At 35.8% G+C, this 60,948-nt stretch overlaps 2 protein-coding genes, 1 long non-coding RNA gene and 1 pseudogene across 5 annotated transcripts; all 4 read left to right on the top strand.

The window, feature by feature from the left end:
• The first annotated feature begins 1,704 nt into the window (after positions 1-1,704).
• LOC149405053 (uncharacterized) lies at positions 1,705-4,708 on the top strand. Of its 3 annotated transcripts, none has more exons than XM_089602139.1 (6): positions 1,705-1,913; positions 3,054-3,134; positions 3,668-3,834; positions 4,045-4,132; positions 4,276-4,342; positions 4,422-4,708. In XM_089602139.1, the coding sequence occupies exons 3-6, from the start codon at positions 3,711-3,713 to the stop codon at positions 4,479-4,481; spliced, it is 339 nt and encodes a 112-aa protein (XP_089458265.1). In that variant the 5' UTR covers positions 1,705-1,913; positions 3,054-3,134; positions 3,668-3,710; the 3' UTR covers positions 4,482-4,708. The 3 variants fall into 3 exon arrangements, with proteins under 3 accessions (XP_089458265.1, XP_089458256.1, XP_089458249.1); XM_089602130.1 differs by having other exon boundaries at positions 1,706-1,913; positions 3,060-3,134; positions 3,553-3,834; XM_089602123.1 differs by having other exon boundaries at positions 1,706-1,913; positions 3,553-3,834.
• Positions 4,709-17,491: 12,783 nt separating this feature from the next.
• LOC149405052 (uncharacterized) lies at positions 17,492-20,257 on the top strand. The gene is made up of 3 exons (XR_016295464.1): positions 17,492-17,548; positions 17,680-17,894; positions 20,162-20,257. It is a non-coding gene; the product is annotated as an uncharacterized LOC149405052 (long non-coding RNA).
• A 1,174-nt stretch (positions 20,258-21,431) lies between these two features.
• Positions 21,432-25,999, top strand: LOC149405051 (lupeol synthase-like). The gene is made up of 9 exons (XM_089607756.1): positions 21,432-21,930; positions 22,144-22,613; positions 22,941-23,180; positions 23,259-23,357; positions 23,710-23,766; positions 23,861-23,907; positions 24,009-24,411; positions 24,521-24,604; positions 25,874-25,999. Exons 1-9 carry the CDS (start codon positions 21,567-21,569, stop codon positions 25,997-25,999), a joined length of 1,890 nt encoding a protein of 629 aa, XP_089463882.1. The 5' UTR covers positions 21,432-21,566.
• A 3,805-nt stretch (positions 26,000-29,804) lies between these two features.
• Positions 29,805-31,312, top strand: LOC149405050 (lectin/endochitinase 1 pseudogene; annotated as a pseudogene).
• Positions 31,313-60,948: the final 29,636 nt, after the last annotated feature.

Here is a 60,948-nt window from a genome sequence, read left to right as displayed (position 1 = left end):
TGGCAAGTAAGTCAACTGAATGAGTATATAAGTCAATTACATAATCTATGTGACATGAAATGATTGATTTTGTGACACTACGGTTACGAACTCATTGATTTCGTGACCGATGTGTCACGAACCTGTTGATTCCGTGACATATTGGTCACAGAGTGGTTGAGTCCATGATCGGTGTGTCATAAAATCAACGAGTTTGTTACCGATGTGTCACAAAATTAATCACTTCGTGACCAAAATCCACTATTCGTCCATCTTAATCTTCACATCCACGAACAAAAATTTATTATTATATACCCAATTTGAAGCAAAGAAAATGCTAAAAAATACCCAATCAACTTATCATCCCCAAAAGTTTTGTTTTTCTTTATCAATATATTCATAGTCATGAGTTCGAGACATGTTCATCGTCAAATTCTTAAAGCTTGGAAGAATAATAACATGTTAAAAACACTAACAAACAGAGATACATACAGAATCACAATCTTCCATTAGTATTGATTGGTCAACGAAAATCCCATAGCTTTTATCAGCTTCAATGAGGAAAAAAAATGCCTAGTTATGTGGTAAAAATGAATTCTTTCTCTATATATACCAAAGAGGATATATTATTTGTTCTACGCTCATAGCAGCATAAATTAAAAAACAAAACAACTTAGAACAAGGAATCAAGGGATGAAACTCAGAATTCAAGTTTTCGGATTTAACTCAAACCATGAAATCAAACACAAAACAAACCAAGACAACTCAATCACCATCGGATTAAATAATCCAGCTTCGGTTTAGAAAAGCCAAGCCCTAATTTTCACGTTCCTAAGATCGAGCATAAGGAATATGAAGCAAGAAACAGAAATGTGATACTACCTTTTTGGCAATCGGGGTTGGCGTTGTCTCCTCAACCGACTTTCCTTTGTCTTTGTTTCTCTATTTGGGCGCGACCATGAACGTGTCGTCATCCGAGTCCGCCACTAGAGTATCGGGCTTCTTTCTTTGTCTCTACTCGAGAAGACAAATGGGCCCTGCTTCCTTTCTCTTGAGAGACGACTGGGCTTTTGGGTCATTTTTCAAAGCCGACCTAGGGCCTCATCAGACAACCTTTGGCGCAGAAGCTTCGGCGTTGCTCGATTTGGATTTCGACTCCCTCGTCATAGTAATGCTTTGTTTTAGGGTTTTTTTTTCTATTTTTTTTTCGAATAGACTCGGAATCGCAAAGTTGAGAGAAAGAGAGTGATGGATTTTAGCGACTGAGGGAGTGACAGAGGGATTTGGATTTCTGGTTTTTTTTGTTGCCGAGAGAGAGAGAGAGAAAGAGAGAGAGAGAGAGAGAGAGAAAAGACGGAGTGCGTGGAAAGTTTTGAAAAAGAATGTGGCGGAAAGAAAAATAGTGTTTTATTTTTTGTTTTTGTTCAAATTATATTTGGGAGTATAATTGTCTTTGCTCAATAGACTGAAAAACTAATCGTGTCAAATTTAAGATTTTGGATTATATCTGATAAGTGACATATGGTATTAGTGTCAATATTCCATCAAATTAATGTAAATAAGCAAAACTGAAGGAGATTCATTCACAGCCAAAATTAATTGCTGAAATGGCAAAGATGCCCTTTAAACCTATTGACTTTGGCTGTTTTCATTGAAGTTTGGTGGGAGGTATTGCTGTAATTTACTAATCAACGGAAAACCATATGGCCTATCCACTCCAAACAAAGTCCGCGTCAGCGAGAAAATGACAGATATAATACAAGCGAAACTGTGGGAAACAAAGCAGCCAACAAAGCAAAGAAAATCACGAATCACGCCACCCAAACAACGTTCTAATTCTAAATGCATTGTTTCCTCATATTTGTCCAAACCCACAGCTTCTTTGTTTATGCTTAATCTCATCACTACGATTCAAGTTCGGAGAAAGAAACAAGGTACGATTTTATTCTCTCTGTTTCTCAATCTTTTATTTCTCAGTTTGATTCATTTACTCAATAATGCCAAATGAGTCTGCTTTTTTTTTTTTTTTTTTTTTTTTTTTTTTTTTTTTTTAAATTATCTGTGGGCAGACATGGTAGAGTAATTTGCATTCCAAATCTTGAATGGGTTATAACAGAACAATATCAGAATAGTCAATTTCCACTTTTCATTCTTTTAATTTCCCTTTTTTTTTTCTTGCCTTTAGTGCTTTAAATCTCCCTGCAAGTAACGATGGCGTTTTATATAGATTAATGTTTACGGAGTTTTCTTCTTCCTTTTTCTTAATCTTATAAGCTGGTGCGACTTTAATGCATTCTTGAATTTGTTTAATGTTTATGAATTGTGAAATCCAGGGTTCAGTAATTAATTAAGGTACATTGGCTTTTAAAATCCCCAAATTAAACATATCTATGTTTTTTTTCTTCTGGTTAAACTTAAAGAATGGCGATTTGGGTCCCTAATATCAGTTTGGGTGCTCTGTTGAATCTAGAAGAGCTTGATGCCTAATACCATGGGTGTGTTTGGAAATCAATGAGTTCAAGATAATTGTGAAACTGTAATCAATTTTGTATTTGCTTTATCTCGTAATTTATTCTCTTTACTTAATCACGTGTTGTCCCCAACACTGTCGCTTTTGTCTTCTCTTTTTATGTATAAAAGCTTCTGAAGTGACGATAAATAATATGACAAGAACAAAGTCTTTTGGTGCTTTGGATTCCAGCTTTCACTTATTTGTTTTGAGAACAAATAAAGCTGATAGGAAATCTGAGAATACTTTTGAGTTGTCTCATATTGAATGAAAAATGCTTCGGAGCTCCTAATTAGTAGGATATGATAAGAATATTGGGTTCAAGAAATCAAAGATTTGACCTAACTATAAGCTTATTATGCTTAATTGTCTTCGTTAATTGTATTGGGGAAGAATTCTTTTTTCTGATAAAAAGGAAAGTAAAAGTAAGATTAGATATGAGTTGACATGCTTCTTTTGAGACCTTGAATTCTTTGACAACAAATCATGCTTAATCTCTTATGTTTTTTTTCGAATAAATTTGGATTTAACAAATTCGCCTAAAAACTCTTATGGTATAATGTAGGTTCAGTTCAATATCTTGCTACGTGGATGAGTTGAAGAATTCATCTGAATTATACTTGAAGACAAGGCCATAAAAAAGCAGGTACGTAATGGCTAACAATCCCAGAAACTTACCTTTCCAATTGAATCTTATTTCTAAAAAAAATTATGTGCTTTAGAAAAAGAAAAAAAAAAAAAAACCTTTGATGATGGAGATACCACTTTCATCTTTCTTTTCTCTTTACTGACGTGTTTATAAGTGGAGAGTCAACTTTATGTCATGAATTCTAAACCAAAGGTCTTTTAATGGTTTTTTGACCTTTGAGAAGCACTAGTAAAACCAGTATTGTGTGGGAGAGTATAGTTTGTGTTCTTCACTTTGTCTCATATTGTCTCGTAAATTTTATTTCATATTCTCTGACCCAGAGAAATTAATATTCTCCACAAATTATCCTCTGTCTTTAGATCTAACGCAATAAATTATCGCTGATCCTTTTGTCCTATGCTTATCTCAATCCCAGAGTTATCTATATAGTCAGACCGTATCTCGTGGATTTTATTATTGGATTCGCCGAATCGAGCAGAAAGATATCTCGGAAAGGTGATCTCAAAAGGAAGATAGTTTTCTTCTTACAGTGTCACTACAAACAACAGCGCAGAAGGGAATGAATTGGTGGCCATGGACCTAATGGTGACTAATTCCGAAAACACTCCCTCGAGCGGAAAGCAATCCTCAGACGGTACCAAATCAACCAAGAAACCGGTCAACAATGAGTCCAAACCGCCTGCTTTTGTGAATTACGGTCAGTTCATAGACACAACCATTATCTAGTCTCTTTCTTGAGCTGCGAAATCCTCCGAAAAGTCTTTAAGAAGTACTATTTCATGTTTTCTTTTGTTTTGTTTATGTATCCACAAAAACAACAAGGTCGTGCTCATCCACAAAGATCATGCAAAAAATTATGTATAAAAAATATGCCTGAAGTCATGACTCTAAATTATTTATCACGCAGCCGCGTTTTTATGGCACGAGAACAGAGAAAAATGGGTCGGCGAACGGTCTCAGAGAACCAAGAGAACAGAGAAGGATCAAATCATAAGGTATGCACGTCTTTGCCGAGTCATTTCTTACTCTTGATTATTGTCATTTATACATGCTAATGTTACTATGTTCAGTATCATCCTCATCATAAGAACATTATGCGAAAAAACTAAATAATTTTTTATTTTTTATTTTCTTGCAGCTGGTCAACTTCGTATGAAGATCTTCTGTCAACTAACGACCCCTTTTCGGAGCCAATCCCTTTGCCTGTAAGCTTCTCAAACACATTAGCGCTATCGCTTTCAGTGTAGCCATGAATTTTACTTGTTGTGTTTTACTTTTTTACAGGAAATGGTGGACTTCTTGGTTGATATTTGGCATGACGAAGGCCTTTTCGATTCATTTTAAAGTGACACAAACTGATTCGGAGCTTAAGAAAGAAATCATGAAAGCATTAGACTTATAATAATTTCCTAGCTTATCTGATTATTCTTTGGAAAAGAGCCGCCATTATCTGCTCCAAAACTTAATTGCTGACTCATCAAAATGTCAAAAAGTAGCTTTGGCTATTGTAAATTATTCAGAACATGACATTAAGCCTTTCAGTGTCAAATTTTACTCAAATGAGTTCTAGACATTTCATATATTTTTGTTTCTTCTTCTTTAAATTTGCTTCGTTATTAAATTGGTGGAATTGCCAAAAGTAGGACTAAATTAAGGCAAAATTCCATTTTCCTATTTTTTTCAAAAATTTACCAAACTAGGACCGGTCAAACAAAAGTCAAATGAGAGATACACAAAAATCTACCTATTATACCATCATACTAATTACCAACCTACAATCTTCCCCAATAAAATCTCTTATTTTTTCTCTTTCTTTCTATTTTCCCGCTCATCCCATCGAAAAAACGAATTTTTTTTTATTAGTCCTAGTTTGGTAAATTTTTGAAAAAAATAGGAAAATGGAATTTTGCCTTAATTTAGTCCTAGTTAAGGAAATGTCCCTCTTGAGGTAAATTTTTCCGTTAATATTGATTTTTAAACTGTTTATATTATTTTAAATATTTTATATTTTACTTTTTAATTTTATATTAACGCATAACTATTAAACTTATCAAAATTTGAAACAACTATAAACACGAAAAATACATTCAGAAATTATATGACCACTACTAAAATTTCATTATTTAATTTAATCAGATTTATAAAATTAAAAAAATATATATCAGTTTTTGAGATTTCTCGACATTTTTCGATGAATTTTGATAAATTTCAATAAAATTCCAATGAGTTGCAAGGACTTTCGATAGTGTAATTCAATAATTATTATCATGCGTTGAAAACATGCTAAAAATTATTATGAAGAAAAATATTGACTTTAAGTGTATTTAAAATGAGATTTCTAATGTACTAAGTCAGTTAAAACTTATCAATTTCAACTTGTCACACGTTTGAGATTTTTTTGAAAAATAATCATTACGCATACGTGTCATTAATTTTGGTAGATTGAAATCTCAATTTTATCATTATTTTTTTAACGATTTTAATTTGAAAATGCGTTTGAGATTTTTTTTTTTTTTTTCCTTCTTTCTGTTACGTGGATATTTTCCCTTTTTTAATTTTTTTCTCATTCAAATAATTTGTTACGTGATTGCTTTTCCTTTTTTATAGGTTTGAGTTTGTAATTTCGTTTTTTTTTCCTTCAAATAATTTGTTAGGCGACTTATTTTCCATTTTTATAGGTATTTAGTTACCCTTTTTTTATAAGTATTCAGTTACCATTTTAGTTAGCGTATTTAAATTGATTTTGAATGGCTGAGTCAATATGTTTTATATTTGTTTCCAAATATATAGCAATCTCTTAATGACACATTCATTTATCTTGATTTGATAATTTTTTCAATTTACATATGAGTGGTTGATAAATTTTCAGTTAATAATCGATAATAATTATCAATATTTTTTTTGGGTTTTTTCGTTTCTGATTTTTTATTCAAAATCTACAGTAAATAATCGGTAATAATCGTTTATGTTGTTTTTCTTTTAAGTAATATTCGGTAATAATCATTAATAATCGTTTATGGTGTTTTTCTTTTTAAGTAATAATCGTTAATAATTTTGTGTGTCCTCAGGTTTTTAATTTTGCAATTTTTATTTGCTTTAAATTTGCACTATGTAGTTTTTTTTTATTGTTTCTTTCCGAGAGTAGATTTAAAAAAATTTAATTAATAGTTGCTTAAATTAAGGAATTAGTTACAAGATTATTTCTTTCCTTTTTTATTCTTAATTATATCACTTATATATGGTGGAAGTTGTTTAGGGGTGAGGAAGTCTTTTATCTAGTGGTAATAAATTCGCCAGGCTAATAAACATAAATGACCTAAACGGTGGCTAAAATGCAATTTTAAGTTTAAAAATGACTAAAAATCTACTCTGCCCATTTAAAATTTGGTTTTTTATTAAAAGAAAATAGTTTGAAAGAGATTATTTGGAATTTAAAAGTGAATAAGAGACTATAGGGCATCTCCAATGCAACACCCTTATCCTTATTCTTATAATTTTTTAAATATTACATATTAGTCCTTAATATTTACTATTATTGTATTTTCATATATAATATTAAAACATACACTACATAGAATCATTATGTAATTAAACATAAATTAAACACACCTAATAATAATTAAATAAAAGTTACAATTTAATAAAAATAAATAAAAAAAGTACACAAAATAGGCATGCCATATTCATAGATCGTAATTAGCAACCGCTTCAAAATTAATGTGATGTGATTTTTTTTTAATTTGAGTGTACTCAAATTTAGTTGTACTCTTCAAGATAATTTATGTGTTTTCTTTATTCATACACTAGCAATAATATCAATTAAAATATTATACGGGATTTAATTAAAATATTTTATATTTTTATGTGACAAAATGTAAATATTTTGCTATTTTTTGTTAAATGTGGTAGTTTTTAACAAGTTTTATAAGTAATGGGTCTAATATATAATTTATCATAAATTTTTGAGGATCCAAATAGTGCACCCTCAAATATGAGGGTGCACTATTAGGATCCTCAAAAATTTAAGAATTTGAGGTTTGAGGGTTGGGTTGGAGCGGTATGAGAACACCTCAAATTTGATGATTTGATGATAATGGCTCATGGTTAGAGATGGCCTAAACAACGAGAGTGAAACGAAAGTTAGTGAGAGCAATATCGGAATTTCAGTGTACACTAGGATACGAAGAGATGGGGGTTATAAACTCCCATACTTCGCTCTATCTTTTAAACTTATTAGGGCCTCAGCCCGAGAAATTTCCCCATTTGAGCCTCGGCCCGGGAAACTTCTCCTTAATACCTCTCGAGGCGATACGACTTTCTTGCTTACCTTTACACACTGATATGACATGTACATAAAAACTTTCAAACATATACTCATACAATATATAACTAAAAAAAACATGTACTCAAATCTACTTTAACTTAACACTGCATAGTTGACCAAACATAAATCCAGCTACTATAATCAATCACACAATCAAATAAAGAAAACCTACTCAACATATAAAGCTTTAAACAAACTATAACATGAATTATAAATCAACATATTTAATTTTTGAACTAAACTGTGTTGTAATGAGATTATTCTCACCTGGATATCGGAGGTTACGATCGTAGATCGTCGAATGAATTGGACACTCAAAACGACTCGGAACCTAATTGGGATAAAATGCTACTGGGGATCAGCTAAAGAAAGGATTCAAGACATACTTTAGGTTTTGGAAATTTTCCGATCGAGATTCGACGTGAAATTACGAAAATACTCTTGGCTATAAGGGTTTCGGGGAAAAACTAAAACTTTGTAAAAACTTCTGTAAAATTCCAGTAACTATAAAAAGTGATTTTGAGAACTTTTATTGAAGGCATCACGGCCAAAAACATCTTTTAACTATTTCTTAAAAAAATAAAACAAGTAAAACATCTTACTTTAAAAACTTTTGAAAAACTAGTCTGCGGACCGATCGTAAAATAATCAGAAAATGTTAAGTATAGGATGAAAATATTTTTCGATTACTTTTTTAGAAAGAAGACATGTAAAACTAGCGTTTCAAAAAAGAATCAACGTAAAATAATAATTTTTGAATCCACAGTAAACGTTTTAAGTCTGAAAATCGGAAATATGTCAGACCAGCAAATCAGGTCTGCACACTGATTTGAAAATAATCGAAAAATATTATGTATTTCATAAAAATATTTTTCGAGATAGAAGACATTCAAATCCAACTTTTTCAAAAAGAATCAATTTAAAATAACGATTTTTGAAACCATAGTAAGCGTTTTAAGAAACGATTTTTATTGAATCCGAACCTGATAGAAGAAATACATATTTTTTTTAATGATTGAGTTGTCTATCTAGGGTTACGAATTTTCAGAGAAAAGAAGAACGAAAGAGAGGGGGCTGAGAGAAAGCATTAAAAAAAAAAGATTGGATGTTATATATATAGTTTGATTAAACACTAAAAGCTCAAACCCTAAAATCCCAAACATATTAATTATTACTTATATTTATATATAGACATAATATATGTACTACGTTATTTAGATTACTTATTATATTTATATAAGTAATATCACTACTAGAAAAATGCTATTTAGTGGTACTTGAAAGGTGGCGTTTTGCTGAAAGACTACCAGCTATTTTATATTTTCAGTGGCAATTATTTTCAAACTGCCACCAAAACATTAACCTACCAAAAAAAGGCATTCATAAATCAAGCGCTCCTAAATCATTGAAAAAGATGGCACTCATAACCGCCACCAAAATTATTTATATATATATTATTGATATTAGAATTAAATATTATGTTTTACTTTGTGTTTGTTATTTCCATATATACGTGGTAATGGTATATGTGATCGTATAATATATATGAATTTATCTTCATAAATAGCAGATTCAAGCAGTTATGTATTTTTCTCCTTCAAATAAGCTAGAGTTAGTTAATGACGTGAGTAGATATAGGGATGATTAAAAAGAAAAAAAAAAGTCCCACGTTTAAAAAATTCCACGCACTAAAATTTCCCCAATTGTCAAACCTCTCTCTAATCTTTCCCTCTTTATTTTCGTTTTCCCACCTTTTTCTCCTCAGATAATCACCCGAGGAAAAGTAAAATACTGGAATACAATAGTTTCTCGGAAGTTTATGAAGCTCATCTTTTTTCCTCTGCAACTCCAATCCCGCAGGTCTCTCTCTCTCCACTAAAGTTTTCACAATTCTCAAACTTCTCTGTTGAATTATTCCCTCTTTATTTTCGTTTTCCCACATTTTTCATCAGGTAGTTAGACAAGGAAAATTAATATATTGGAATAATAGTTACAGCAATCAGATTTCAACGCTAATTGTTTGTAAAGAATACACGATTGACATTTGTAATGTTTTAGAACTTGATAGAATGGTGATTCTAGATTATATCTAGGTGTGGGTAATAATATTCTATTATCATGGATTTACGATTCAATAACGCTGTCATCGGATACGCCGGAGGCGGAGAAGCCGGTCGATGACTTCTCCGCCTCGCCGGTCCTTGCGGTCGATGAGTTCGACAACTTCTCCGCCTCACCGGTCCTTGCGGTCGGCGGACTTCTCTGCCTCGCCGGTCCTTGCGGTCGATGAGTTCGACGACTTCTCCGCCTCGCCGGTCCTTGCGGTCGGCGAGTTCGACAACTTCTCCGCCTCGCCGGTCCTTGCGGTCGGCGAGTTCGACGACTTCTCTGCCTCGCCGGTCCTTGCGGTCGGCGAGTTCGACGACTTCTCCGCCTCGCCGGTCCTTGCGGTCGACGAGTTCGACGACTTCTCTGCCTCGCCGGTCCTTGCGGTCGATGAGTTCGACGACTGCTCCGCCTCGCCGGTCCTTGCGATCGACGAGTTCGACGACTTCTCTGCCTCGCCGGACCTTGCAGTCGACGACTTCTCCGCCGCCACAATTCATAGCTTGTAGATGGATTATTATTGTGATATGCAAAGTCTTGCTTTATTGTGATCATTTTATATATACTGTACATATATTATAACATTTTTGTCATTATGTTTGTAGATGGATTCTGATCAAGAAGAACCGCCAAATCCTAACCAAGATAATAGAAAGGACAAGTCTAATAGAAGAGTAAGTATCCGTGGATCCATATTAGACTATTTACTACTTGGATCCTATCCGTGGATGCGTTCCTACAGAGCTTGAAGATTTGCTTAACAAGTATATTTACTACTTGTTTGATCATTGATATGTGGCTAGGGTTAATTTTTAATAAATACTGGAATTGACATAAACCTAACCGTAGAAGTTATTAGGATTTTGTTTTATAGCGTGTACTGAGAGTTGAAGCTGTCATGCAGGTATCAATTGATACGGAGACAATATTGCAAATTAGTACACTATGTAGAAATTGATTGAAATGAATGAGTGAATTTACACAACCATGAAAAGATATCAATGCATAGATAGATATTTAGCAATATTTATTACAAGTTATTTAATATTAAATTATGATATAGGGCTTTTGGAATGTTCAACAATGTTCTTCAAAGAAAATCCAGCACCGAAAAGCTATCGTGGAAACGCGTTGTTGTAAGTTCTTTTAAGTATTTTTATTTAAAATTATTTAATTATTTATTAAATATGCTATGTTATATATTAATTAATAGGTAAAATTTTCTACTTTTCTTTATAGTGTCCCCGTCAACCTACGAATGTGGAATGCAGATATTATATTTTGTCTTACATGCGAGCACTTGTTTATTCTTCAACAAGAGCTATTGATTTGATGGAAAATGCGGTAAGAAACAATTATACTACATTGACAATGTGTTTCACGTTTAAAACACAAGTGTTAACGGATATTTTTCTCTTTTTGCAGTTCAATCAGAAAATCACTTACATGCAAAAAGAGATCGATGAACTCCGAAGTGAATGGGCGGATACTCTAACTCCGTTTCTCTAAGGACTTTGAAAATCATTTTTTCATTAGTGTGTTATTAGTATTTGAAAACTTGTTCATAACAAAAATTCTCTTTGTAATACATTTATTTTGTTGGTTGTAGTATAAATTATCTACTTGTTTTCTTTAATTTTAGTGCAAATAAAATATTTAAATATTAAATTCGAAATTTACGATTTTGTAATAAAAATGATATATTATTTTTTTAATAAAAAATATATATTTATAAATTTGTATATAAATAAATAATTACAAATACATGACGGTTAAAATAATAGTGCCACTAAAAAAAATTAGTAGACAACTATATATTTTTGGAAGCACTTCTTTTAGTGGCGGTTCTTTTTATTTAATGGCATTTAAATAATGACAGCCATCTAATTTTTGACCGCCACTAAAGAGTAAATAATTTTTAGTAGCACTCACATAGGTAGCACTTTTTAAATGCCATTTTTTGTGTTTAGTAGCATTAAAAAACTGCAACCAAAAGCTATTTGTCTAGTAGTGTATATTTATTACGTAACATAATATTATATTACATAATATGATATTATACTATATAACGTACTATGTATACATATATATATATATATATATATATATATATATATTACTTATATACGTACATACATTAACTTTACTTTATAATCATAATATATATATATATATATATATATTTATATGATAATATATGTTAAGTATTCATATTTATACATACATGATTTATTTATAATATATATAACTTATATATATTATATCCAAATTTTGTAATCTAAAGAGCATATTAAAATTCAAAAACACTCTAAACCACGCATAAAAAAAATTAAACTTCAAAAACTACCACCTAAATAAATCATTCACTACTACTTTATTAAAAAAAATAACTAACGTCTCTCGAACACCAAAATTTTAGCTTTTTAATTAAGCTTACAATTTGGGATTTCACAATCTCCCATACTTATTAGAATTTTCGTCCCGAAAATTAACAAGAAAGTTGAGAAGAACAGTAAAAACTCTTAATTGGAAATAAGAAGTCTCTTTAAAAAAAATCATCGAAATCTTTAATCTCCAAGATGATGAAATCGATCCTTAGCTCTGATCACTAATTATTATCGGTACTTTTTTAAGCAGTACTATGATAATAATAAAGCATTACCGAACGGTAAGGCCGTGCATAAAACTTTTCTAGATATTTCTAGACTATAGCTTAATTTTTTTTTTCCAACTTTAACAAAAAAATGAGTGAGTAGCACCAGAGTCAAACAATACACAGGCGTCATAATGGACTAAGTAATCTGACCTATTACTACATTCGAGGTGTTGGCTAGGGCATCGACATTAGTGTAGGCGTAGATGCGACCGTGAGGTGGCGGTCGTGTCTGAGTTGACGGTGGTGCTTCTAGTCGGCCTTGGAAAATCTGTGGCCCTTCAATTTCAGATTGAATGAAGTTAAGTCGCCCATTCTGATTGTTCTGCTCAAAGTTATTGTTCGGACAATCTTTAAGGAAGTGTCCTTGCTGACCGCACTTGTAACACATTGTACTGCTCATCTTACATTTCTCGTGGGTGCATCCTCCCTCATATGTAGCACTTCGGAAATGACTTATTTTCCATATTGACTTTGTAATTTGCATTACCACTATTTTTAGGATGGCTAATCTTTTTCCAGTTTTCATTCTCGAGATATTGTGCCTTGTCGACTTGGTTTTTTAAAGGAGGCTGGTCGGACTTCTTAATGTTACCTATGTCTCTACTTTGAGTCTTCTCTTCCTTACGTGCCTTGATGTTCTGGTCTCGCTCTTCCTTCACTTGAACCAAATGGTATTCACCACGCATTGCACGTTCGAGACAGTCTGTAACAGTGGATGGTGGGTGACTTTCGCTATCAATAGCTAGAGCCAGTTCCGGTGGGACATTCCCATCATCCTTCGAACTCTTTCTGACTCGATTGGAACCAGGTGAGGGCACAATCTTGCCAGCTGGTTGAACTTTCTCACAGCTTCAGTCACAGTCATCGTGCCTTGCTTTAACTCCGTAAACTCCTTGTGTTGAGTGTTCATCGCGCGCATGTTGAAATACTTACTGTTGAACTCCTCGTTGAAGTCCCAAGACATAGCGCGTATGTCTCTTCTAGTTGCTACTGTCTCCCACCAGTATCGTGCATCCTTCTTCAGAACAAATGACGCGCATATGACCTTCTCAATTTCCGAGATATTCTTGAAGTTGAAGATCTTCTTCATCTCTGAAATCCACTCATCAGCCACTAAAAGATCAGTCGATCCTTCAAAATCTGGAGCTCTCATCCTCCTGAACCTTTCGAAAATATCATCAGCCAAAACAACTTGACCCATCTGAGGTACGCCTTGAGGAGGTGCTGGTGGTGCTTGTTGATCATCTCCCACATTTCCATTCACTTGGGGGATGTGGTTCCTCAGCTCTTGTATCTCCGCTTCTTCAGCTTCGATATGTTGCAGCAATGCAGTAACGAGCACAACAAGATCTGGTTTGGCCGCTGGCTGAGGTCCGAGGGCTGGACCGTTGGGATTCTCTGTTGCTCCCTGTTGTGCTGGAAACGGAGTGGCATGATGAGCATATCTTGCACTAGAACATCAGCAGCAACTCTGCCTCTTCCTCTACCTCGGCCTCGTGGCCTACCTCTACCGCGTCCACGAGCAGCTGGAACGTTTTCCATCTAAATGGAAAAATTATGACTAAGATATGAAAAATAAAAAAAATTAAAATAATAACTTACTTAAGTAGGGGGAAGCCGTGCGATCGATAGTGAAGGAGGTCGTAGGTTCGTTGCTCTGATACCAACTGTGACGACCCGACCTTTCGGACCGTCTTATTTATCTTACTTTTTAAACTTTAGAAATTTCTTTAGAAAAATAGGAGGAATTTTTTTTAAACACATCGCATAAAGGCGAACCAAAATTTTAAAGATCTTAAAAAAGAAACAAAAGCATTTAAGAAAAATATGAAGATTGCATATCAAACATTTCATGAGAAGTATTTAACCAAAATTAAAAATACGAATTTGAAACAAAACATAACAGCAAACATACTAAAACATAATCCATAATCTAAATCTCAACAAAAATATAAAACACTTTGAAACTTCGAAGTAAATGAAAATAAAAACCTTTAAAAATTATTTCTTAAAAACTCGTAGCTGAAGACTTATTTCTTAATAACGAAAACAAAACTTTAAGCTTTATTTCTTAATAACTCATAGCGGAAGACTTAATTCGTGAATGAAAACCATGACCCAACCCTCTCGCTATCGACACCGCTAGTCCGTCCAGCTCAGTTCTTTGCAAGTTGTTTACCTACAACACAGACGCATATATTTTTTCGAAGAGATGAGCTTACGCTCAGCGAGAATAATATAAAGCTCACAAAAAGAATTCGAGTAATGCAATGCATGAACCGGTTATTAATATTTTAAAACTAATTGGTGTCATGATCTTTCCTTTCTTGATTCTATCAACTTTTAGTTCAGGGTGCCCCTAGGGTAGTCGTACCAATTTCAGTGTACACTTTAGATACGAAGAGATGAGGGTTATAAAATCCCACACTTCGCTCTATCTTTTAAACTTATTAGGGCCTCGGCCTGAGAAATTTCCCCATTTGAGCCTCGACCCGGGAAACTTCTCCTTAATACCTCTCGAGGCGATACGACTCCTTTGCTTACCTTTATCTTTTCACTTTAAAACTACGTTACATACTGATATGACATGTACACAAAAACTTTCAAACATATGCTCATACAATACATGACTAAAAAAACAAACATGTACATTCTCAAATCTACTTTAACTTAACACTACATAGTTGACCAAACATAAATCCAACTACTATAATCAATCACACAATCAAATAAAGAAAACCTACTCAACATATAAAGCTTTAAACAAACTATAACATGAATTATAAATCAACATATTTAATTTTTGAACTAATCTGTGTTGTAGTGAGATTATTCTCACCTGGATATCGGAGGTTACGATCGTAGATCGTCGAAGGAATTGGACACTCAAAACGACTCGGAACCTAATTGGGATAAAATACTACTGGGGATCAGCTAAAGAAAGGATTCAAGACATACTTTAGGTTCTGGAAATTTTCCGAACGAGATTCGACGTGAAATTACGAAAATACCCTTGGCTATTAGGTGTTCGAGGAAAAACTAAAACTCTGTAAAAACTTATGTAAAAATTCCAGTAACTATAAAACGTGATTTTGAGAATTTTTTGTGAAGGCATCACGGAAAAAAACATCCTTTAACTATTTCTTAAAAATAAAACAATTATAACATCTTACTTTAAAAACTTTTGAAAAACTGGTCTGCTGACCGATCGTAAAATAATAAAAAAATGTTAAGTATAGCATGAAAATATTTTTCGATTACTTTTTTAGAAAGAAGCCATGTAAAACTAGCGTTTCCAAAAAGAATCAACGTAAAATAATAATTTTTTTTCCACAGTAAACGTTTTAAGTCTGAAAATCGGAAATATGTCAGACCAGCAAATCAGGTCTGCACACTGATTTGAAAATAATTGGAAAATATTCTTTATTTCATAAAAATATTTTTCGAGATAGAAAATATTCAAATCTAACTTTTCCAAAAAGAATCGATGCAAAATAACTAATTTTGAAACAATAGTAAGCGTTATAAGAAACGATTTTTATTGAATCCGAACCAGATAGAAGAAATACATACCTTTTTTTTTTGTTTAATGATTGAGATGTCTATGTAGGGTTACGAATTTTCAGAGAAAAGAAGAACATAAGAGAGGGGGCTGAGAAAAAGCGTTAAAAACAAAGATTGGATGTTATATATATGATTTGATTAAACCCTAAAAGTCCAAAACCTAAAATCCCAAACATTAAACAATATGTGATACATGAACTAATGGCTTGTATTTTTAATTTATTATTATAAAATATTTAATGGAGGGTATCGTAGATATTTGATCATCATTTATTTTTTAATGATTATTTGAAAAATTAATAAAATGTTGACTATTCAGTAAAACTTAAATTTGCTATTGAATAATTAATTATAGAGCCCTAAAAAAATAATGTACACATTCAATCCACAATTTTTTTTTGAAGCTAAAAGAAAAGTAGAAAAAAAAATTAAAGAACTAATAATATGTGATACATGAACTAAGTTTCTTTTGCAAACCCTAGTGCAAAGTTTGTCGCCACCCCCTTGGGACCCGGCGTCGGCTTCATGACTCCGAGTGAAACCTTTCTCCGGCGACTTTATCTCCTGTCTAAGCACGACGAAAGAGAGGTATTCCCTCTCCTCCACAAAGTCTGGCGATTTTCCCTCCGGAGTCCTTGCATGCGTAGATCTAAGACATGTAAAAGCTCAGCGCCGGAGTTTCAAATCTGAGATATGAGAGCTCTTTATTCTCTAATCCAATTATGGCGAGAGATTCTCAGATCCAGTGGCTTCGAATCCGATGTGGTGTATCGTCTGGACGACGACTCTTCTCTTCTCGCGGTACTGCGGTTTGGCTCCTCGTGTTCCAGTGGCCTTGACCTCCGTTTGTTGAGGTGTGGTTCTTGCCGAAAGGAATTACCGAAGTGGCGGGCTCTGCTCTCCTCTCCGGCCGGGGAGTGTTCGGAGTAGATGCGATGAGGCTTCAAAGGGTTCGTGGATAGGCCTCAGGTCGACCGGGTCTTGGGGATGGGAAAGAAGAAGTGGTCGGATCCATGGTTTGCTCTACTTTTTGTTTTGTGTGTTATTTAGTTTTGCTTTCTGGTTTATGCTAGTTAGTCCTGTTTAGTTATCTTAGGTTTGTGTAGTTTGGTTTTGGTGTGGTAGTTCACCATTTTTATTTCAGGACATTACGTGTTTGAACGAGGGTCCGACTTCTGTTACGGTTATTCGTATGGCCGTAGCTAATCCGAAGTTCCGTTAAAAAAAAAAAAAAAAAATACTGTAATTGCTTCATCAATCACCACGTTGACAAAGTAACTTGTTCAAAGAAGGCAAAAAAAAAAAAAAAAAACAGAATAGTTTGGACCCACATTTAAAGCCTGACTGCACACTTTCCATCTTATTTTTAAATTAAACAATATAAAAATAAAGAAGTTAATCATTAAAAAAAATTACTAGCCTGACTTGCTTGGCAGCAGTGCCACAAACTCTGAAGACGAAATGCACAGTTGGCGCGTTTGAAAACTGCACAGCATGAACTGAGACAAAAACGTGTCTTGTTTTAGCTCAGTTCATAGGTAATTGATACAAGTAGAGTGATTGTCGGCAATGGCAAATTTACAAGCTTGACTTGGACTTGAGCTTATGATTTATTATATTGCATGTGATCAGTCCCATCAAGCTCTGTAAAATTAAAAATTAGATATGCTCTTTTTTTTTTTTTTTTTTTTTTTTTTCTATAAATGAGACCACATCGTGCACCTCTATTTTGCATTCATTTTTTTCAAGCAACAAAATCGGGTAAGATCTTTAATCCGATATACATTTTCAGTTTTAGAATATACTTCTTCTTTTCTTTGTCCACTAAACAAACGTCCGATTTTACTTCAAATTAATATTAATATTTTGAACCATTCTATTTATCATTTTAGTTTAAGGAGTACAAATGTGGAAGATCAAGTACGGAAAGGGTGAGGAAGATCCATATTTGTTCAGCACAAACAACTTTTTGGGAAGACAGACATTTGAGTTCGATCCGAATGCCGGAACTGCAGAAGAACGAGCCGAGGTTGAAGAGGCTCGACAAAACTTTTACAAGAACCGACACAAAGTCAAACCATGCAGCGACCTCATATGGCGGCTTCAGGTACATAAGAGCATCTCCAACTCAGTCAATTAAAATACAAAATATATTTAAACTAAAATGTAATAAATAAAAAGTTGTTCTAATTATTAATTATTAATATTATTTCAGGAATATGTTTTTTTTTATTATTATTAAAGATAGGTTTTTGTTTTAGAAACTTTGATTTTGATATAAACACATTTTAAAGTGAAAGACACTTTTTTTTTTGGAGTTTGTGGTTGAAGATACTCTAATAACTTTGGCAACAAGTTAAAAATCAGCTTATTAAAAAACGAATAAATTATTTGAATTAGCTACACTTAATATAAATTATAATCAAATTCAAGTATTAAGAATATAGCTCAATTCAATTTCTAACTTTCTCATATTATGATGCATGCGGTTGCCTTCAATTGAATTTTTTTTAATGCTAGAAATTAACATAAAAGATCGGGCCATATGTATAATTTTCCCGTCGTTGAAAAAGAAGCTTAAAAGACAAATAAAAAACTAATAAATTAATAAAAAATCATTGAAAACTTTGGCTGTATGGCTAAATATTTATAACCTTATCTATTTTTCTAATCTAATAATTTCAAACGAATAGTTTATATTTTTTTTTCTAAGATAATAATATATAATCTAAAATTACTTATAATATAAAAAAAATCATTCTTTTACCTTATAACAAAGTAGTAATTGATAAGCGAATGTTTTATCAAATTAGACAATTAGGCTAACAATCCAATAGCACACTCTCATTTTTAAAAAATTGTCAAAATTGTATTTTATTAAGAAAATAATCCATTAGGCCGAAATAAATTAAATTAGCTGTTTTAATTGATTTAATATACTTCGATTTGGTGAGTTATTTTCGTAATGAAATAAAACTTTGGCTAGAATCTATAAAAAAAACTAAGAAATCGACTATTGACAACAAATTTTTCTTTGAAAATATTGCAATTTTTTAGCTAATGATCGAACATATAGAGCTTCAAAGAACATCTCCATAATTGTGTTTATATAAAGTACGGTCGCTTCCAAAACAATTATATAGACTTTGATGTATTAAATTTATGGGTCCATGAAGAAAATAGCCAATTTAAACATTTGACGTTACTAAATAGACAACGTTTGATAAATCTTAAGTAAATAGCTACTTTCGGATGTAAATCTGAGATAAATAGCCACTTTCATATACGAAACGTTGGATATTTATTTAAGATTTACCAAACGTTGATTATTTAGCAATGAAAAACGTTTGAATTTGCTATTTTCCTAATTTTATGTAAATTTAATTACTTCATCTCGACATTGCTATGTGGATAAATTAAATTTTAGCTCTCATTAGAAAACTTTGAAGCAAATGATTAAACTAAATACTTCCTCGCGGATCGATTTCTGTTGTTGGGATATCAAATATCGGGATTATAGTAATCCTACTATCATTAGAGAAATAATTAAGTAGAAAAAGGGCTAACTCCATTAAAGTATAGGCTTTGAAATGTTCTTAAGATATAGTATTGTTAATTCATTAATGAAATTTTTTTTGCATGAAAGAAATAAGTCTTAATTCGTGTCAAAATAATCATCTCGTCGAGGAGAATTTCACGTTTCCAAATTTATTAACAAGACGATCATAAGTTTGTGTATTTTTTATATAGTGAAGAAATATACAACATATTTATATGAAAACCTGTGGACGTAGAGTATAATGTGATAATTTACTGAAAGTAAAAAAAGCTACGAAAAAGAATAATAATTCAAAAACTATCCTAGAGGTTATAATTAGAGGAGATATAGCCACATAATTAAGAAGTTTTTTGGACTCAAATTTATCTTTTCTTGCTTTTAACGGTTGAATGTTTTAGCATTAACTTTGTGATCAAATTCTTTCTACTGTAGGACTCGGTAACATGAACCTAATTATAAATTTTATCAGCAAAACATATTCTTTCTATATGGAAAATGTTCTAACACGAATGTTCTAACCCGTTAAAATAAAGACAAACATTCTATCAGCAAAACAAATACAACCATTCGTTCAATTAAATTCAAGCCGTGCATCATAAACTTTGAAGGTTTTATTTTCACGAAATGCACAAATTTATGGGCATTATATATGTTAGCTCTAATCCTTTTATAGGCTTATTTTATGGATTTTGAAAGATTGGCCAAATTATTTTTTTACCAACACCCTATAAAATCTAAAAAATTAGAACTCGTGGTCTTTTTTACCTAATATTTAAGGATGAATCATGAATCTTACACGTTTTCATAAACTGCAGATGCTAAGAGAGAAAAATTACAAACAAAAAATTCAAGTTGTAAAATTGGAAGAGGAAGAAAAGTGCACATACGAAAAAGCAGATATAGCAATGAGAAGATCAATAAGTTTTTGGTCGGCCTTGCAATCACCCCATGGCCATTGGTCTGCTCAAAGTTCTGGTCCTTTGTTCTACACTCCAATGATGGTACATAATTTGAACCCTACTATGAACTTAAGATCAAACAACTTAGTATTAAGTGTTGGAATATTAGAGAGGATTTGAATAATAAAGAGTATTTATTATCAAATGGGCTGGTGATTTTAGGCAAAGATTTGAGTGGAGTCCACTCAATGGAATTTGATCATTCTTCGTATTATTATTCCTTGCGGAATGAGGTATAATATCGATTATAAGTTTGCCAAAATCGGAGCTATAATGAATGAGAATTTGATGCTCAAAGTATGCATAAAAATCACACTTATTGTGTATAAATGAAGTGAAAATCTAGAGTCCCACATTGCTTGGGAATGAACATATTGGTATAGTTTATATACCTTAGAGTAGAAAAAGGTTTGGGTTCCCAAGGGTTACCCAATTTGATAGAGGGCTTGGGGCACAAGCAATCTTAAGACCACCACACACGCGCGCTGCGTCCGTCCGTCTAGTCGGTCATGCCAAGCCGGGCTTGGGCTTGTTTGTGGTGATCCTTATCTTTTTAGTGCAAATTTTACTTCTTGAAGTTTTTAATTCCTCAAATAGCTTTTGTGTTATTATGAGAATTAATTTCTTATTGTGCATTAGTTGTGGCATGTCAATGAAAACGTAATCAGACCTTAAATGGTTTACATTTAGATTTGCTGAACGGTTTGTAACAGCTCTACATTAGTGGGTTTGAAACAACTTTGCATTAGTGTGTGTTAATGCATTTAAAGGCCATAATACCTCGTCGGTTTTGAATGGTTCTTATGTGTAACCGCTCAGACCCTAAGGCTATAAAACAAGGGATTTGCTCTCATTCAAAACACATATTCTCTCTTCTTCTTCCTTTCTCTCCGAAATTGTTTGTCTTCTCTTGTAGTCCGGTGGTTGGTTCTGTTACAAGTTTAGTTCGTCGGATAAGTTATGTTGGTGCAAAGCTCTTCTCATTCCGCCGTTGTATATATCCAGAGAGATAAATTGCTGATCGATTCCGGCACCCGTGGGAGGGCAATATTACTTTAAGAAAACCGTCGAACGGTCCTCGGCTTTTGTTTTTTTGTCTTGTTTTCCCTTCATCTTTTCTGTTTATAATATTGTTGTTATTGTCTTTTATTTATTTTATTTTTTTTTACTATCAAGTTTGTCTTTTTATTCCTGAAAAATAAATATTATTTAAGTAATATTTCTAACATTAAGTCAACTTGTCACTCATCAGGTGTTTTGTATGTACATATGTGGTACATTAGATATGGTTTTCAACCGTCATCATAAGAAAGGAATGTTGTGGTACATGTATTGCCATCAAAATGATGATGGAGGATGGGGGTTACACATTGAGGGCCCGAGTATGATGATGTGCACAGTTCTCAACTACATTTCAATGCGCATTCTCGGGGAAGGCCCCGACGGAGGCCTTGATAATGCGTGCGCAAGAGCTCGCAAATGGATTCACCAAAACGGTGGCGCAACTTTCTCTGCTTCTTGGGGAAAGATTTTGATGGCAATACTCGGAGTGTATGAATGGGATGGATGCAATCCTATGCCACCTGAATTTTGGTTTTACCCTTCCATCGTTCCACTTCATCCATGTAAGGATATAGTCTTGCTATACTTGAAACAATTTTTCACGTTTGGGGTTTGGAACTTTTGTTCTTTTTTATAACAAAATTGCTTCTTAGATCCTCCTCTCCTGCATGTGCACTATGAAAATCACCTTATGGATCTAGTTTTTGAACTTTCCATCAGAATTATTCAAGAATGTTTGTTGAACTTAAAATGTAATCTGAGATTTCTTGATGCAGCAAAGATGTTTTGCTATTGCCGGTTGACATACATGCCAATGTCTTACCTTTATGGAAGAAAGTTTGTGGGACCAATCACACCTTTAGTTGAGCAGTTGAGAGAAGAAATACATGTTGAGCCTTATAAAGAGATCAAATGGAGCAAAGTGCGTCATTTATGTGCAAAAACTGACAACTATTATCCCCATGGTATATTGCAAAGGCTTCTTTGGGATTCTGTATATTATCTTGCAGAGCCTTTGGTCAACATGTGGCCATTTAGCAAGTTTAGAGAAATGGCTGTTGAGAGAGCGATAAACCACATTCATTACGAGGATGAACATAGTCGTTATATCACCATCGGTGTTGTCCCAAAACCGTTTATGATGCTCGCTTGTTGGGCTGACAATCCTAATGGAGAAGCTTTTAAGAAACATATTTCTAGAGTGAATGAGTACATATGGGTAGCAGAAGATGGAATCACCATGCATGTATGTAAATTTTTTTATTATTCTATTTTGTTACATATTTATTTAACAAAAACTTAGGTAATTAGCCAACTAAAATGTTTGAAATTGCTATATAGTCAACGTTCCATAAATCGTAGGTAAATAACCATGATGCCACATTTTTTGTTTGCCATCTCATTGAAATAAAATGGTGGGATATTAACGTGTATATACACGTGTAAAAACATGGACGTCTTTATATACCTAAAATTTACGAAATGTTGTCTATATAGCAACTTTAAATATGGCTATATACTTAATGAATCCTTTATTTAATCATCCACGTTAACGTTACTTCAATAATTGCAGTCTTTTGGAAGTCAATCATGGGATTGCAGTCTTTCAGCTCAAGCTCTACTTGCTGCAAATATTGATGAAGAAATTGCCCAAATTCTAAGAGAAGCACATAAATTTCTCAAAGGTTCTCAAGTAAGAGAGAATCCTAAAAATTACAAGGACCATTTTCGTCATATTAGCAAAGGAGCTTGGACATTTTCTGATCGAGACCATGGATGGCAACTATCTGATTGTACTGCCGAAGCTCTAAAGGTGACATTTGGAGTTATTATAAACACATCGTAATGCTAGTCATAATTACTAATAAAAACTACTGTACTTATTTTGCAGTGTTGTTTATTGTTACAAATGTTGCCATCTGAACTTGTTGGCGAAGCAATGGAAGTAGAACAAATGTACGATTCTGTTAATGTTTTGTTATCACTGCAGGCAGTGGCGGAGCCAGGATTTCAATTAAGGGGGGGCACATTTGAGAAATATTTTTGAGGAGGGGCATTATTGAAAAAAACCTTACAAATTTGGGTCAAAAACATAATTATTAGTAAAATTTAGGGGTAAAATTATAAAAAAATATAAAAATTTGGGTCTAAAAAATAATTTTCAAAAATTGAGGGGGGGCACTGGCCCACCCTGGCCCCCACCTGGCTCCGCCTTTGACTGCAGGTGAGAAAATAGGACCAATTTATACATATTTTGTACCACTGATTGTCTTCATGACTTTATATTAATAGTGTCTTACGATATAATGGTTACATAAAATAATAAATAAATAAAAAAACAGGCTCCAAATGGTGGTGTATCACCTTGGGAAGAAACTGGAGCTCCAAAATGGCTAGAGGTACGTAACCTCCTTCGAAAAAAAAAATGATTAGTATTCTTATAAAAAGATCACACATGTGGTGATATATGTACTTATTTTGGGCTTTCCTCAGTGGCTAAATCCCGTTGAGTTTCTAGAAGACCTCGTGATTGAACATGAGTAAGTAATTGAGGAACATTTTTCTATATATATGCAAGACAATATAATTATACTAACTAATTCATAGCTAGTACAACTAAAGAGTATGTATACACACTCAGGTACACGGAATGCACATCGTCATGCATCCAAGCTTTGAGTTTGTTTCGAAAGCTTTATCCAAACCATAGAAGAAATGATGTTGACGATTTCATAATAAAAGGTGCAAATTATATTGAAGACAATCAAATGTCCGATGGATCTTGGTATGGTCAGTGGGGGGTTTGCTTTTTTTATGGCACGTGGTTTGCAATTCTTGGCTTAGAGGCTGCCGGGAGGTCGTATTACGATTGCACGGCTATCCGTAAAGGGGTCGATTTTCTACTTGAGACTCAGAGAGACGATGGTGGTTGGGCTGAGAGTTACACCTCTTGTACCAATAAAATATATACTCCTTTTGAAGGCGACCATTCAAATTTGGTGCAAACTGCTCTAGCCTTAATGGCTTTGATTCATAGTAAACAGGTTAGTAATTTTTTACAATTGTTTGCAATATTTAAGGTTGAGTTAGCTTGTTATGAACTATTATTAATTGTTTTGTTTTCTTTAATTTGTGTCAACCTTTTGCTAAAAGTATGAGAGAGACCCTACTCCAATCCACCGGGGGGCTCGAGTGCTAATCAATTCTCAATTGGAAAATGGAGATTTTCCTCAGCAGGTAATTATTAGCTGTTGGAAACTATATGCGATATGATAAGCATTTTATTTATTATTACTCCAAACCCTATAGCCAAGGCCTAGTTTAATTATATGGTTTGAAATATAGTTACACTGAACGGCTTAAACTCGGTTTAAATAAATGATTGTGTGTGAGTGAACTTTAGTGTTTGGAATATTGTAATAATAACCACAATAATGTATGTTATATTTAAATACAATTTAAATATTTAATATTATTATTTTATAATATAAAACTAATTATTATTTTAGGTTTATAAGTATGTCAATTTTATTTTAGTGTTATTTATTCATTAGTGATACAAAGATATAATCATCCCCGCTAATAATATTACTTATTGTATTTTAGATTAAATTATTATATTCATGCATTTTAACATTAATTTTTAATTATAATACTTGATAGATAAAATATTCATTTTATATAATGATAAATATCATGATTATCGTTTTTTATATGTATTCATAGTCATAGAAATTAATTATATTCTAATTAATATAAATCATAATCCAACTTGTTCAAAATTATGTAAAATATACTATAATCCACCGTAAAATTTAAGTTTTGACATCATCATTTTATTTTTACAATTTATATATATATATATATATATATATATATATATATCCTTCCGCTCTTGTATATCTAAAAAAAATGTTTATTTTAATGTATACGAAGTATAGTATTCCTTTGTTTTTTTCTTACTTCTCCTTATGAGATTACAAGACGATTTTTGAGATGACTATAGCAAAAGAGCTTTGATTAATAAAAAAGAAAATTAGGAAAATAACCAATTTAAATGTTTGATATTGTTAAATAGTCAATGTTTTATAAATGTTAGGTAAATAATCACTTTCAGATGTAATTCTTAAATAAATAATCAACGTTTTGGTATATGAAAGTTGCTATTTACCTCATATTTACGTCTGAAAATGGTTATTTACCCGAGATTTATCAAATATTGGCTATTTAGGAATATCAAACGTTTAAATTGTTCAATTTTCCTAATGGACCCTTGATTAATAGCCAAGATATTGAGTTTACCCTAATAATAATAATAATTAAACTCAAACCTACATTCCTCAGCGTGATTCTACAAAGTGCGAGCCCAATGGGTGTTTACCCTATATTACCATCGTATATGGAGTTATTTTAAGAAAATTACGTTATATATGAAACTTTTGTTCGAATTATAGCACAGAGACATGTTAATGTTTACTCATTTTTTTCTCGCACATTTAAATGCAGGAAATTATGGGTGTATTCTTTAGAAACTGCATGTTGCACTATGCCGCTTATAGGAATATATTTCCCATTTGGGCACTTGCCGAGTATCGTAATATGGTTTTATTGCCTTCAACAAATACCTGGTAAGTGTAATCAATCATATAAAGATATTTCTGATTCATACGAGAGACATTATGATATGCAAAAGCTTCCTTGAAGAAGTGGTTTATGGACATAAATGTGGAGTTGGTTATTATATGCTTGTTAAATATTTATTATATTGACCATGCAATGCAAACGATGTTGAATATGTATAATGTATTGATTACTAAAAATTTCACACTTGCACATCGGTTAAAAATCGTTGTGTAATCCCACGGTACAACGTGGCTTGCACGGCGGTTAAAAGTTGGCGTGCTAGCTTTCCACGAAAGCCTTTTTTAAAATCTTGAAGCTCTGTCGCGATAAAGGAAATTGATTTTCGGCCCGATTCACGATTCCAAACGATCCACTCACGTGTTGACACGTGGCAACAAACTGCCACGTGTCAACACGTGAGTGGATCGTTTGGAATCGTGAATCGGGCCGTATAGCATTGCTCCGCGATAAATGATAATTGCGGCGAAGTTCGTGAATAAGTACGACAATCTTTGTTGGCCATCGTGCCAGAGATATAGAAAAAGTCGTTTTTTTTTTGAGTCACTAATGTCTTTACAAAATTATTGTTATTTGTTCATAATTAACCGTACCCCAAAACACAAACTTTTGTTATATGATATGTTGGTTATCTGTGGCATTGACAAAATAATATTGTTAAGTTGTTTGAGCGAGACTGCAAAAAAATATTCAAGATCCGGATTATTTGTGTTATTTGTCCTCTGGAAACTCCTTAGTTTTCAGAGGAGAATATATAGGAAATATACTATCGGATATTTCGTTTTCGATTTGGTGTGATTCGCGAGAGATTGTGGATCAACCTAATAAAACTATTTTGAGTCAAATTAGGTCATTCACTCTTGTTAAGTAAATTCACATCGCCTTAAACTTTTAGCTAGTCCCTAGGTCTTAGAGATCTTCATCAACAACTAGCTATTGGTGCTTAAAATTCTTTGATCACTACCTTGATCTGAATTTGTAAGTGCATTTGCTTGCATTGCCATGCTTGATATTTTTAGTAAGGTGAGACCTCAAATTGAGGTTATAATGATATTTTTTATTATATTGAAATATTTTTTAAATTTATTTTGTTTATTAAATGAAGTAATATGTGAATAAATATTAATTAATATTTGAATAAATATTATTTCATTTTGTAATACATATACGACCTCCAAAATTGTCGACACCAAAAATAGTAGATCTTGAATATCTGAGCTCAGCGGCTTCTCCAAATCGGCAGATTTTGCCGCCAAATCTGCTCTTTGTCTTCGGCGACGAGGGTTAGGTTGATCGAGCCTTGAATAAAAGGGGGTGGCTGATGCATGTCGTTCCGTGATCAAAAATAAATTCCTTAATTGAATACCAAGTATAGCAACAAATAAGGGTCGAACCCACAATGACCTAGATTAATTAAATGACTAACTAATTTCAAGAAAAATAACTATAATACAAAAAATCGGGGGGTTTTTGGAAATTATAAATTTAACAAAGAAAACCAAATGACAAAAAGACACGGTTAAGGTTTCATTCGCTCACTACAACAAATACGACAATTACCGACGATTTTTTTCGTCGCTAATAACCCCATAATCGTCGCTAACGATGAGAAGGATGGCACCGCATGACTGTAGCGCCACGCTCAATCAACCTCCCAGCGTTGACTTTTTCAAAATATTTCAATTTTGCTTCGTTTTGACTCCCGTTTGTTTGTTTTATCGGAAAATGACTCTACATAGTTAAGACAAGCTCCTTTGCTCCTTTGTACTTGTAAACATAAAAAAACACACGTAAAGCTATCAAAAACACTTGAAGATTCGCTAGTTTTAAGTCAGAAAATAATTTTACGCATGATAAACACACCTATCATATACTCATTTAACAAATAATATATCAATGATAATGAGGTTAATTCATTCCATCCCTATATTTTCTTGTAATGTTAAAACTTTTGTATGTTAGGAAATTATTTCCTTCGATGAGCTGTTATATATTTCTATAATTATGATAGTGCAATTAATTTGTGGTTTTATTTAGAAATGAATATTGATAAATATTTGTAATTAGTATGGAATGAATGAGTAGATACTAAATATTATTAATTAACGGTGTTATGAGTTTTCTTAGTAAAATATATAAAGGCTTACACTGGTTATGGTTCCCAATAAAAATAAAAATAGTATGTTCTCTTCCCTTAAAGAGTTAGGCCTTCAGTTTTCTCATCGGAGGAATAAAGTGATTTTGCAAAGTTTACTCGTGTTTGTCCGACCATCGATCATCAAAGTTTTTCCGCATCAAGTGTTGATCGACTTAAGATGGATCCATGTATTCTTTTAATCCTTTATCTAATAACATGTTGATTTTGGGAAATACTATTAGTATACCCTAACAAATCCTCCAACCATCATCAATCCCGCCTACATTGCGATCCTATAAAAACCTAGCCTATAATCACGTTCATATTAACTAAAACAGATGTTCAACATTAATCTAAAGTGCCAGAAAATAAAGAGAAAGGAAGAAGAAGAGGAACAAGTATATTCGAGTTCGAAAGTCTCGTCAATTCCGGAAAAGAACATTTTTCTCTTCTCCAAAAGCTCTCCAAAGTAGCCTAACACAGTAACAAAAAAACTATATTAAAGGGAAATATGTGTTTTTGATATTACAATAGTGGATATATAGGTTGAGAGGTATTGTTTTGGAGCAATCTGGTCCTTTAAATGAGATCCAATGGCCCAGATCGGCTAAAAATAGAGAAAATCCACGTCAGAAAATATAAGGACCCGTCGCGGCGTGCTGAAGGTCCCCCCGCAGCAGTGCTGGTCGCTTATGAACGCGATGCTTCCCTGTCAATTCACCGCGGCACGCTGGATGTTGACCGCGCCGTGGTGAATGTTGACTTTTCATTATCTCCGCTGACTTCGTCCAAGCTCCAAAATAGTGTCAATGACGTCCCGACACTCGATTGCACACCTAAGACTTGAAATTCACAAGAAAATCTTGAAATAACCGTCAAAACACTTAAGAACAAATTAGATTCAAGCACGAAAAGGAGAGATTTATATATATATATATATATGTGTGTGTATGTAGAGAGAGAGAGAGAGAGAGAGAGAGAGAGAGAGAGAGCACTAATTTATACCTAGCTACTAGATAATTGAATATCACAAAACTATTATTAGTACAATATACCTGTAAACAATTATATGCGCTATGTATTAGTACTATATATACGTACTACATATATATCTAACTACCAAAATAATAAAACGATTTAGGATATAAAATATTAAGATTTTCTATTAAAATCTGGTATGAAATCAAGAATCGAAAATATAATTAGAGAATAAGTGTTTTGTTACAAATGATCTCCTGAGTTAAAATAATATATAAAAAAAAAATATGAAAAATTGTATCTACTATAGATTATTAATGGTAATTTTTTAAGTTAAAACAACAAGCATCAATTAAACTTGGTGCGGTGAAACTGAAATAGCGTTACTATATATTTTTACGAGACCGAGCCGGTAAAATGGGTGTCGTATAGCTAGAGACAGAAATATACTTGTAGTGTTTGTTTTCAGCAAACATACATCACATATATTAATCTGACGATCGGGAAAAAAATGAGCAAAAATACAAAAATAAAACAATATCGAAACCATTATGTGGCTCACAGAGTATGGACACTGGCTATAAATAAGCACGAAGTCTCTTGCATGGAATCCACAGCTCAAAACATAAACTACAAATACACCACTCAGAGAAAAAAAAAAAGAAAAAAAAAAAGAGAAAAATGAAAGTCACGGCTGCTTTTGTGATCCTGCTCTTGGCATGGGCGGCGGGCTTGGTGTCGGGCCAGCCGACGTGCGGAAGGCAAGCCGGGGGAGCCAGCTGCCCCAACGTCCGGTGCTACTGCGGCGACACCGCCGAGTACTGTGGCAACACTTGCCAGCTCAGCTGCTGGAGCGGCGAGCGGTCCGACCACCGGTGCGGACCCCCCTTCGGAAACCCTCCGTGCGGCCGGTCCCGCTGCTGCAGCCAGTTCAACTACTGCGGCTCCGGCCCCAGCTACTGCAGCGGGGGGAACTGCCAGTACCGATGCGCGAGCGGTTACTCCGCTCTTGCGCTGCCGAGTAATGCCACGGCTGCCTCCGTCAGCGACGTCATCGCCGAGTCCGTCTTCGACGAGATGTTCCCGTTCCATAAGGAATGCCCTAGCCGGGGGTTCTACAGCTACGACGCCTTCCTCGTCGCAGCCGAGTCTTTCCCCGGCTTTGGAACCACCGGAGATCTCGCGACACGTAAGAGGGAGATCGCTGCTTTCCTCGCCCACGTCTCAGTAGCCACCGCAGGTAGTATTCATCAACATATTAAGACAAAGCTAATATATCTCTGCTAAGAATAAATTGGCAATGAGAAGATCACCTCTATAAACTCTTGTTAGTTGCCAACTCTATTCAATTTCAATGTGGAATTCTTTGATATCAGCTGGTGTCTGATAATTTCTAACACGAATGTAGAGAAAGGATCCGAGCTAGAAGATCCGTACAAATGGGGGCTTTGCCATATCAACACCACTGCTTACCACACTGACTTCTGCACTTCCTCCGACTGGCCTTGCGCTTCTGGCAAGAAATACAGCCCGCGTGGCGCCATCCAACTCTCGAAGTCAGTATTATTGCCACGCTTTCTTGTATAGTCAAAATGATTCTAAACAATTGATTATTGGATAATAAATCATTTTTTTTTGGTTTGTTTCTGCAGCCACTTCAACTACGGCGTTGTGGGTCAAGCACTTGGACTGGATCTGATAATGGAGCCTGAATTGGTAGCTTCCGACCCAGTCGTATCCTTTCAGACCGCTATGTGGTTCTGGATGACCCAGCACGATAACAAGCCTTCTTGCCATGACATTGTCCTCAACGCCAATTCCGGCGCTGTCAGAATTCCGAGGAATGGTGTGATCGGGAACATGATCGCGAGCGCTTTGGGGCACAGGATTGGCGGTACTTCGAGCGTTGGGTTCTACAAGAGGTACTGCGACATGATGGGAGTGAGCTACGGACATGACTTGAAGTTTTGGCTCGACAGCGTACCTTCCTCGCTCATCCAAATGCCCGTGGCATGAAGAACTCGCTGTACTTCTATAGTGGCTCTTCGTTGTTTAAATAAATAATGGGAACACTAAGCTCTGCTAGTTCTCTTTTCGGTGCTGACAACCTATAGAGTTGTTGCGCACTTAAGTTATGTGCAAATCTTTGAATAAAGGAGCCACGTTGTGAACAGTGAATATTATTTAAAACCGCATGCACTTCCCCTTGATATTATCCAAAATAAAATAAAAAATTGTTATATATGAGGTGTTAATGCACCTGAGCACAAGAACATAGAAACAATTACGTAAAAGGCCAGGAAAAGCAAAAGTATACAGAGCCGGAGAAGCTGAAATGTGGAAAGGAATGCGAACGATGCATCGTTAACAATTCAAACAGTAGTTAAAATATCGTCATTATTCGGTCCTTCATGATTTATTAACCGCTTGAGTATTCACTTCATTAAGATATTAAGATGATGGTCTGGTTGTTAATCATTCTTTTATTTTTACCATTGGATTTTCATCTATATAAGTGACCCTCAACTTTCCGACGAGGTGCACTATGGTTCAAAGTTTTATAGTTTTTGTTATTGGTGTTCACTTCTTTGGATTTTTAATTTTTTTTTCTTTTTTGTTTTGGCCTCTTTAATACCTCGAAGTTTTTTTTTTTTTTTTCTATTTTAAATAAATCTAATATTATATTTTAACTATTTGTATAATGAAATTACTGAATTCGTGAACAAATAATTTGTTCAGCTATCCTGATATCAAATCAAACACCTAAGACTCGGGCAAAGGAAGAGCAAGGAATTGTGTGGATTGGAGCTTGGAGGATTTGATTTATTTGGCCCAAGCCAAGCCAAAGAAAAGCCCACCTTTAGCCCTTTTTTTTTTTTTTGGAGATAAATGTATAAGAGACCCTATATACGTGGTCTCGCTTGTTCTTATTAGATTTTTATTTATTTATTTATTGGAACATCATATATAGATTTAGAAAGATTTATCACTGTTTAAGTAAACATAAATTGTAGAAACTATAATAGGAAACATGCAAGCTTAGATATCAAGACATCACTCACGGATTATATAAAACATTTAACTAACACAGATGATCATAGCTTGATGTAATGATCTGAATTTTGAGTCAAATGTTGCAAAAGAAATTTTTCGAAAGGACGAGAATAAACTAAAAGTGGAATTTTAAAGATATTTAAAGTCGACGAGGTTTTGGAATATTTTCGAGAAGTTATGAAGGGCTGCACAAGTGAAAATAAATTCCAACGACCTTAAATAAACTCTACGTGAAAGAATTTAAAGGAAAAAAAAATTAATTAATTTTTCGGTCATATTTACTAATTGGTAGGTAAAACTAGGAGAAGCGGCGGGATTGAGAATCTGGGTCCGCGTCTCTCGAAGAATATCTCGTGTAAGCAACAATACCCGGGCTTAACGGTCTCATCCGTATCGTGGTCTCACATTAAATGGGTCATCAACTCAAATCAAACCCAATATTTTATATTAACTGCTTGAGATTCTCGAGAGAAATTATAAAATATTACATATACCTGATAAAGTGCGCTCCACACGGCACTACACATATGCTTGAGCTCAGTTGTTCTGCAAGCTTGTTTGGGCCGGCAGCTGAGCCAGCTCGCTCGGAACCATTGAGAGTGGGCATATCGAATTCTCGTCTAGTTTATCCACCCCTATTCGTAATTAATAAATTGGGGGATTGAGTGGGTATGTGGACTTCGTCCTTCATTCACACGTAATCGTTCAGGCCCAAATTGGAAGCAATTTGGCTTGAGCCCATGAAATTAGTCTATTAAAACCGCTTGGTGGATCTTGCATACACTTAGCTTGATCCGTATTTGCGAGCTCACCTTAACGAAGGTCAGCTCGCTTAGCAAACTTAACCGTTTCCCTGAAGCCCGGACAACTCGTGTTATCTATATTTCGAATTAATCCTTCAACCGACCACCTCTATCAAAGAAGACACATGGCCCCCAGGAGACCGCGTAGCCCGGATCCGACATGTAACGTGGCCCTAGAAGACCGGAGCTCGCCAACTACTTCCTACAACTCTAAATACGAGATTATGGAGCATATTCACGGATGTTACATCTTACCTATATTTTTGTGTTATTGAGCCTGTATCTTTAAGCATACTACCCTTTGTTCATCATATTGAATATTTAATAAATGGCCCGGAGCCATCTTTGTCCATTTTTCTCTTCTTTGCGTTTTCAATTCATTATTTCGGAATTAGGTTTAATCTCATTATGTAATTCGGAGGCTCATCTCTACAAATCTAAATTGACCTATTTTTCTCACGAATAGTCGAAACTGCTTTGAGATGATTTTTTCACGTCAACAATTACATAGTTTTTTAAATGTGTACATTGGTTAATATCCATTGTGAACATAAAAGAGAGTGCACTTAAATTAGAGAAATGGGCAACATTGAATAGTAATCAATGATTAAACAGTTTAAGATTTCTATTAATTGTAATATTTCTTGGTGATTTGGAAGGTAATAATCCTTTAATGATCCTGATCACCACATCTCTTCAGATGATTTCTTTAAGGAAAAAATTCAAACTAATTGACGTCATCAAAATTGGGCATTCTGTTTTATTTTTGAAACGTTAGTTAGCTTACAATTTCAACATTTCAAGTAGTTTAGTGCGTAAGTTAATATGAGTCATATTATGTTTGTAAAGCATAGTGATTGACTTCGATTTCAATTTCTTGTAAAATTGTTAAAGGAGATTATGGGAAAAGTTCTCATGGGAGCAAGATGAGGGGATCTCGTGTTGTTAGTTAGCGGATGGTAAAATTAAAATGGAATCACTTCTATGTTTCTTGTGTTGCTTGGATTGAAAAAAAAAAAAAAAATTGAGAGAAAAATATCAGAGAGAAAATAAGAGGAACAATATATAAGTAAAAGTCGGATTTTCCATTTTTTTTAAAGAAGTGGATAATGAGATCCAACAAAATTTAGGTCTTGCGTGTATTCTCTCTCATCACTGTCTTCCTTATCTTACCCCTCAAATTTGTCTTGGTAGGACTTTTGTTGCGACTATTTATAAACAGCGACAAGGCTACGGCCGCGACATTTGTCATGGCTAAAACTGATTTAGCTGTGACTTTCAGGGATACAGCCGTAATAAATGTTCCGGCTATTATTTCTTGTGGTGGGAACAGGCCGAGGGTTGAGAGGGAGCATTGAGCTGATGAGGGTCGAGCTGATGAAGGCCATTTGTGTCAGATTTTGAGCTTGATTGAGCGATGAGTGCCTGACGAGCAAAATGATTATTTGCTAGGAAACCCTTAAAAGCGCCATTTTTTTATTATATCAAAATGATGATAATAATAATTTGTCTCAGTATAGACTATAGACCAATTATTTTGCTGTCAAGACAATTAAGTGCTGGATTACTGATTTCCCTTTTGCATTTTCAGGACATTCGTGAGCTTCAGTGCCAAAATAAAAAATATTAACAATGAGGTAAACAAACTTATCATATACTCTGTGTCAAAAAAAAAAAAAAAACTTATCATATACTTACTGCTTATTAAAAAATCTCACATATATTTAGATAGTACAAATTCCGATGAATCTGTATATATATATATATATATATATATATATATATATACAGAGAGAGAGAGAGAGAGAGAGAGAGAGAGAGGAAAGAAAAAAAACATAAGACGAGAAAGCAGATAGGAGAGACGTCGCCGTCTTATTACATCGCCGTCTTTGGAAAACCCTTAATCTCACACAACAAGCACATACCAGTTATATCACTGGGCACAATCCACGCTATTATCAAATTACTTGCAAATCAAAGCATATATAAATATATGTACGCATCTATATATGGCTAATGCTATTTCTACTAGATGTTATTATCTGAAGCTCCTTCTCAAATATTTTCATGGACTGTCGCGGCAAGTTTATGAGCGTAGCAATACTTTCCTGGCCTTTGATACATTTGTAACTCGAGATAGCACACATCCCTGGATTTACGGCCGCCAGCCCGGCATAAACCGGGCGGCCCCACCCAAAGTCAACCTCCGTTATTTCAATATTCCTTGTGTCTGTGGCGAGCAACATTCCCCTTTTCTTGAACGGGGTTTGGCCCCTAGAAGCCATAAGATCGGCTACGGAACGTAAATAATCACCGCTTCTCATTTTGCGTTTTCCTATCCGCACCAACTCCACCGCATGCGCCAAAGGCTCCTCGCACATCATCTTACACTTTGAAACGGTGGCTGGGGCAGCAATCGCGTTCCCATAATACCCTCGAGGAAGTTTTGTACTAAAATTAGAGGGTAAAATCTAGTTAGCAGCTGAAAGACCCGAGTAAAATCTTGCTAAGACAGTTTAACTAAATTTAAGAGAACCTCATTGTTTCTTAATATTAATATTTGTAATGACCACTAAATTCAAGAAAGTTATATTCTTATCTTTTATAATTAATATGTGGCCGATCCAGCAAATATATTACCCATATTAAGTTTGGTCATTTGCAAATAATAGCCATGGCTCATTAATGGCGGGTGGGAGATGACGATAAGCCCTTTTTATTTCTGAAAGGAAAAAGCGTATTTAAGTAAACAATTATGATTACACAAGATGGCATAATTTATTACTTATCAATTAAGAGATTTGTGGAATAAATAATAAATATTTGATTTATCAATAAAATAGGATAAAGTATCAAGCAGAGTATTGGAAACCCAAATCATGCCTAACTTTTACATGGCAAAAGGAAAAAAAAAATCAAATAACAAGCTTAAGAGATTTTACACGAAAAAAAAGATCGGATCTATTTGTATATGGAGTGAGCGAGTACAGAAATGAAGTCTGTTTATAATCAAAAAGCGACGAGAGCAAACAATTTTATATACAGTTTATTTATTTATTTATAAACTGTTGACCTGGAAAATTAGTACAATAATATCTCATGAAAGACATAAGGTACCGAGAATGCAGTCCTGAGGATTCCGAGTGTTTAGGCAAGATTTTTTCTAACTACAGAATAATTTCGTAGGAGAAAGAGAGTAAATAAGGGTGCTGAATGATAGGTGAAGAATATGGCTAGAGCTTGTGTGTATGTGAACCTCCCCATTTTGTTTGATCCTCCTCTTATTTATAGGCGTCTCATGCCGTGTCTATGGTCATGGTGTCGAGGATTGTGATCACTCCCACGATCTAGACGGTTTATGTGGTCATGGTGTCGAGGATCGTGGGGGTGATCAATCCAACGATCTAGATAGTTTCTTAATAACGGCTGTCGCTATTATTCGTAGTGGGTGGTTATTCCTCGAATGATCGGCCTTAATCGTCGAGGTGTGCATTTTGCTTTGGTTTTTACATGTGTTTATTTTGTTCTAGTCTTTGACCTACCATCTTCTCTTTTCTTCTCTTCAAAGTTCTGCTTGATAAGGTTCGTTCTTGACTTATGAACGTGCCGTTCCTTAAACTTTAGGAGTTCTCGGACCTATTTGACTTGAACTCGGAGCTGGATATCTCTTGTTCTCAAGACTCCGAGTAGCCTTCTCGGCCAGTTCGAATTATATGAGTAACATAAAAAAAACGATAAGACCAAACGGTTTTGTAGACTGTTTATAGAAACACGTAATGTATAGTTCATAGAATATAAATAATCAAATTTCCATGAGGGTCAATGGCTTGGTCTCATATGGCCTACGTAAGTTTATTTTTCACCCGTTGTTTTCTTTATATAACATGTTGGCACATCTTGTCAACATGGGATGCATGAAAGATTTTGAGGTTGCCGAAAATTTTGGTAATATGGTACAGGTAAAGAAGGATGTGTTACAATTAAATTTCAATATCTATGCTCATGGATAAGATGTTTCAGGAGGTTATAAGGTGCACGGCGGTAGTCGAGATGTGGTTGCCAGAGCCACTTGTTTCTCAAGTCATAGATCAGATAATGCGACCCAATCTATGTGATTCCAATATGCATCGTGTATGTGACAAAGAAGAGCCTTTGGCAACCGTGAATTGGCAATCGTTTTGTATTTTTCGCCTGCACCAACTCTACCACGCATATGCCAATGGATTCTGGCATTTGTAATACAAATGATGGCACTATGCATATGCAAATAACTTCTTACATTAATTCATGAAAGATAGTAATTTGTATGATTCTCTCTTACTCTTCTAATATGGTACATCAAAGCAATAAAACTTTTGGCTTCGGAAAAGTCGTACTCAATCCTATGGTGCAACGAACAACTCGATGATGGGATTCAATTTCTTAGGAAGCTCCTTGAATTCGGTGAGGCAAGCTTCGACTGTCTTAAAAAAACTCAATAGTGATCAAGCTCGATCGACCTCAACAACTTCTTGATATTGTGAAAAAAAGTTCTCATAATTGTGAGACGTCATGATCTTGAAGATTTGTTTGTGCGGAACTAGAGAGATTCCAGTGAAGTTCACTTGAGTTGAGACCGTGGGAGAAACAAGATCAGACCCTTGCGTCGTGGCTTCTCTCAGATATGACTAAAAATGTGCTGGCGAGAATGGTAAATTGTGAAGGATTACATGCATGAGGAATATGATACTTTTTTCTAGCAAGAATTGCTCATAATGATGAGTTTATTGTGGAAAAGATAGAAGCTTTACTCGTCGCTCAATAAGCAATGATTGAGAGAATATTGATAGATCTAGATAGTAAACAAGGATGATCCGGTAACTCGTCAATGAATGTCATTTATCCCTCATTCAATCACTATCATGAAAAAAAGAGGTGAATATAACTTTGAAAACTTTCAAGTCCTCGTTACTCTCAATGGAGTTTTGAAGGATACAACAATACAAATACTTCTAGACCTAGATCCTAGTTTAGAGGCTTTTTGAATTGAGGAAGTGGTGGATCCCAGGGTCGTTGTTAACGCCATGGTTGTAGCTTCAAAACCAGCTGATCAAGGCCTCAATGCCAAGTTTGGGGAAAAATTGGACACCTCGCCTTCATATGCTTCAATAGATTTGTTGAAACAATCAAAGGTCTAACATGACTTCCGATGCATCAGTCTAGTAGTCTCATACAAGGATGTTGCTGTTATTTTTCCTCAAGAATCTGCATGGTCTGCTCAAGAACATGACTAGTCTCATGCTGGCGGAGAGTAGTGTACGAAATCTAGCTCAATAAATCAGGTGACCTCAGATAATGAGAACCTAGCTCACAAGATGGAGTTCTTTGGACCTGAGCAAATTCACCTTGGAGATGGTAAAAGTCTATTGATAAGACATATTGGTCATTCTTTATTAGATTAACGTTTTTCTTTTATACCACTTGCTATAAAGTATGTTTCACATTTCATGAAATTTCAAAAGTTTACTCAAGTGTGTCAAAATTTTGATTTGATATTTTTTGAGCTTACTCACATATCTATTTTGTCAAAGATCAGAATGGAGAGGAAGAAAAGAGCACTCACCTCATCGATGGCATCATTAATAATATGAAAAGAGCCTTTGAACTACAAACAAATAAACTTCAATGTTTTCTTTATCTCCAAGATCGAGCCTAAGAATGTGATTAAAGCTCTAAATGACAAATTTTGGGTCAATGTCATGATGGAAGAGTTGGTTCAGCTCAAGAAAAATGAAGTTTGAGAACTTGTACCTAGACACAAATCCGTGAATGTTATTGGTACTAAATGGGTCTTCAAGAATAAGTCTGATGAGCCTGTCCTTGTCACTCAAAATAAAGCTTGTCTTGTCGCTCAAGGATATACTTAGATTGAAGGAATTGTTTTTATTAGATTTTTGTGACGATTGCTTGTCTTTAAGCTATCGGGTTGTTGTTGAGGGATCCTGGGTTTTCTTTGCTTTAAACTATATTAGATGGATGTGAAAAATGCCATTCTCAATAGATATTTAAATGAAAAAGTCTATGTTTAACAAACTAAAGAATTTGGGGATCCTAGTCATTTTGATCATGTGTTCAAATTCAAAAAGGCTCTTTATGGTTTAAAACAAGTCCATAGAGAAATTTTTATAAGAGGCTCACGGAATTTATTGATCTCTGGGTATGTTGTGGAGGAGTGGCAAGACGTTGTTTGTTAAAAAGGAACAGAAAAGCCTTATGATTACCCTATTTTATGTTGATGATATAGCTTTCGTAGGAATGTATTCCAAGATGGTACGCCATTTTGTTCATCAGTTGCAAGCTGGATTTAAAATGAGTATGGTTGGAGAGATCACCTATTTTCTTAGGTTTCAAGTCAAAGAAATGGAGGATGGTATCTTCATTTTGAAAAGTATGTATGCAAAAATATTATGAAGAAATTTGAACACTCTCCAAAGATATAAGATAACTTCTATCATTCAATGTCAATGAGTTATATCTCATTGACATTACCTTCTATGTAGGGGTATGGGCTTGGTTTTAATCAGCTCCAAAGGTTATTCATCTTATCCAAGTTAAGTGTATCATAAAATATATTTGGGAACTTTTTATTATGGCATCTTATATCATTTCACACTACCTCCACATGGTTGGTTACTGTGATGCTAATTAGGCAAGTAGTGACGATGATAGAATAGCACATCTCTAGGTTTCATATTCCTCGGAGATAATCTAATTTTGTGGTTCATCAAAAAGTATAATTGTGTCTCCCATTCTATTGCAGAAGCGAAGTATATTTCTGTCGGAAGTAGTTGTATCCAGTTGTTGTGGATGAAACAAATGCTTGAAGAATATGAAGTCCTACATAATATCATGATATTCTATTGTGACAATATGAATGTAAAACCCCAAAATAATTATTAAATTAGGAAAAGTTTTTTTTTATTATTTTTTTAATGTTTGGATTTTAATATCAAAATTTTAGGATATATATATATATATATATATATATATATATATATATATTTATATACGTGATAAGTATATAATATATTATAGAGTGTGATAAGTATATATATATATATATATTATAGAATATATGGTAATAATTGTTATGCTTTTTGTACACACACGTAGGCTTAGATATATATATATATATACACATATATATATGTATATATATATATAAAGGTTGGTGGTGGTTTTAGGGCTTTGTTGCAGCTGGATATATATTTTTTATTTATTATATATATATATATATATATATATATATATATATTAGGAGTAGGAGTAGGGTTAATTAAGCCTTATATATAAACATCCAATCCTTTTTTTTTCACGCTTTCTCTCCGTCCTCTCTCTTCCGGTTCTCTTATTGTTTGAAAATTTGTAGCTCTAGTTAGGCAACTCAATCCTTGAAAAAAAATAAGTATGTATGTTTTTTTCTGGTTCGGATTCAATATTTTTTTTAAACGTTTACCGTGGTTTCAAATATTGTTATTTTACATAGATTCTTTTTTAAAAAGCTAGGTATAAATTTCTTCTATCTAAATCCTTAATAAGATAATTTGTTTATGAAATACAAAATATTTTCTGATTATTCTAAAAATAGTACGCCGATCTGCAAAACAGGTTCTCATCAATTTTCAAAACCGTTTTAAAATGCTTAGTATGGATTGTTCGTTAATCTTTTTAATCCGATTCTTTTTGTAAAGTTTTTTTAGTATGTCTCCTGTAAAAATCAATTATGTTTACAATTGTAGAATAAATAAATATTTTTAAACAGTCGTTTCAAAATTCGGGTGCTGATCTGATTGTTTAGTAAACCCTTAATTTTTATGATTTGTTAATTTGCTTTATTTCGCAAATTTTCAAACGAATTCTGACTTTGTCGATTTAGAACTTTGTGTTCAAAATAAGTTTTCCTATATACTGGAAATTTTGTAGATATTTTCGCAGCAATTTAGTTTCCGTCTTTTACCCGAAGGTTAGGAGTATTATTGTAATTTTTACGCTATGCCCGTTTCTGAAATTTTCCAGAGACCCTCTTCAATTGTGAGAATAATTTCCAGTGGGTATTGAATCAAATTATTTCTTTGTCCGGTTAAATCCCGAGTCGTCTAGTATTCCCCACCCATCCACGATCAACGACCGTATTCTCCAAAGAAAAGGTGAGAACAATCTCATTGAAACACTATTAGTTCAAAAATAAATTGAATGTTATATGATTTGAATTATTTGCGAGTTATGTGATTTTACTGTGTGATTGTTTGGAATGTGTTGATATGATATGACGTTATGTGAGTTTTTAAGTATGCTATAAATTTGAATAGCTATATATCACATTTTTTTTACTTCTATGTATATTATCATGTATCTTTATATCTTATGTCGCTCATGCATTTAACGTAACAAACACGAATAATAAGATAAGTAAGCAAGAGAGTCGTACCGCCTTAAGCTACGGAGGTAATTAGAGGACTTTCTCGAGCTGAATTACCGGCTCACATAGAGAGTTCCTCATATATTTATGTTATATAACGAGGCATTCTATGGGAGGTCGCAGCCCCATGGTTCGTTTCAAAGTGTACACTGAAATCGGTACGGCTACTCTAGGGGAACCCCGAATTAAAATACGATAGACTTTTAATAGGGTATCTCATGTCATGGTTTAATTTAAAATACTAATAATCGCTTCATGCATTTTTATTGCTTATGTTTTGTGAGTTATAGTTATTCTCGCTGAGTGTTAGCTCACTCTATGTATATACATCCGTGTTGTAGGTGAACAACATATGAACACACGAGTTCTAAAATATTAAAAAATAAGATAAGTAACACGGTCTGAAAAGTCAAATCATCACAATGATAGTAATATCGTAATAATAATAATAATATGAGTGTTATCAATATCTCTAAAAAATTGGTTCATCATAATAATATGTGTTATAATTTGATCCGAGAGTTGGTCGAAGACAAGAAGATAAGTCTTGAGCATGTGCGTCCTAAATAACAATCAGCTACTATCTTTACTTAAGTTCTCGATGGCACGCAATTTGAGAGTCTCGTATTCTCCCTTGGTCTTTGAAGAACTTATAACAATTACTAGTTAAAGCCCAGTTCCTTTTTTGTGGGCCCACAATTCTCTTTTTTCTGGCTGGCGCACTTGACACAACGACGTCGCATCATGTTATTATTAGCTTCAGCTTGCTTGCGAGATTACTTGAATACATCAGGATAATTTCATTTATTTTAAAATCCCTTAGCTATCATTCTCCTGATTTTTTGCTTCTATTGTGAGTATTTTATTGTGATTTTATTTTCGAGCTTTCTTGATTTCTTGATTCTTTGTTCCATTCGGTGTTCATTGATGAAAATGGTGGGTACAAGAAGAGGAACTAACACCTTTGTAGCTGTGAAAGATGCTTCTGTGAAGAAAGGTGTCTTGAAGAAAGTAAATATTGGGGAATCGCTATTATAGGAAAGGAATCACCATTAGAGGAAGTGTTGATGATAAGTTTTGAAGTTCTTCTTTTAAAGGTATCCCTATTCCGACCAAGGAAAAATCCCCCTTTCAAAAAAGCTTGAACAAGGAAGCTCAAAAAGCTCGTCTTTTCATAACTAATATCATCGGAAATCCCTCTTCCAGTGAATCTCATAAAATAGAGTGATGTGCCTCCGCTTGATTTGATTATTGAAGATCTACATGCGACTACTGATGATCATGCTTCTATTTCTCAAATCGAAGGCCCTCATGCGATGACTCATATTAATCTCATGTCTAAGGTTACTAATCTAGAATCCATTCTAGGGTCTTTTCCTAAGTGATTAAATCCCCTGTTTCACATACGATTGATGCTATTCTTCCACTCTTGTAGTTGGTCCCTTGGAGATGAATGTTACTTAGTCTAGTGATCCTATCCTTCAAAAGGATGCCACCACTTCTTATTATCCTAGAATTACTGAGGTTTTTGTTGAGAAAAACACTAGTGTTATTTCTCATGAGAGAAACTCTAGTGATGTTCCTGTTATCAGAAATATCCTAGGAAAGGAAAAGTTGTTATTGAAGATGATGAAGTTGTACTGGCTTCTTCGATTCCATCAAGAAGAAGAAGAAGAAGAAAAAGGCTGTTAAAGACAAAACTATGAAGATAAGTTTTGTAGAAGAAATGTTTGAGAAGTATGTTGATCAGGATGTCGCGGACATCTTGGGAGAGCATGATACTACGCACTTCAAAACTGGCACACAATATATTAGAGGGAAGAAACTTCCAAAGAATGTTGCTACCTCTTGACAAAATTTCCTTTCATTTCGAGGAAAGTGTGATCAAATGGAAGTTCGTGTTCCATCGGCGTTTGGCACACGAGAGAGAGCTGTTTGCAAGCTCTCAAAACTACAATGAGAGTATGGAATTGCTGAATGATGCACAAATAAAGATTGTGATTTGGATAGTTATCCCAAGTTTGCAAAGGATTTTATTGTGAATCTACCGAGCGAGCTCAACAAATCTGATGGTGGAGAGTACATGATATTTGTTGTAATTGAATGCAGCATTGGACACGTGTAATTGAAGTTAGTTGCTTAGAATTCAGCTCGCTCAGTTCGGCAGCTCGCTCAATAACGCAGCGTTGAACACGTGTAAGTCTAGGAAGCTTAGCGACTAAAAACTGGTTTAACAGTTTTTTACGCAGGTGACCGTCGGATCATATCCAACGGTGACGTGGTTACTAAGCTTTCTCCAAATGTCTATTTATAGCGTTTGGATGGTCTGTGTTATAGTTAGTACGTTTTTTCTGAGTCTGAATTAGAGAGAGAGAGAGAGAGAGAGAATTAGAGAGAAAATCGAGTTGATCTCAGAAACTCGATTTGGGGATAATTCTAGGGTTTCTTTGCTCGTTTTTCAATTTCTCAGTTGTAATATGTATTGCCGTTGATAGTAGTGATCGGAAGCTGGACTAGGTCGTTAGTGACTGAACCAGGGTAAAAACTTCGTGTCTTCTTCTCTTATTTCTTCTGACGACGTCGACGAGCTCGTTTCCTGGCTTTCCGGTGATTGTGGTATCTCAGTTTCGAGGACTTAATCCGGGAATTGGCGTAACAATTGGTATCAGAGCCATCTCAACAATCGACATCAAAGAAAATGAGTCTAAGGCGTATCGAAGTTGATCGCTTCGATGGGAAAGGCGATTTCTCGCTATGGCGTACTCGAATGAAGGCACTGATGGTTCAGATGAAGATCGCGAAGGCTCTGCAAGGAGAGAAAGGGCTACCAGACTCGTTATCCGCTCCTGAGAAGCAAGACATCCTCGACATGGCGTTCAGCACGCTAATTCTCCATCTCGGAGACAAAGTCTTGCGTGAAGTGTCGTCGGAGAAAACTGCATCAGGAATCTGGGCAAAGCTCGAGTCTTTGTACATGACAAAGTCTCTCACCAATCTCATCTACCTGAAGGGGAAGCTTCATTCTTTCAAGATTCAAGAAGACAAGCCTATCTCCGAAAGTCTTGATGACTTCAACAAGATCATACTTGATTTGGCAAATCTTGAAGAAGTTGTCAAGGATCAAGATCAGGCTGTCATGATCCTGAATGCCCTTCCAAAATCTTACTCCTCTCTGGTTGATGCCCTAAAGTATGGAAGAGAAACTCTTTCTCTTGAAGACGTTCAGGTTGCCTTGAAGGCCAAGGAATTGGAATATAAGTCCGACAGGAAACAGACCGCTGAAGGTCTTAATGTGCAAGGCAAATCCAAGAAGTCCTCCAAGTCCAAGAACAAAGACAAGGCAAAGCCAAAAGGAGATCCTTCAGAACCTTTCCAATACAAATGTTACCACTGCCACAAGCAAGGGCATATGAAGAAGAATTGCCTGGATCGTGACAAGACCTTCAACAAGCAAGGGAACGTGACTGTTGCTGAGCAAGGATATGACAGTGCTGAAGCCCTCACCATATCTGAAGAAGGAGCCAAAGATGTTTGGGTTCTTGACAGTGGATGCACCTACCACATGTCACCAAACAAGGAATGGTTTCAGAGTCTTCAGACTCAAGTTGGAGGGTCAGTTCTTCTCGGCAATGATGATTCATGCAAGGTGAAAGGGATAGGTAACATTCGTATCAAACTTCTGAATGGCTCTATAAGAACCATCACTAATGTTAGATATATCCCTGAACTGAAAAGAAATCTTATATCTCTTGGAACTCTTGAATCTCAAGGTTATACTTTTAAGTCTGAAAATGGTGTTTTAATTGTTTCTAAGGGATCTAAGGTGATTCTTGAGGGTAATAGACATAATGGCCTGTATTTCTTGAATGCAACTACTCTTGTTGGTGCTGTGAATGTTATTGACAGGGATAAAATGGCAAGTCTCTGGCATCTGAGACTTGGCCATGTCAGTGAAAAAGGATTGATTGAACTCAACAAGAAAGGTTGTCTTGGAGATTCAAAGCTGGGAAAATTGGTGTTTTGTGAGGATTGTGTCTATGGTAAATCCATCAGGAACAAGTTCTCAAAGGGCACCCACAGAACTGAAGGAATCTTGGACTACATACACTCAGATCTGTGGGGTCCAGCCAGGGTAAATTCTCACGGAGGGAACAGATATTACATGTCCATTATTGATGATTATTCCAGGAGAGTTTGGGTCTACATACTCAAGCACATCACTGAAAACCATCACTGAAAACCAAACTGGCAAGAAGGTTAAAACCTTGAGAACAAATAATGGACTTGAATTCTGTGCTGATGTTTTAACTGAGTTTTGTGGGAGTGAAGGAATTCAAAGGCACTACACTGTGGTTCACACACCACAGCAAAATGGTCTTGCTGAAAGGTTCAACAGAACCATAATGGAGAGAGTTAGATGCATGTTACAACATGCAAGACTCCCTCACACTTTCTGGGCCGAGGCAGTTAAAACTGCTTGTTATTTGATAAACAGGTGTCCCTCAAGTGCTTTGCAGCTCAAGACTCCCATGGAAATGTGGTTTGATCACAAGACTGACTACTCAAACCTGAAGGTGTTTGGGTGCACTGCCTATGCCCATGTGAAGCAGGGAAAACTTGATCCTAGAGCCCTAAAGTGTATCTTCATAGGATACCCTGAGGGAGTCAAATGATACAAGCTGTGGTGCCTAGAACATGGTCACAAGAAATGTATTATAAGCAGAGATGTCATTTTTAATGAACATGATTTTCAGGGTAGGAAAGCTGATGAGACAGACACGCCTCTTGAGGAGCAGGAAGAAATGGAAGCTGCAGAGATTGAGGTGGAGAATCACACTCAAGAACATGCACAACCTCAACCTCAGGTGGAGATTCAACAAGATCATCAAGCATGTCCTGAGACACCTGAACATCCTGAAAATGAAGAGCATGGTGCTGAAGAAGGTCCTGAAGAAGAGCCTCAAGATATCACTGACTATAACTTAGTCAGAGATAGAGAAAGAAGGGTGCCTAAGCCAACTCAAAGGTTTGGGTATGATCTGACTGCTTATGCTTACATGACAGCTTCAGAACTTCTTGAGGAAGAGCCTAGGCACTACAAGGAAGCTGTTAACAGCAAGCACAAGAAATCATGGCAGGATGCCATGTTAGAAGAGCTGAAATCCTTAAAAGAAAATGAGACATGGACTGTGGTGGACAAGCCAAAGGACAAGAAGATTATAGGCTCGAGATGGATCTTCAAAGTCAAGGAAGACATTCCAGGAATTGAAGCTCCAAGATTCAAAGCCAGACTGGTTGCCAAAGGGTTCTCACAAACTGAAGGCATTGACTACAATGAGATTTACTCTCCTGTAGTCAAACACAGGTCCATTCGAACTATCTTGTCTTTGGTTGCTAACTTTGATCTTGAACTAGAACAGATGGATGTAAAAACAGCTTTCCTCTATGGAGATCTGGATGAGGTCATATACATGCAACAACCTGAAGGCTTTGAAGTTGGTGATAAACAAACCAAGGTTTGCTTGCTTCATAAGTCCCTGTATGGACTAAAGCAATCTCCTAGGCAGTGGTATCTAAAATTTGACAAATTTATGATTGATCACAACTTTAATAGGAGTGAGTATGATTGGTGTGTTTACTTCAAGTGTTTGAACAATTCTATAATGATTTATCTGTTGTTATATGAGGATGACATGTTAATAGTGTGCCAAGATAAATATGAAGTTAACAGGTTGAAGGAACAGCTGAGAAAAAGGTTTCAAATGAAAGACCTAGGACCTGCAAGAAGGATCTTAGGGATGGAGATTGTCAGAAACAGAAAGGACAAGAAACTGTGCCTTTTTCAGAAAAGCTATCTGTCCAAAGTCCTTGAGAGGTTTGAGATGACACACTCAAAGCAGGTTGCCACTCCCATACCTCAGCATTACAAGCTCTCAACATCACAGCAACCTGTTACTCAGGAGGATAAAAACTACATGACCAAGGTGCCATACGCAAGTGCAGTGGGGAGTCTAATGTTCTCAATGATCTGTTCAAGGCCAGATCTAGCTTATGAAATCAGTCTGGTTTCAAGGTTTATGGCTAATCCTGGAAAGGAACACTGGAATGCAGTGAAATAGATTCTCAGATATTTAAAGGGGTCTATTGATTATGGCATTGTGTATGGATCTGGTAATACTAACAATGTGCAGGTTGAAGGTTTTGTTGATTCTGACTATGCAGGTAGCATTGATACTAGAAAATCAATCACAGGCTATGTGTTCAAAGTTTGTGGTGGAGTTGTGAGCTGGAAAGCCTGTATGCAATCTGTTGTTGCTCTATCAACCACGGAGGCTGAATACATGGCACTCACAGAAGCCGTGAAGGAAGCTCTATGGATGAAAGGTCTAGTCAGCGAGCTTGGTTTCAAACTAGACCAGGTGATCATTCACAGTGATAGTCAGAGTGCCCTGCACTTAGCCAAGCATAAAGTCTTCCATGAGAGGTCAAAGCACATAGATGTCAAGCTTCATTTCGTCGAGGATGTGGTCAACTCAGGGAAGGTGAAGGTGGTAAAGGTTTCAACTGAAGAGAACCCTGCTGACATGCTTACCAAAGCTCTACCAGGAGTCAAGTTTGAGCACTGTTTGAAGCTGTTGCACGTCAAGGGGTTCCAGGAGGTAGAACCTTAGGGGGTTGGGTCCGGTCACTACTAGATGATATGAAGATGCTGTGTTCAAGGTGGAGAATTGTTGTAATTGAACGCAGCATTGGACACGTGTAATTGAAGTTAGTTGCTTAGAATTCAGCTCGCTCAGTTCGGCAGCTCGCTCGGTTCGGCAGCTTGCTCAGTTCGGCAGTTCGCTCAATAACGCAGTGTTGAACATGTGTAAGTCTAGGAAGCTTCGCGACTAAAAACTGGTTTAACAGTTTTTTACGCAGGTGACCGTCGGATCATATCCAATGGTGTCGTGGTTACTAAGCTTTCTCCAAATGTCTATTTATAGCGTTTGGATGGTCTGTGTTATAGTTAGTACGTTTTTTCTGAGTCTGAATTAGAGAGAGAGAGAGAGAGAGAGAGAGAGAGAACTAGAGAGAAAATCGAGTTGATCTCAGAAACTCGATTTAGGGATAATTCTAGGGTTTCTTTGCTCGTTTTTCAATTTCTCAGTTGTAATATGTATTGCCGTTGATAGTAGTGATCGGAAGCTGGACTAGGTCGTTAGTGACTGAACCAGGGTAAAAACTTCGTGTCTTCTTCTCTTATTTCTTCTGACGACGTCGACGAGCTCGTTTCCTGGTTTTCCGGTGATTGTGGTATCTCAGTTTCGAGGACTCAATCCGGGAATTGGCGTAACAATATTTCATGTGAGAGGTCAGTATTTTTCCTTCTCTCATTTTATCATCAATGAGTAGCTTGGGCGAGTTTGAGTCATGATTGTTGACAGACTAGTGCCCATGGAGCTGATTCTGCAAAAGCTTACATCAGATATCCATGATGATTAGCCTAAGAATGGGCTTCTTGCTTCTGTTGATTTGAGTGTGAAGTACGCTATTCTTTACAAGCTTGGTGTTGCTAATTGGGCCCTTCATCTTAGAGGTTACGTATCACTCATACTCTTGTATGCTAAGCCATACTCTATCAAGCTTCCTGTTGGATACGATCTCTTGCATCCTTCTGCCTCAAAAGAAGAATATTTTTAACGCTGTTGATAAAGTTGGTCCTACTTTCAGTGCTCTAACTTTAAGCTATATGTTGTATTAAGTGAAACCTGCTGTTGATATTGTTTGGCACTGATAACACGATTGATGTTGCTCCTCTCTCTACACCTATGAGAAGGCACATCCTCAAGGCCCTAATTCAAGAAGTTCGTCCTCTTCACGAAATTATCACCACCTCGACCAATAGAAAAGCCGTATATGATGAGTTGGTCAAGTTGATGACCCATTCACCCCATACCGATGGTGATTCCACCTCACATCATGCCCATTCTACCCTCCTATTGATGATGATGTTGCTACGTTGCTGCTGAGAATAGGCCCGCTCCCTCGATCATGTCAAGCCCTAATGACGTAGAAGGTGGTCACAGTGATTCTCTGTCCCCTTTCTTTTTTATTTGATTCCCCTTCCTTCTATTTGTGTGTTGGATATTTGTGACTCTTGGCTGCTTTGTATTTGCTTTGGGGCATCTTATTTTTGTTCAGACTATGTGTTTTCTTCTTTTGTTTTGGTTTATCCTTGTCTTTGAACTGTTTTGTGGCAATAAGGGGGAGAGGTAATTAATTTGTCATTTATTTTAGCACTTTTCATTACTAGCCTCCATTTGTTGATTTTGTCAATTTATCATTGACCTTGGCCTAGTCCGACTGAGTATTCTGCGCTGGCCGACTTTTTCTGTGGAATATTGCACCCGTGCGGCGCCAAGACTCTCACAGTCGAGGCCAGCCTACCTTTCCCCAGTCTTTTTCATGAAAACCCGCGAGCACTTTGTGCTCACGGACACGGATATCCTGACGGGAACTACGTTAGAAGAGTATCTCTCGTAGCGACTAGAACTGCATCCCAGTGCAGAGGTTTTCCCAAGCAATGCCTCGCTAACACTCACCTCGTTACTAGGTTCCCTCGCGTCACCTCGTCCAATCCCGCTTCAGCGCTCTCCCGCGTGAGTCTCCAATCGGTTGCGTGTGCGATGCCTTAGCCAAGATCAAATCATCATCCGTTCCCTTCATGATGGGCTATCGAATACCTCTCCCGAGTAGGCATACATAGGACTTAGGGCAGCACCCGCACCCAAAGTCCTTTACTTTGACATCCCATCTCGCAACTCATGCGATTGGATGTCTGAAAGAGCAACTTGACTCACAGCCTAGCCCTTATCCTTTTCATATCGTAATTGTCTCGCTCACGCCATGCGTTTCAGGCTGCAAGTCCCACGAATAGAGTCGGACCTCGGACTCCTCACGTTAGGGACATTCCTACCGTCTGTGGCACGAGAATGTCCATTCGATGATCAACCCGATTCCCTTGGGATCGACACTGAGAACCTGGGAATCTATATGGAATAACCACCGTGTGGGATAGAGGGCGCGCAGTACTACCCCCATGGCAATACTGGTCCGAACCTATTCCAAATTGAACGACATATTAGTCATATTCGAATATGTATGCCCGCCCCGTGTGCCTGCCTCTTCGGCACAAGAGAAGCTCACTTCAGCCACTGAGACTGTCGGGTGGTGGAGAGCTTTACACCAAGGTACCCCGAATAGAGACCGTCAACATCATGCCGTCTAACTTGCCATTACTCCCGTGAGTGATCGGGTCTTTTCCTTCGACTCCGTTCCGAGATCCCCTTAGACTTCCTAAGAAGATTTCCATCCGTGCGGGACGTTTTTCCATGCTTGGCACACGTTTCTCGCTCGTCTCAGGCCCCCAGCAGCCTCCCGGCCGGTCGTCTCCCGAACGACCGTGACAGTTTTGGTCTATCCTTGTCTTTGAATTGTTTTGTGGCATGCAATAAGGAGGAGAGGTAATTAATTTGTCATTTATTTTAGTACTTTTAATTACTAGCCTCTGTGTGTTTGATTTTGTCAATTTATCATTGACCTTAGCCTTGTCTGACTGAGTATTCTGCGCTGAAAGTGATTGGCATAAAAAATTAAGGAGTTTGTTTACGTGTTGTTCGCTTATTTTTATCAGCAAATTCTCATGGAAATATGTCTTGCAACATGACCCGTAATATATTGAGATATCTTGGTCGCTAGTTTTAGATCTCGCAATTTTATGTTATGTCTAATTTATTTGGCAAGCTTCCGATTTTGTTGAAGATTCCACGCGCAAGATCTTCGGGGGAACATTTTCTACACGTTTTTAGTTATGAAAATCCTAGTTTGACTTTCAGCCGTGCCCCTTATGGTCCAATGCTCTATTGATTTACTACAAGATGTCAATGTTTGTTATATAAAATAGTCTTTGATTATATAAATCAGTCTTTGACATCTTGTAGTAAATTATTTTGTGACATCAGTAAAACATTGTGTGATTTTCAGTCATTTACTAAATATCAAAATAGTTGAGCACTACAAAAGGCATTTACTAAATATCATTTCCAAATAGTCTTTACTTGTTTTACTGTTCCATTTTATTGGGTACATAAAATCTGGACATGAAGTATGTAATAACCGAGACAATATTTTTTTAATCAATGTTTTAGATTCTCGTTTATTTTTTAGTAGTTCTAATATTGAACTACTAGCTTAACTAAAATTAAACTAACAAATCAGTAAAGTAGACAAATTATCCAAGAATTTTTTAAATTTTTTTATTTTTTTGTTGTCAGAGATACGCATAAATTTTTTTATTTCAAGCATCTTTGGCTTAAAATCCAACTTCATGTGTTATCACATAGATTAATTCAATGTTTTTGGTAATTAGATTTAGGATCTTAGTTAGTCAACTGCTTTTTAGTGTATGAAATTTTGTTCACGGACTAAATGGCTAACCAAAAAGATTGATTCATGCCTAGAAAGAAACTACTAGCGATAAGATGGTAGGCTTTTTAACATATAATTACCAGTAGTGCTTCCAGAATATAAATGCATATATATATATATATATATATATATATATATATATATATGTATTGAACTTACTAATGTTTTCCACGCCCATTGACTGCTCCTGCAAAATGAGTTAGTTCTTCAGGGTCCAGATTAAAGCCTGGTGTTACACATTTCCATAGACAAGCTGTTAGTAGCTCGTAAGATGTGCATTTTGCGAGGTGGATAGGGAGATCTTTTCGCATCCTTTCCATTAGCTCGGAACCAAAGAGAAATGTGTTTTCCATGTTATCACTACTGCTACTTTTATCTGGTTCATAAGTGCTGTTGGTAAATTCTTCTTCATACTCGTGATGCTCGTAAGTGATCTGAGGCGGTTCTCTCGCGTTCAACAGCTCTCGTTCCCAAACGGGAAAAATAGAAGGAACCTCAGCTCCATGAGCCATCTCTGCGACCGCCTTTAGAAATTGTGACAACCCTACTCCGTCACACATTGTGTGGTTAACCCGTAACGCCAAAATAAAGCCTCCACATAGCAATCTAGTCACCTGATTTTACCATGCATGTATAATTTTTCATAAGATGTTTTCCTCCCATGTTATTGTTTAATATTCTATTTATCCCGTCGTATGCTAAATTTAGTTAGTAAGAATGAGGCATATAATCAATGTTACTTAATAGGAGCCCTGAGTTAAGAACTGAAAACCAAACTTCATTTTCTAAAGATCTGAAACGAAGCTACCGGTTCAGTTCATTCAACCATGTTTTATTTGTGCCGTTCATTTTAGCAAATATACTTCTCGTATTTTTGCTTTCATTTTATTTTAGCTAAGTTTACATGTATGCGGATCCACAATTCCAGAGAGGGCCGTGCTTCCCTCTTAAAAATTGAAAATTTTCATTTTTAATGTATTATTATTATTATTATTATATATAAAAACAATTAACTTATTGGAAACTACTTGATCATGTAATTTTGCTGCCTAATGATATTTGAAACTTTTTTACTTTGAACTTTAACAACTTCAATTTTAAACATCATTCCTTTTTAAATTTGAAACTATATACATTGAATCTTGTTTCCAATATCTATAAAACTTTTATAAACTTAAATTCCTAATTTTACTTTATAATAAATTCTAATATTATAGCTGTTATCTATATTATTATATCATATTATATTTAAACTAGATCTTATGATAAAATAAAACTGATTTTATACTAAATATTATATTGCACTCGTTAAGCTGTATTGTTAGAACCTTAATAATAAACTGTAGTTTATAAAACATAACATTAAGTTATGCGCTTAGTAATGTTTAAATTCATAAAATCAAATAAACTTTTTTTTTTTAAGGGATAAAATCAAATAAACTATAACAACATATCTTGACATTTAATTACAATTCATGTATACGCCTTTTAAACTTATATATGTTAGCAATATTACAAATAATATTGACGTAAAATAAAAACAAGTTGCATGAAAAGTTACACGTAAAAGGATTACAAAATAACCCGGTTAAACCTTTGAACTTTGAACCGGAGAAAAACAAATCGGAAAAAGTCGAGGCCCGTTTGACGGTCTCCTTGAAGCTTTTTATCGCCCTCCCACGGATGCTGGAACACGTGAGCGAAAGCCTCCCAGGATACAACGACTTGCAGAGACAAGCTTAGCACCAATCCACTTGACTCTTTCGGCGAACTAGACCCTGTGCGAAACTACCACCACGACAGACAGAAAAAGATATTTCTGGGAGAGAAAGGAACTCGGGAACAGTGGGGAATACTTATGGAATTTGTGTGTTCTCTATCTCTTTTGAATGAGAGCTGAAGTCTCTATATATAGGCCAAGGCTCGGCAAAGTCGGTTTGAAGTTCAAAACGTTCAGCCATAAAGGCATTTAACGCAGGTTAAAACAACCAATTAACACAACGTCTTTGAATTCAAACCATGCGAACAGTCCAACGTTTTCCAGCCTTAATGGCATTATTACACAGCCATAATGCGCATTTAAAGCTCAAAAACCCATTGAATTAAAGCATACCAACCGTTGGCTTTAATTCTCAAACGTACAGTTTCTCCACCTCGTCAGATCGAGCTCTTCAAGTTGAGCTCGTCAAGTCGAGCTCGTCCAGTCGAGCTCAACCAGTCGAGCTCGTCACCTCGTCTGGTCGAGCTCGTCCAGTCGAGCTGGAATGACTTCGTCACCACTTCGTCTGGTCGAGTCGAGCTTGAATGACTTCGTCACTTCGAGTACGTTGGCCTCGCCTTGTCGAGCTGGAATGACTTCGTCACTTCGTCCAGCTCGACCTCGCCTAGTCGAACTGGAATGACTTCGTCACTTCGTCCAGTCGACCTACCCAGTCGAGCTACAAAGTTGAACTCGCCAATCGAGCTACCCAGTCGAGCTCGCCAGCCGAGTTCGTCCAGTCGAGCTGAAATGACTTAGTCACTTCGTCCAGCTCGACCTCGCAGCTCGTCACTTTCTCATTCACCTTAGGTCCGATTTTTGGCAAACAAATATCCAATTCCGACGAGTGGAATTGTTGCCACAAATCAGCCAACCACGTTAATAACTAAAATTTATTAACTTTATTCCAACAATCCCCCACATGAATGAAATTGAGACGACAATTATAAAGACACGACTCGATGTGGTGATAGATTCTACGGTCAATACCAGTATAGGATAGGTAGGCAAAGCCTTTGAACCTTCCCTCAGAAAGATATGCCAACTTTACTGACTACTCAGTAGACACGTTGTCCTTGAACTGTTAGCCGTTTTGTATAAACGATAAACATATCCCCCACTGATATCTCCCTGACACAGGTTCTGTTCTCATGGTTATGTTCATTTTGGCCCTGAACATCAGCCTGGTTCTGCAAGAGTTTCTAAAGAATTAAGCCCAATTAATTCTCCTTTGAAGCGGCCCCACTTCTCTCTCACATAGGTGATTCTTTTGTCAAGAGTAATCCCTCATTACTAGAATCATTAAAAACTCTAAGCTTAACCTCGTACGGGAGTCACTGTTTAATATAGGAATAGGACTTGGGGTTTTCCCCCACAGTGACCTCACATAGCCTTTGACAATTAGGTTGTCCTTTTGAACCAAGATCTTGGGATCTCCAGTCATCATGGTTGGGTTTCCTTTGCCTTGGCTATATTTGCCATGGGCTTTAGCCCCATTCCTTTGGTTGTCTTCTCTACTTGGTCCCTATTTAACCCTTTGGTTAGCGGATCCGCAATATTCTCTTTGGACCTAACATAGTCAATACTAATGACTCCAGATGAGAGAAGTTGTCTAATGGTATTATGTCGTCGACGGATATGTCTAGACTTACCATTATACATCACATTATGTGCCCTACCAATAGCAGATTGGTTATCACAATATACACATATTGCAGGCATCGGTTTTGTCCAATTAGGAATATCCTCCACAAAGTTCCTTAGCCATTCGGCTTCTTCCCCATATTTATCCAATGCAACAAACTCAGATTCCATCGTGGATCTCGTTATCATAGTTTGTTTGGAGGATTTCCAAGATATGGCCGCACCTCCCAGAGTGAATACATAACCACTCGTGGCTTTTGAGTCTTGAATATCAGATATCCAACTTGCATCAGAGTAACCTTCAATTACTTCAGGATATCTCGTATGATGTAGACCATAATCACGAGTGAATCGTAGATACCTCGAAACTCTTACGATTGCTTTCCAGTGTTCAGCACTTGGATTACTCGTATATCGAGCTAGTCTACTCACAGTGTAGGCTAAATCCGGTCTCGTGCAACTCATCAAGTACATAAGACTACCTATCACTCTAGCATATTCAATTTGGGAGATGCTTTCACCTTTATTCTTAGACAAGTGTTGACTAATGTCTATAGGAGTTTTCGAGACTCCATAATCGTCCTTTCCAAACTTGTCTAGAATTTTATCAACGTAGTGTATTTTATCCAGTATAATCCCATTGGGTGTTCGGGTAATCTTGATCCCCAGAATTACATCAGCAATTCCCAGATCTTTCATATCGAACCTTGAGTTCAATATATCTTTTGTGGATTGGACCATACGATCATTACTCCCCACTATGAGCATGTCATCTACATATAAACACAGAATCACATATCCATGTTCAGTGATTTTAATGTACACACATTTGTCACACTCGTTGATCTTAAATCCATTTGACATCATGACGTTGTCAAATTTCTCATGCCATTGCTTTGGGGCTTGTTTAAGGCCATAAAGCGACTTGACTAGTTTACAGACTTTCTTTTCTTGTCCAGGTGCAATACAACCCTCAGGTTGATTCATATAAATCTCTTCTTCGAGATCTCCATTAAGAAAGGCTGTTTTTACATCCATTTGATGAATTTCAAGATTGCGTAATGCAGCAACGGCAATTATCAATCTAATAGAAGTTATTCTCGTCACGGGAGAATAAGTATCAAAGTAATCAACACCCTCTTGTTGTTTATACCCTTTGATTACCAGTCGAGCTTTATATTTATCAATTGAGCCATCGACTTTCATCTTCCTCGTAAAGATCCAGCTAGATCCAAGCGTTTTACTTCCAGGAGGAAGATCAACCAACTCCTAAGTGTGGTTTTGCATGATAGAGTCTATTTCACTTCTTATGGATTCTTTCCATAAGTGACCATCAACAGAGTTCACGGCCTCTTTATAATTTAGAGGTGGAGCCTCCAGCATATAGGTGAAAAAATCAGAACCAAATGATTTTTCTACCCTCGCTCGCTTGCTTCGTCTAAGTCCCTCAGACTCTATCTCTTCTTCGGACTCTTCATCATTATCTTGAGTTATTTCCTCAATATCCTCAAGAGAATGGTTTGATGAACTCGGTTCATCTTCCTTAGACTTATAAGGAAATACATGTTCAAAGAACGAAGCATTTTTAGATTCCATAATCGAATCATTGTGTATATCGGGGTTTTTCGAGTCATACACAAGGAATCTATATGCATTACTATGGTGTGCATACCCAATGAAGATACAATCTACAGTTTTTGGTCCTATCTTCATTTTCTTAGGGGCGGGAGCCATTACTTTTGCCCAAGCACCCCCACATTCGCAAGTATTTATAGGAAGGTTTCTTTCCTATAAATAGCTCAGACGGAGACTTATCCTCCTTCTTTCGGGGTATCTTGTTCAAAAGATAATTTGCAGACAAGATCGCTTCCCCCCACATTTCTTGAGGTAACCCAGAACTTAACAACATCGCATTCATCATCTCCTTGAGAGTGAGATTCTTACGTTCAGCCACGCCGTTTGATTGAGGAGAATAAGGTGGAGTGACTTCGTGAATAATACCATGTTGTGCACAAAATATAGGAATAGGACTTAGGGTTTTCCCCCATAGTGACCTCACATAGCCTTTGACAATTAGGTTGTCCCTTTGAACCAAGATCTTGGGATCTCCAGTCATCATGGTTGGGTTTCCTTTTCCTTGGCTATATTTGCCATGGGCTTTAGCCCCATTCCTTTGGTTGTCTTCTCTACTTGGTCCCTATTTAACCCTTTGGTTAGCGGATCCGCAATATTCTCTTTGGACCTAACATAGTCAATACTAATGACTCCAGATGAGAGAAGTTGTCTAATGGTATTATGTCGTCGACGGATATGTCTAGACTTACCATTATACATCACATTATGTGCCCTACCAATAGCAGATTGGTTATCATAATATACACATATTGCAGGCATCGGTTTTGTCCAATTAGGAATATCCTCCACAAAGTTCCTTAGCCATTCGGCTTCTTCCCCACATTTATCCAATGCAACAAACTCAGATTCCATCGTGGATCTCGTTATCACAGTTTGTTTGGAGGATTTCCAAGATATGGCCGCACCTCCCAGAGTGAATACATAACCACTCGTGGCTTTTGAGTCTTGAATATCAGATATCCAACTTGCATCAGAGTAACCTTCAATTACTTCAGGATATCTCGTATAATGTAGACCATAATCACGAGTGAATCGTAGATACCTCGAAACTCTTACGATTGCTTTCCAGTGTTCAGCACTTGGATTACTCGTATATCGAGCTAGTCTACTCACGGTGTAGGCTAAATCCGGTCTCGTGCAACTCATCAAGTACATAAGACTACCTATCACTCTAGCATATTCAATTTGGGAGATGCTTTCACCTTTATTCTTAGACAAGTGTTGACTAATTTTGGTTTTGAATTCGTCATTTTCTCTCCTACTTTTTTTTGAACACTTTTTTTTTCATCAAAACTTTAAAAACTCATATCTATCTCATATGAACTCGAAATTGAGTGATTCCTAACCCTGGGGACTCGTGGCGGCGAGATATTAAAAAATAGACCCATTGTGTTGGATGAAAAATAATTTTTAATGCCATTGATGTAGAAAAATCACGAACTATATTAGATATGGAAATAACTGAAAATATTTGGAAATTATCTGAAAATAAATGGAAATTTATTTAATATTTCTTAAAAAGTCATAAAAAAACACACGTAAATATGACACATTAAACATGATTTTTCATCAAACACAATGGACCTATTTTTGAGGATCTCGGCCCCATGAAACCGTAGGATTTGGAATCACTCAATTTCGAGTTCATATGAGATAGATATGGATTTTTAAAGTTTTTATGAAAAAAATGCAAGAAAGAAAGTAGGAGAAAGAAAGTGACAAATTCAAAATCAGGAGAGAGAAAGTGACGAATTTAAAAAGCTAATGTCATAAAAATAGTTTTTATTAATTATCACTTATGTCACTTAAGCTGTTTGGTTATTTTTCCAAATGTTTGCAAACGTTTGCAATTTCCAAAACATGAATATTTTTGTTGGCTGTTAGACTACACTACAGTGCCCAATTTTATACTAGATCATGTTTTAAACTCATTAGATTATGTAGTTACAACGCTAATATTAAACTGTTTATGCTTAATGCGTTAATTAAATATGTTCATAGGTTCAGTCTTTTGTTTACAGTCCCTTCATATATAGTAAATTTAAATATATTTGTTGTTCGTTAATATTGAAAGAAGAACATGTCAATTTTCTATATTACACTGTGAAGAAAGTAAATAGATTAATTGTTTTGAAACTATCTAGCTATATTAATACTCAAATTAACTTTTTAAATTTAACAATAATAATGCTGTTCAATAACTTTCATAATAGTCAGTTAAAAAAAAAAAATTAATAATAACTGCCATAATAGTTTTCCAAAACTACCACTAAAAATAGTGAAAAGTCTTAATGAGCTATTTATAAAAGTCTTTATTCGTGCTCCCTTTGAATTGTATTCCTAGATCCATCATGCAAACGATCTCACTAGCTACAAATCAAATAATTTGTAGGATAATATTTTAGATATTGTTCGAAAATTACCAAGAACATTTATAGCTGTACCAGATAAAATATTAAACAGATTCTCGAAGGCTTTTGTCAAATATACACTCTATCAGAATGACTATTAATGAAGACAAAAAAACTCCGGTGTACATAGAAACAGTTACCTGTATCAACAACAAAGGACAACCAACGATGCCATCAGATCCAGGGACATCTTGCAAAATCTCATCCAAATACAGATTCGGCTGTAACATTGAATCTCCAAGTTGATGGAGGGTAATATCCGCAGAAGCCTCAATGAACAACACCCCTTCAGCGGAGCAATCCACTGAGAGTTTGACATTCGACCCATCAACGAGCCTTCCAGCTAGAGGATAGTAGTGAACTAAAGCCCTACCAAAAGCTTCTTTGATCACCGCTACTGGGTCTTGGCTCTCCTTCGTTGGCTTGTTCTTGTAGAAGAATACGACCGGAAAGTGGAACCTAAGCCCTTGCTGGTTATCAATCTCCGAGATTTCTTTTAGCTCGTGCAGCGTTGGGGTCACAGGCCCAACTAGTTCTGGCTCACTCCGTGTCACTGTGAATGCGATTGATGAGCTACTTCGTGCCATTTTCTAATTTCTTTCTTACTTTTTCTGGGTTTCCAGTCCATTTATGCAATTGAGTGTCATAAAGAAGCTTTGAAATGGTTTAGTTTGCCCTATGCGGGATAAGAATTAGCTTTTTGTGGAGTTTAGGCGTAGTCAACGAAAGAGGCAGGCATCAATCGCATTTCCATCTTAAAAGATAACATTTTTCAAACCTTACAATTATATACCGTTTTAAAGCTTCATTATGGACACTCAACTCAATTACGTAATCACTAATATGAAGAAATATTTGTTATATACGGTTGGCTATCTTATCCTAGATGATCTCAGCTATGAAGAGTTTAATTTTTCTCTTGAAGAAATATATTAAAGTCATTTTGAACATTTTGCCGACGTTGATAAAAAAAGAAGAAAAATTAGATGAACTAGTCATGTCCTAACGTTTAGATTGCAAAATAGCAAACCTTTGAGAAACTTTTGCAGAATAGCCAATATGGGTGAGCTGGCAAATCAGACGTGTTTTTTCTACCTAAACCGCCCTTATTTTTTTTTTTAACGTTGGTTTTATATAAACTGAAAGAATCAAAATGAAAAAGTCAACCAATGATCCACTTTAAATGCTTGTTTAACAGAATTTCCACGTTTAAATATACACGTTCAGATTTGAAGAAACTTTTCCCTCACGCCCAGCCAAACGCTCGGTCCCGCGCGCGATAGTGCGCCCCGTCTCACCGGCCTCGCTCGCCGGTGTCCCAGCCATCCCAGCGCTGGGCCTATCCTTGTTGGGGGCTCCCTCCTCGGCGATCCCGCGCGCCAACGCCATGGGCGGGCTCGGCTGCCTGCAGAGCCTGGTCGGCCACGCCGCCGGCCACGCCGGGTGAGACCCAGTCGCCCGGAGGAGCATCGCCCGAGCCCACCACCTCGATGAGAAGGGAAGACTTATCTTGATCTCCGGAGAGCGGATTCCCCCTGCCCCCGCCATGGCCGTCGGCGCCACCGGTGCCGCGCCGTCGTCCACCCAGCTG

This window comes from Urtica dioica, chromosome 2 (genome assembly GCF_054948205.1).
Source record: "Urtica dioica subsp. dioica isolate 48M chromosome 2, U.dioica_male_clone48M_v1_H2, whole genome shotgun sequence".
Taxonomy (NCBI): Eukaryota; Viridiplantae; Streptophyta; class Magnoliopsida; order Rosales; family Urticaceae; genus Urtica; species Urtica dioica.
This window is presented reverse-complemented; position numbering and strand designations above follow the sequence as displayed.

Bases quoted from the DNA above. Each gene is read 5' to 3' on its own strand.
- LOC149405053 (XM_089602139.1), top strand. From the start codon at position 3,711: ATGGACCTAATGGTGACTAATTCCGAAAACACTCCCTCGAGCGGAAAG. The intron at 3,835-4,044 runs GTCAGTTCATAG...TTTATCACGCAG, and splicing joins GCCTGCTTTTGTGAATTACG to CCGCGTTTTTATGGCACGAG. The intron at 4,133-4,275 runs GTATGCACGTCT...ATTTTCTTGCAG, and splicing joins GAGAAGGATCAAATCATAAG to CTGGTCAACTTCGTATGAAG.
- LOC149405051 (XM_089607756.1), top strand. From the start codon at position 21,567: ATGTACATATGTGGTACATTAGATATGGTTTTCAACCGTCATCATAAG. The intron at 22,614-22,940 runs GTATGTAAATTT...CAATAATTGCAG, and splicing joins AAGATGGAATCACCATGCAT to TCTTTTGGAAGTCAATCATG. The intron at 23,358-23,709 runs GCAGTGGCGGAG...ATAAAAAAACAG, and splicing joins ATGTTTTGTTATCACTGCAG to GCTCCAAATGGTGGTGTATC.